Source organism: Lutra lutra, chromosome 5, assembly GCF_902655055.1.
Source record: "Lutra lutra chromosome 5, mLutLut1.2, whole genome shotgun sequence".
Taxonomy (NCBI): domain Eukaryota; kingdom Metazoa; phylum Chordata; class Mammalia; order Carnivora; family Mustelidae; genus Lutra; species Lutra lutra.
In genome coordinates, this window is record NC_062282.1 from 48,704,154 (window position 1) to 48,774,889 (window position 70,736).

The 70,736-nt window shown below is 40.9% G+C and overlaps 1 protein-coding gene across 2 annotated transcripts; it reads right to left on the reverse strand.

Moving 5' to 3' along the window:
• Positions 1-2,674: 2,674 nt before the first annotated feature.
• TIMD4 (T cell immunoglobulin and mucin domain containing 4) lies at positions 2,675-36,752 on the reverse strand. 2 transcript variants are annotated; one of them, XM_047731151.1, is made up of 9 exons: positions 36,667-36,752; positions 31,316-31,654; positions 28,698-28,952; positions 26,948-27,031; positions 25,766-25,849; positions 6,825-6,871; positions 5,331-5,421; positions 4,003-4,042; positions 2,675-2,874 (listed from the first exon to the last, which is right to left on the reverse strand). In XM_047731151.1, exons 1-9 carry the CDS (start codon positions 36,722-36,724, stop codon positions 2,790-2,792), a joined length of 1,083 nt encoding a protein of 360 aa, XP_047587107.1. In that variant the 5' UTR covers positions 36,725-36,752; the 3' UTR covers positions 2,675-2,789. The 2 variants fall into 2 exon arrangements, with proteins under 2 accessions (XP_047587107.1, XP_047587108.1); XM_047731152.1 differs by lacking the exon at positions 26,948-27,031.
• Between the last annotated feature and the right edge of the window lie 33,984 nt (positions 36,753-70,736).

The following is a 70,736-nucleotide window of genomic DNA, read 5'->3' on the forward strand; positions in this document are numbered from 1 at the left end:
GGCCCCATGTAGCCTGGGGTAACTCAGTCACCTTATTTGGGCCTCAGTTTCAACAGATAAAACATGAGAGTTAAATTGCTGGATGTATCAGGATCTTTCCTGGACACCCTCCCAGCCCCCATTCCCCACGCAGCACCAGTAAAGCACACAACTGCAGAACAGCACCTTTCCAGCTCAGATGGAAAGTAAACGCATCTTCTGTTTCATGAGCAGCTAGCTCCAGCACGCCCCAAGACCCTCATAACAATACCAGCATTCATCTTACTCCAGCATCCTTCTCTTTGCTGCTTTGATGTTCAGAGAGCTGAGAACTCATGCTTTTTTTCTTTTTAATGGCGATAACATGTCGACAAATCCAAATGAAATTCTATTTTGAGACCCAGCCTTTTGGTTACAAGTGGCTTCCTCCTTCTGATCTTGCCTTCACCCAGGGAGCTCACTTCTCAACTTTTTGTTTTCTTTGGAGAGACAAAGAGTCTCCCCAGCCACCCATTGCTGGATTCCTGTTAACCTTTCATTAAGCCTGCTGACAGCTGGCTCCAGCTCTTCATGAGTTAGTTCAACACATTCCCATTTAAATGTGTCCCACCTGGCTTCATTAAGGTTCCTGCCAGGTTCTCCACTTGCGGCTTCCTCTGCAAATGCAAATAAGATTCTGAGTAAATAATATGGAGACAAGGGAAGATTGAGCTATAAAGGGGTTGGGATGGGGTTTGGGATGGGAGAACCATCAAAACACTCATGTCGCCGTGGATTTGAGCAAACTGAAATCCATTTGGGACCCACACAGGCCAATACTGCAGTTCTGTATGCACTGATGTTAAACTAAGGCCCTGGTTGTGAAGTACAGGGTAGCGGTTAAGAGTGTGGAGTCCTTCCAGCCTGGTTCAAGGCCCCGCTCTGTCATAGGGGGTTGGTCCATGCGACCTTAGGCAAGTTCCTTCACCTCACTCTGCTTTTGTTTTCTCAACTCCAAAAGCAGGAGTAATATACTTGTTTTGCTGGGTCGCTGCGCGGATTCAGTGAGAAATAGCCTTGAAACAGTCAAGTACCTAGACCATAGCAAATGCTACCTAAGGATTGGATGTTATCTCTGATTTAGCCTAGAGAGACCAAGGTCAAGGTTGCAGAATTAGTTTGTCATAAATCCTCAAGGTTGGATTGTGGACCCACCATGTAAAAATCAACTGTAAGAACAGCATCTCCATCAAAGTCCTTCCTTGCGCAAATAGAAAATCAACACTGATTCCATTCTATTGCATTTCCCATGTATGTTTCATCTCACTTAAATTTTTAAGCTCTCGAAGGGAAGCGATCCTCTCTCCTGGGCCCTAGATATTAGGAAGTTATTTGTAGATGGCTACCAATTCATCCTGATTGCGTGGAGAGGGAAAGAGGAATTACTAGACCAATAGTCTCCTCTGACCAGGGAGTCTCAGCTTAAAGATTTATGTATCTTAATTCTTCATTTGGTAAAACCCACACCCTGCCTCCTAGACTTTGGAGTCTCAGACTGGTTTCCTTGTTCTAGCCTGTCGTCCTGGGTTGCCCAGGACATTACTCTCACTAAGTTGGAGTGATAAGTCCGTCCAGTGGACACAGACGCATTCCACTCTGAACAGCACCAGCACTTCCCTAGCCTCACTCATCTGTAGTAGCTGCCTGGCCTCAGGCAGAGCCCAGGGGCTTCTTCCACACCATGGCTAGAAGTCAGGAGATAGGACTCTCTGATCTGCATTTAGAAAAGGAGATTTCTGCCACAGCATGGAGAACAAATTGGAGCGGGGAGGACTGAAGATGGGAAGTCCAACCCACGCAAGCTTAAATGAGGGCTCTGACACCCACCTCCACCTGGACCTTTACCTCCTGCTGCAGGAAACTCCTGACTCTGTGCCACCACACCCGTCCCCAGAGAGCCCTGGTTAAGGGAGAACCTTTTCTCAAAAAAGAAAATGTGAGCCAAAATGATGGTGAAGTTCTATATTGCTTCCGGCATTACTGATGAGACCCAGACTCAGGGTTGCTCCGACCATCCCTGGAGGGGGGCATGTACTACAAAAGTTGGGCATAAACAGAGAGATACAAATGCATAGGAGGCAAGGGCAACTAGGGTCAAAAAGGAACCCAAAATTGTGTCCCAGATGCAAGGCAATTTGGAGAGACCTGAGGCCCTTCTTCCTATATCCTGATAGCTGCCAGAAATAAGAGAGATTACACATGTTCTGACCCATAAGCAGATGCTATCTGGAGACAGACTTTGTTTTAAATATTTCTAAGTCTCAGAACTGTCCTGAGATGGGGGGCGCCTGGGTGGCTCAGTGGGTTAAGCCGCTGCCTTCGGCTCAGGTCATGATCTCAGAGTCCTGGGATCGAGCCCCGCATCGGGCTCTCTGCTCAGCAGGGAGCCTGCTTCCTCCTCTCTCTCTGCCTGCCTCTCTGCCTGCTTGTGATCTCTCTGTCAAATAAATAAAATCTTTAAAAAGAACTGTCCTGAGATGGAATGATCTCCTTTAGATGTGGTAGTGAGCTCACCATCACCAAAGTTATTCAAGCACAGTCTGGAAGATCACTTAGCATGATGCTACCTGGGAGATTAAAGCACCTGGCAGAGAAGGTGCTAAAGGTCTCTAAAGTACTTCCACTTGTGAAATTAAGGCAAGACTGGACCATGACACCAGTGGAATGAACAGGGCTTTAAAAACAAAACACCACAAACAACACATTCTAAGACTTGTTTTGACGATTCCCACATCATGTCCCTGTCCTCCATCCTGAGAAAAGGTGGCGCATTAGAGCGTGAAAAGACCGTCTTCGTCTTCTCTTCCATGCTGCATGTCACCAAAGTTGTTTTTACATTCTCCAACACTGTCTAGCCTGCAAGGAGAAAGGGGAGTCTGAGAATGGAAAACGCAATGACCAGAAAGAAATGGACATTGCTCACCCACAACATAACTAACCACGGTTGTTAGAGTTTTGAAAAGGGCTCAGACTCCGTCCCGTCTAAGCCTCTTCATTCACACATGGGAAAACCGACACTGTAGGAGATAAAGGGCTTTTGCCAGTCTATTCCAATAAGGGAATTAAATGTTTCTATATTAACAGAATATAAAATCAATATCACAATGTGTGTATGACTTTGGAAAGCTGCCTTGCTGAGTCTCAGTTTCCCTACTTGTTAATATTTATTTGATAACAGATAATTTGGTATTGATGCAATTAAGGGAAGGCTACAGTCTTCAACAGAGTTTACACCGCTTCTTTTCATTTCTTTCCCCAAAAGCTATAGAACAGGACAGATGTCCAAAATCTCTTTCCAGAGATGCTTCAAACTATTTAAAACAAAACAAAACTGTTCTGATGGTCTAATATTGGGCAGAGGAACCAAACCTGAAGAATGATATTCTACATGTTTCTCATTTTCCACAGTGCCAACTCTCTTTCTCCATAAACTCCTGTTTAATAATGTCCTTTTAAAGATTTTATTTTTTTTATCTTTATTTTTTTTATTTGACAGAGAGATCACAAGCAGGCAGAGAGGCAGGCAGAGAGAGAGGAAGGGAAGCAGGCTCCCTGCTGAGCAGAGAGCCCGATGTGGGACTCGATCCCAGGACCCTGAGATCATGACCTGAGCCAAAGGCAGCGGCTTAACCCACTGAGCCACCCAGGCGCCCCAATAATGTCCTTTTAAAACGTATTGCCCAGAGTTGAACAATTCTGAGCACAGAGGACAGAGGCATATCACCTTCTTTCTTTTGCATGCCATGCTTCTATTAATGCAACCTGCCTTTGTATTTATATTTAAGAGAAATATAACAGTGTTAATCAAGACAAAGGTTAATGCGAGTTAAATCCCACAAATTTTTTTCACCTCTAATGCCACACTTCTCTAACCCTTAATTTAAACAGAACACAAGCACAAGTCATTAAACCACTGAGTAGTATCTAATCATTTGTAACAGCTTGTACAGTCATTACAACAATCAGTCATGCAAGATTAATTACCTTGTGTGTTTCGAGAAACAACTGGTTTTCATGACTTTCCCTGAAAAGACAAGGCCATGGGTAAGCAGGGTAGCTGTGCTAGAACATGTGAAATTCTGGGAAAGCCCAAAGCTGCCTTACCAAGAGCAGAGTTGGGCCAAAGGTGAGAATTTAGGGGCTGGTTTTGGCAGACAAAGCCATTCCTTTTACTTTTTCGGGCCCCAAGGCAGTGCCCATCAGTTACGCATCCGTTCCCGCATTGTTGGCAATAATGTTAAGCTGCTTCATTCTTATGTCTTTGGCCACCCAGAGTTGAAGCACTCACTTGAGTTCTAATTCCTGTTAACCTGTTTAACCTGTTAAACTTCCTTATGAGACATACTCACAAATTCCAAAACTGTATGAGGATCAGTGGCCTCTGCCTTTACAAAGGGCTTTGCAGGAAGGCTAATCGCAGGCTTCCTACTGAGATGGGAATTTCCTTTGTCCGTGTTCACTAGGAACAGGTTGAAACATTCAAGTTTCACTACTGTTGCGTGAAAGGGCCAAGATGGTTAGCAGTTCTATTTCCTCATTTACCACCTCAAAACAGTTTCTGTTAATGACTTACGGAACAGTTTCCCCCCATTTTACAACAGAACCAGATGTCACATACCTCTACTTTGCATCACAACTATAAACCCTGTTCCATGACTCCTTTTTGCAGTGTGTTAAAACTATTTTTTTGAAGAGGTGTGCTGGGGTGGGGAGGTGTAAGGTCACGGACAGGTGAGGAATCTAATATGACTGCGGGTCCCACCCCCTGAGAAGTGCAGATCAGAACACGCAAGTACCTTTGCACAGGATTCCAAGGGAATCCCTTTCCCCTGAGGTCTCTATGTGGAGCCCAGGTAAACAAAGCTTGCTTTAAGGCAAGAAGAAGCCTGAGGTCATTCATGGCTTTCTTCCTGGGGCAGTCCTAGCCAGAGCAGCAGGCTGGACCAGGGTTTCCTCCACCCTAAGACAATGATAATAATAGCATTTTTCACTTAAGGCAGTCATGAGGAAGAAAGGAGTTAGACACATCAGGAAAATAACAGCAGGACTGTCAGTGATTGAGTTTCCAGAAAAGCTCTTGCTTTTCTTTTCCAAAATATAAACTCCATCAGGAAGATGATACGTGAAGGTTTTAGCATCCGAGGGAGCATAAGTTTCCCTGTTATGGCCCTGAACAGGATGGAGTCAGTGATGGAAATGGGACTCTGGGGGAAGGAGACAGGGGCAGGAAGCGGAATCAGTCCACTCCTACATCCTCTTGGATGCTCCCCAATTCCGAAGGGCACCATCCCACCTGGGCCTGCCCTCCTTACCTTGAAGGAAAAGCGCCACAAGCAATGCCAACAGTACGAATCCCAGGGAGGGAGCGATGATCATTAGCAGGTCGGAGTTGATCATTTTTACCTGGTGAGACACAGGGATGGCGATTGGGCCAGTCCTTTCTGAACATTACCCCTGCATGATTTTCCTGTCCCAGTCATACCTTCCACTCGCCAGCAGCTTTACTGCTTCCCCCGACCCCCAACTTTGCCCGAAAGGGCTCAAGATGGAGGCAAAGCGGCCTTGCAAATCAGAATTTTTTTAAAAATCTTTGCAAATCTGGAACATTTACCCAGACCACCCAATTCTCCTGTCTTTGACATCAGGCATATGGGCTGTGGGGTTCAGGGATCTGAAGGTAGGAAATCTTCTGCCCAGTCCTGGGCAGCTCTCCTCACAGCTGATTTAGACCTCCAGAGGCAATGAGATTCAAGAGAAAAAGGAACTCATTTCAAATTTTCTACAGCACTGGTTCTCAAAGTGCAGCCAGGGGACCCATGAGATCAAAATGATTTTCACGAACATTATTTGCCATTTTCACTGTCATTCTCATAAGATGGACAGTGGGGTCTTCCCTGAGGTGGCTTGACCAGTGATGTGCTGAGGTCATCCTTCCGATACTAGAATATGTAAGCAGATGCGACATTCTCTCTGCTTCCCGTGCAGCCAGATAGTCAAGAGATTTGCAGAAATGTAAAACAATGCCACTAAGTCCATTTTTCTAATATAGTTTCATTGGGGAAAATATAGTTGTATTTCATGTTATTCATGTTCACATGTCATGGATTTGTTTTGTTATTCTTGCTTTTAAATGAATTCATCAACATCGTTTTCAATTTCCGTTTTAATGTTTGTGAGTATAAAGGGGTCCTGACACCAAATCGTTTGAAAAGGGCTATTCTTCAGGTAGCTCCTAGTTCTGGGGGTGCCATGTCACCCCTGCTGCCCAGGCCACGTCCATTTCCTCACCTGCCTGGCCTTTTCTCGGACACAGCAGCAAGGAGAGCCAGCAATCTCCCCCTCAGGAGGGAGAAGGGAAGGAAGAAAGAAGGGACGCGGGGGACCTTCCCTTTTTGCTTATAGGTGTCATTCTGCCTGCAGTTTTTACTTAAGCAGCTTGAATCACTTTGGTGACAATAAAAATTAATGAAGGGTACACTCAGCAACTAAGAAGGACGCTGGTGGCAAGTGTCGGTCCTGCAGGATGTCACTAATCCTGGGCCACACACAAGGCACACAGGATGATTTTTCTATATGTTTGTACTTTTTATTTCTTTTTGTTTTTCAAAACGTCTGCACATAGAGAGGTAACGATAGGAGCATGATTTCTGCCAGGAGCACAAGGCACCAGCCTACAAATTGCTTAACTATTTCCCCTACCTACAGTTGCTGCTCAGATGTATCTGCCTCCCCAGTTCATTTCTGCAAACCTCTATTGTGGTTAAAAATCAAAGTCATATGCTTCCAATACTTCTCAAAAATTTTACCTGTTCTGATTCAACTCCATTTTGCACAGGCATTTCTGTCTCCGTTGCTGGGAAGGAAGAAGATTGGGGGAGAAATGTTTATATTTCCTCTGGGGGAATAAAATACCACATCCTGCAACAGGCATTTCAAAGCGCATCTGGAATTTCAGTTGACATGTTTAATCTTTTAATCCCATCTTTCCTTTTCCGTATAATTTATTTACAACACATTTGTTTTGAGATGGTTTTATCTGAAGCTCACCAGCTATCCAACATTATCCCCCAGGAACATCTCCATTTTATAGAAGGGCAGGACGGGGCATTGGGCCAGCAGGCGACTAGGTCTAAATTTTCGGCTGGTGCCAGCAATGTGTCTGGGGTTTTTATCCAGCAAGAAAACAGTCCGTCTATCAGTTAACAAATACTTTTCAAGCATTTGTCTGCTAGCTATACTATCACCCTTGTTGACAAAACTTACAAGTTAATGCAGAAAACCAAATTTAAGCAAATAAGGTGAATAGCTGAAAAAATGTTATAATTGTGCAACGTTCTGGGAATAAAGAGTACAACAGTGCAATGTTCTAGGAATAAATAGTACAATAATTGTACAATAAATAGATATGTTTAGGGACATACCACAAGGATGGCTGACCTGTTCCAGAGGAACAAGGGTAAATGTCCTTGAGAACGTAAATTTTAAGCTGAGACATGGACTCATTTATTTATAACTGATAGCTGAGTTCAACAAGCGAGACATACTCTGCTAAGCACTGTTCCAGGCACTAAGAATACTAAGATGAATTCGCCCCTCCCCCCCAACCATGAAATTCACAGTACATTAGAGAAGGCAGACCAGAAGGTCATCACAGCCTCACAGGCCACTGGTGATGATGGGGTATGCGAGGTTGCCAGGGAGCACAGGAGGAGGGAGAGGCACATAGCCCAACATCGTAGCTCAGTGAGAGCTGTTAGAATCAAACTCCTTGAGGACAGTGTCCCTCTCTGCTTCCTCAACAGAGGGACCCTAACACTGCCTGGCACACACTCGGTGCTCAATAAGTGTTTGCTGAATGCCTAACATCTGAGCTGAATTAAGATTGTGTTAGAATTAGCAAAGAAAGATGGTAAAGGCCTCTTAGGTAGGGCAGCATCAGCAAAGCCATGGAAGTGTGAACCAGTGTGGTTCTGTGTGGAATGGCAGGCAGCTGTGAAGGCAGAAGATGAGTGGGAGAGGGGAACGGCAGGGATGACCACAGAGATGGGCAGGAACCAGTCAGGGAAGGCCTTTGTTTCATGCTGGTAAGTCTCCGTTTAATTCTGTAAGCAGTGGGAAACCGCAGAAACATTTTAAGCGTGCTATGGTCCAGTTAAGAGGATAAGGAAATAGCCAAGATGAGAAGATCAATTATCCTCTGATACCAGGTCTGAAATTCAGAGCTAACAGAAATGAAGGGAGAGAGGCGGATTCTAGAAATGCTTGGAAGGGAGATCAAGAGCATGTGGACACTGAACATAGGGGTGAGAAAGAACCAAGTCTTAGATAACTCACAGATTCTTGCTTGAGACTCTGGGCCATCGCTCCACTGTCCACCAAGACTGGACACAGCAGAAGCAGAAGGGTCCGTCCCGGGGAGACAGACGCCAAGCTCAAATTCACAGTCATGGCGTAAGGCGCCCGAGAGACTCACACAAACACCAGTCGCCTCACATGCAGCTGATGGATTTGAATCTGAATCAAACTCTGGGGAAGGTTGCAGCTGCAGATACTGATTCGGGAGTCATCAGTCTCCAGGGAGCAGTTAAAATCCTCTGAATGTATAAGAAATCCAAGGGTCACGTGTTCAGAGAGAGAAGAGCAGGGATCCCAAGAAACCCCAGCTCTTGAAAGGTGGACAGAGAAGGCGGGGAAAAGAGAGGAAACAAACAGCAAAGAGCAGCAAGTGAAACCAGGGTCACATAAGCCGGGACAGGAGAAGATGCCTAGAAAGGACACGAAATCATATGGACGATAAAACCTGCCTAAAGAAAGAGAACATAAAGCCACACATATACGAGACCTGAGTAAAATAAAAATCAAGGTGAATAATTACTGAAATTGATCATTGTTTCTCCCAAGCTTCTTTGCACTCTAGGTGTAAGAAAAATGTGATGGGTTTTCTAAAGCTCATAATTTGGTACAAGAGAGCTTATTTGTTTGACAGGGAAAGTGACTTGTTGAATGCCTATGAGCCTAAAACTCTGAGGGGAAAATTCAGCGTGTTTTCATATCCTACAACTCAGTTATTGTTGTTTTTCTCTCCGCTATTATTCCCTAGAGCTGGAAATTACAGGTAAGAATTCAAAACTCCTACCACTGTTCTGTCAAAATCCTGTAGTATTACAATCATTTGTGATAGATAAGACTGAAATTGAAACCATCAAGAGAAAAGCCCGCCTAGGTCAGTTTTGTCAGAGCTAATCTGTATTTTAAGTTGGAATTGTCGAGTAGGAGAGACATTTTGCAAACACAAACACTGCCAAGGAATACCGAACACTACTTCCTCTCCCGGCTCCCTTCCTCCTCCTCTTCCTTTTCTTCCTCCTCTTCTTCCTCCTCCTCTTCCTCCTCTTCTTCTGAAAATGCCAAAAGCCTGAGTGGGAAGCGCTCCACAGCGACAGTGTTGGACACGAAAGAGCAGCAAGGAATACGAGTGGACGGCCATGTTTGATCCTTGGGACACAGCAATGCTAGCAGCTGGGGAGTGGGGTAGACAAGCAAAGACTACTCGTTTCCTGGTCTTCTGTGCTATCTTGGCCCTGACATTCTTAAGACCCTGAACCCTTAAACAAGCACATCCAGGCAAAGGCAGGACTGCCCCATACCCCAAACTTGCACAAAAAGCAATTCTGGGAGAGGGGAACTATGGTAGGTTGAATAGTGTCCTCCTCAAATGTATGAGCACTCAGAAGCCCCGACTGTGGACTTTTAGAAATAGGGCATCTTTGCAGCTGTAATTAGTTTGAGGGTATTGAGATGAAACCATCCTAGATTTAGGATAGGTCCTAAATCCAATGGCAGGTGTCCTTATAAGGAGAGATGACACAGAGAGACACACACACAAAGAAGGCCACATAAAGAAGGGCAGAGATCAAAAGGACGTGGCCTCAAGGCAGGGAATCCTGAGGCCACCAGAAGCTGGAAGAGGCAAGGAAGTCTCTTCCCTTAGATCCTTTAGAGAGAGCATGGCCCCCCTGACACCTCAATTTTAGGGCTTCTGACCTCCAGAATTGTAAGATAATACATTTGTGTTGTTTTGCACCACTACATTCTGGTAAATATTTACAGCATCCCTGGGAAATTCATACAGAGACACAGACTCTGTACAGGCTCGTGGTCATTAAGATCTTCCATGGGAACCTCAGCCCTGGGGATGGGCACATGCGGGGAAGATTGACCTTTCATTTAAATGTTTTTTTGTACACTTTGTACCTTCACCATATATATGTCTTCTATCTAAAAGAAATTAATTAACATGTAATAACAATAAAGAATCTTCAACTTAACTGCACTTTTCCCAGCTCTATGGACTCACCAATACTTCTGATTAATATTAGATTTGCCTACAGGGTGAGAACATATTTACATTAAAAGAAAATACCCAAATATGGACCCGCTAGGCAGAGTTCTCATTGTAAATCAGTAAATTGGCTTTCTGGTTTAATTTTACGCTCTTGATTGAGTTCTTGATAGGCATGGGTACTTGAGCAAAATGGAATTCCTATAAAACTTAATCCCAGACCTTGAGCACTGTGAGGCTGCCTCTGAGCTTCCCCTACCCTTCACTGAGTATCTGTATGCCCCACATTTCTCAGCTGGGTGACCTCGGGCATGACATTTCCTCTCTCTGAGCCACAGTTTATTCATCTGAAAATGATGGTATTGCACAACTGATCTCCTATGTCCTTTTTATCCTTTATATTTCTGGATGCCTTTTTACAAAAAATTTGAATGACCCAAGAAAATGATCATTTCACAGTAGTTTTTTAAAAAGGATTTGAAGCTATACTTAGTATAGGAAATGAATATGTAAATATTTAAGAAACACATGCATACCTCTTCCTTCACAAAGAAAATTTTAAAATATTGAAAGACTAAATACATCTGACTTTGGGTGGAAATATTATAGGCAATTAAAATTTTCTATCAGTACTCCTGTATACTTTCTAAATCTTCTCAAATGAGAAAACTTTAACTGTAGAATATATACCATGTGTTAATCACCGAAAGTTGGCAAGATGCCGGAGTCAAGAGCCAACTCTTGTAGCATTTCTCTGAAACAACTCCACAGTGACCATCTAAGTGAAACTTTGAAGATTGCTGTTAGAAACCCATTAACTCACAACTAAAGAAGAGCTAGGTGATGCTATTGGTAAAAGACACACCTCTAGATATAAGAGTCTGGCATACAAAGATGTTCAGGATATGTATATACTTTTTAAAATATTATTTATTTATTTATTTGACAGAGAGGCAGACAGGGGTGGGGGGAGCAGGCTCCCTGCTGAGCAGAGAGCCCAATGCGGGGCTCAATCCCAGGACCCTGAGATCATGACCTGAGCTGAAGGCAGAGGCTTAAACCACTGAGCCACCCAGGCGCTCCTGTATATATTTTTTTTACTTTTTTTTTTTTTGGATGGTTTTAAAGAATAAATCCATGTAAAAACTGGGGAAATCCAAGTAGAGTTTGTAGACTTGTTAACTGTATGGTGCCCATGCCAATTTCCTACTTTAACCATGTGCTATAGTTATGTAAGATGTTGGGGGGAAGCTGGAGGAATGTAAAGATTTCTCTGTACTATTTTTGCAAGTTTGTGTTGAGTCTAAAATTGTCTCAAAACAAAAAGCTTTTAAAAAGTGGTTTAAATACCAGCATTTCATATGGTTCAATCTAGTATCTGCATGATACACAGTGGCTTTGCAATAAAGATTTGTTGAACAAAAATTGTTGAATAAATGTTAAAGCAAGTTTGAAAATGATTTTGTAAAAAATTTTAAAATTTTTGTAAAAAATAATGATAGATGTTACTATGTCATTAGAAAAAGAAAATGAGCCAGAGCTCCTGGGTGGCTCAGTCGGTTAAGCATCAGGCTCTTGGTTTCAGCCCAGTCATGATCTCAGGGTCCTGGAATTGAGCGTCACATTGGACTCCAAGCTATGCCTGGAGCCTGCTTCGGATTCTCTCTCTCCCTCTGCACCTCCCTCACTCTCTCTCCCTAAAAATAAATATTTTTTTGAAAAGAAAAAGAAAATGATCTGAAAGGATATAGACCATATGGTTAGAGCAATTATTTCTTCTTCTTGGTCATTTGGGATGAGGAGTTGGGGAGAATGTTTGGAATGCAAGGAAATTCACTTTCTACTGTTTTACTGTTTTCTTTTACAAGAGCATGTACTTATCTTATAATATAAAAAAATTAAGGGTAACTGTGAAAACAATAACATAAAAACACTCGCTTTGCCTTGAAAGAACTTATAATCCAGTAAGGTAGGAAGCAGTTTTCAGTGCCCATGCTGGATGAACCCTGTTGAAATAGACGCACACTACCCTTTCTAAAGAATGTGTCATATGTCTGGGTGGTGTAGATCAAGGGTTGGCAAACTATGGCCTGAAGGTCAAATCCACTCTGATGCCCATTTTTGTACAGCCTGAGAGCTAAGAATCATTTCTATATTTTTTAGTGATTTAGAAAAAAACAAAGTACGACTAACTCCTAACACTGTAAACTACAGGCAATTCATATTTCCACACCCATCGATGAAGTTTTATTGGAGCAAGGCAGTATCCATCTGTTCACTTTACCTCAGGCTGGTTTTGCACAAAAGGGCCAAGCTGAGTAGTTGAGACCAACAGCATGGTTTGTAAGGCCTAAAACAGGTACCATCTCACCCTTTATAGGAAAAGTTTGCTGGGGGCGCCTGGGTGGCTCAGTGGGTTAAGCCTCTGCCTTCAGCTCAGGTCATGATCTCAAGGTCCTGGGATCGAGCCTGGGGTGAGCCGCACATCGGGCTCTCTGCTCGGCAGAGAGCCTGCTTCCTCCTCTCTCTCTGCCTGCCCCTCTGCCTACTTCTGATCTCTTTCTCTCTCTCTGTCAAATACATAAATAAAATATTAAAAAAAAAAGTTTGCTGACTTCTGGTGTAGTTATCAGAGCATAATTTTAATCTTAAAACCTTCAGACCCTCAGGCCCTAAGGTGATGAGACTTCCCCTTCAAGGTGATTATGCCTAAATTAGGAGACCTGAACCCACCCACTGAAATAAAACTTTGTGCTCTGTGCAGATCTGGAGTGGCACTGAATTTTTAGATAAGAAAATCTTTTAAAATCCACTTTGAATATCACTGCTGTTCCATCCACTGGGCAGAAATTGGCTTCAAAATTACTTGGTACTCCCTGTCAAAATCAATTTATTGAGCCTTTATTGTCAGTGTGCCTGACATAGTGATAAGCACTTCATGTAAATGATCTCATTTAATGCTTATACTATCCATTCTACAGATGTATAAACTGAGGCTCAAAGAGTTTAAATCACTCACTTAAAGTAACACACATAATAAAAGGAAATTTGAACCCAACTCTGAATGACTCAAAAAATCATGATTATAGCCATTCTGAGAGAAAAGATAAAGAGCATATTAAAATCCTGTTTGAAAATACAGACTCTCTAGCCAGTGGGCTTCATGCCAGAAATCACCTGGAAATAAAAGCGCTCTATCTTCTCCGTGGGTACATTTAAAACTGATATTACATATTTTGATTCATCATTAAATTCATAGACACAAGGACTTAACTTGTGTCTCTCTACTTTTAAAACAAATTTAGTTCTGATATAAGTCAACTCAATGATACAATCTTTTTTTTTTTTTTTAAGATTTTATTTATTTATTTGACAGAGAGAGATCACAAGTAGACGGAGAGGCAGGCAGAGAGAGAGGAGGAAGCAGGCTCCCTGCTGAGCAGAGAGCCCGATGCAGGACTCGATCCCAGGACCCTGAGATCATGACCTGAGCCGAAGGCAGCGGCTTAACCCACTGAGCCACCCAGGCGCCCATCAATGATACAATCTTAACACAATCATAGAATTTTTAAAAAGTGAGAACCTGAGGCCTTCAGTAGTTCTTTCATGTCAGGATCTGGCTTATGCTGCCCCTCTCTGGACGACTGGTGGTATGGTCTTAAATAATCCAAAGGAAAGAAAAAAGACGCCCAAATCCGTCAGAGTATTTTAGACTTGAAAAGAATTAGAAATTATCTCCTCTGATACCCTCCTTTTTTATCATCACCAAGAGAAAAATTAAAATCTAGAGACAGTTTCATTTACTCAAGATTTCACACCAATGAGTAACAAAGGAAACGACTAGAACCCATATTTTCTGAACTTGCCTGGCAGCACTCACGCAGATCTGGAATTTCCAAAAGTCTTTTGAAAATAGAAACACACATTTATTGACGTCACAAACTTCCCTTAAATTTCAGAGACCAGGGACGCCTGGGTGGCTCAGTTGGTTAAGCAGCTGCCTTCAGCTCAGGTCATGATCCCAGCGTCCTGGGATCGAGTCCCACATCGGGCTCCTTGTTCTGTGGGGAGCCTGCTTCTCCCTCTGCCTCTGCCTGCCACTCTGTCTGCCTGTGCTCGCTCTCTCTCTTTCTGACAAATAAATAAATAAAAAATCTTTAAAAAAATTTCCAGAGACCATTGAATGTTTTTAATATGAGCAACGATCAAAAAGAGCACTATGTACTTAAATAAATCAATCATTATCTCCGAGAGTCAGATGTTCTTTAGCACCAGGGGCAAAATTGGGTGAGGACCTTTTTTTTTTTTTTTTTTCCCAATTCTGGAAGGGAACAGAGACCAAAATGTTTTGGCACCCAATGTGGTTCCCAAAGCAGAAGGAATGGTAAGATGACTTCACTTTTTATGCTGATGAGATAACAGAAGGAAACCAGGGATTGTAGAATACCATTATTTAAGGGGCACCTGGGTGGCTCAGTGGTTAAAGCCTCTGCCTTCAGCTCAGGTCATGATCTCGGGGTTCTGGGATCGAGCCCCACGTCGGGCTCTCTGCTCACAGCAGGGAGCCTGCCTCCTCCTCCTCTCTCTCTCTGCCTGCCTCTCTGCCCACTCATGATCTGTCTGTCAAATAAATTAAAAAAAAAATTAAAAAAAATAAAAATAAATAAAAAAAAAAAAGACTCACTGACCCTGGGTGGCTCAGTGAGTTGGGCCTCTGCCTTAGGCTGGGGTCATGGTCCCAGGGTCCTGGGATCCTGGGATCAAGCCCCACATTGGGCTCTCTGTCTCTGCTCCCTGCCTGCCTCTCTGCCTCCTTGTGATCTCTTTCTCTCTGTTGAGTGAATAGATTAAAAAAAAAAAAAAGACTCACAGAGTTCCAAACTTGGCCTCAAGATTCCACTGCCTCTAAGGATTCCCCACCAACAAAAACATCATCACTGTGAGAACCCAGAGCTGTCACCTCAGGCTTCTGCTCTTACGTGCCAATATCTGAGGGTCTCACTGAGGCATAGATAAGACCCCATCCCTAATCTTTCCCCCACAGAATCCTCTCTGAAGGGCAATGTCTGTATGGCTCTTCCTATACCCAGATGATCAATAAATCTTGACTGAGGGAGATCGCAAAGTCCTCATTTTACCAAGAAACCTCAGAAGTATTAACAACAACAAGAACAATAATAATAAACAGACACCATATACCAAGAACTAAACCATACTACATGCCAGGTATAATGAGAAGGACTTCCATGTTTGATCTAAAAAAAATGCTCTGCAGGAAATTCCATTATTGTGCTCACTGCACGGTGAGAATCCTGTGGCCTAGAGATGTCAGGTGACTTGCTCAAGTCACATAGGTAGGAGAGGAAAGAGAAAATCTCAGAGCCAGGGTTATCTACCTGCAGAGCCCAAGCTCTTATCCTCTGAGCTCTATAGCCTTTGGAAAACATGGCAAGCGCTCACACACACGTGCTATGGAAAGATCAGTACTGGAGAGTGAATGATCTTGCTACTTGGTAGCGATCCATTTGGAATGGAACCCTAATCTTTGGCTGCTTTGGTGGGTGCAGTTTCTGTAAAGGAGATTCTAACTATTATTATTGGTGGTGATGATGATGAGCATGAGGTAAGCAGCTCGAAGTGCACAAAACACTTTCACACTTATTATCACTTTTGAACTTCAAAATAATCTACTGATGGAGCCCTCGGGTGGTTCAGTTTGTTAAGCCTCTGCCTTCAGCTCAGGTCATGATCTCAGGGTCCTGGGATCGAGCCCCGCATCAGGCTCTCTGCTCAGCGAGGAGTCTGCTTCTCCATCTCTCTCTGCTATTCCTCCTGTTCATGCTTTCTCTTTCTCTCTCTCAAATAAATAAATGAAGTCTTTTTTAAAAGTATTTTTTAAAAGAATAAATCTGCTGAGGTAAGTAAACTTGGACAGAATTATTGCAAGAGGAGGAAACTGAAACTCAGGTCCCACATCTTGCCCAAGCCTGCATAGCTAGTAACAATTGCTAATAAATGGTTAAGCTCTGCTCAGTGGTAGCGTCATAACCAGCCAGGTTTACCTGAGGCATGGTTATTGTTGATTGAAAACTTTTGCCAGTTATATCTGCTTCCACACTCCACGTCTGCCCCCTCACACCTCCTCTGTCCCCCACCCCCCTACTCGGTGCTGTGCTTCTGAGCATCCTAGGCTTCAACAGGCTGCCAGGGCTGGGACTCTTGCCAAAGGGTATGGGTACCTTTAGCCAATGACTTGATCACAGTGGGAGAACAGATGCTTCACCTCCTCCTAGAACTTGCCGAGGTGTACCGTTTATCCTACCCACTGGGAGACCAGAGATCTCTCCGGTGCCTAGCTCCGTGTCAGAGGAACATTCTGGTCTACAGAGTGTCATCCAGCTCACTTGGTTTTCCAGTAACGAGAACCCCTCTTAGGGCGGACTCCGGGTTCTGTTTCAGTGGCTGGCACCTTCTTTCTATTTCACTCTGTTTGCTTTCCACAGCCATACCTCTCTTAAAGCTTGGCAACCCTCTTTGTTCTTATTTGGTTGACCTTTCTGAAGGTGAGCAGTTAGATGTTAGAATTACACAGATTCAATCCCAACTTTATTAATGAAAAAATATCATTTGTACAGTTGGTAGAATAGAAATACTATTGTGAGAAGAATCATGAGAATACATTCTTTGTCCTTTGCCTTTATCCCCAGACTGCTGGCCTACCAGCTGATTCGAGCCTGTGAAGAGCATGGCCATGAGAGATAAAACAAATCGGCTAATGCCTCGCAAAAAATGTTGACTTTGAAATCAACTGCGTCCAATTTCTTTCCTCCTAACAACGACATTTGTGAGTGAAAATGAGCTTTGCTTCATTCCCCTGCCTTCCTCTGTTCCTTCTGCTGAACTTGGACTGAAAATGGTAATCCCCCTACAATTTCTTTGTGTCCTTGACCAACTGAGGACCCAGAAAGATGTCAAGTTTTGACATGGTTCAATTTTTTTTTTAAGATAGATTTATTTATTTATTTATTTATTTGACAGACAGAGATCACAAGTAGACAGAGAGACAGGCAGAGAGAGAGAGGGAAGCAGGCTCCCTGCTGAGCAGAGAGCCCGATGCGGGACTCGATCCCAGGACCCTGAGATCATGACCTGAGCCGAAGGCAGCGGCTTAACCCACTGAGCCACCCAGGTGCCCGACACGGTTCAATTTTGTCTTTAATAAAATAGCACAATGTAGGGGAAAGAGCTCTGCTTTGAGAGCCAGAAAAGAGTCCTACCTGGGGCCTCATTCCCACTTCGCTTTGAACTTTTTTTAATGCCTCTCTGCCTCAGTTTCCTTCTATGTAGAACAAGGAGTGTGCACTACACCAGCAAATCCTAAATGCCTTATTGGGGCCAGGGATCGGCTAGCTTCAAAACAGTCTCCTGAAGAAGTTTGTTAAGCAAACAATTTCTTGGACTCACACCCAGAGGTCCTAATTCTGCAAGTCTTGGGTAGACTAGAGCAATCCATATTTTTACTAAGCACCCTGTGTTTCCAGGCCATGGCCAAGTCTAGTAAACATGGACTGGATGACCAAAAAAGTTGAAGGTCTCAATTTCTCAGTGTTCTCCTGTTCCCCTGGGAAGTCAACATGAGATCAGATGGCTCCACACCTTCATGTATTCTAGCCTCATTCCCTTTTCTCTTCCCTCCATTTCTAGACCAAACCCTACCTCCCTCATGTTTGACTGATCCCCTTCTCCTACACCAGGACCACCCTTGCTCTACTCATTCTCCCCTTTTCTAAATTATTCATCCTCAAACCCCTTGAAAGAACACCTAACATTCATTTCTTAACAGTTTGGACTTCTTCTTTAACATCTTGGATTTCAGTAACTCCACCCATAGAGCTAAGGCTGTTCTCCTAACGGTCCCCCTGTCACAGTTCACAGCCACCTAAGTGCTCATCTTACTTGACTGGCATTATGAATTTCCTAACATTGGACTACTCCCTCCATTACCTTTGTCAGCCCAGCCCTCTCTGCACTCCTGCTCTCCTGGATCCCTTCCTACTTTTGCTGTCTCCCTCTCTGCCTCCTCTCCCAGTGTGGTTGTTTAATTTACGAGCTTCCACCTCTTCATCTCCCTCTTCATCTCACACAGTACCTTTAGGTGATTCCACAGGAGCTTTAGTTACTCCTGTGCTAATGAGACAATATAATAAAGTGCTTAAGAGCTCTTAATATAATAAAGTGTTTCAAGAGCCAAGAGACACAGGTTCAAACTCTGGAAAAAAATTTTTAAAGCTTATTTTGTTTATTTGGGGGGTTAGAAGAGGGACAGAGGGAAAGGGAGAGAACCAGACTCTCCATTGAGCGAGCGTGGAGCCTGACCAGGGCTTGATTCCAGGACCCTGAGATCAGGACCTGAGAGGAAATCAAGAGTCGGACACTTAACTGACTGAGCCACCGGGCTCCCCTTGGCAAATTTCTTTTTTTTTTTTTCACCTTTTTTTTTTTATTAATCATTTTTTTTAATTTATTTTCAGCATAACAGTATTCATTGTTTTTGTACCACACCCAGTGCTCCATGCAATCCCTGGCAAATTTCTTAACATCTCCAAACTTGAGTCACTTTCCTTTATAATGGACATAATAATAGAATTTTTCTCACAGATCCAGACAATGCCTCACAATAAGACAACGTACCCAGGCTTGGTATATAATAAGCAATCAGTAAGTATCATTTACTATCAATGTTTCCCCAATTTATATCTACAGCCCTGAACTGTCTCTTATGAGATAATGTGTATTAAAGTATTGGTTAAGTAGCAAGTTCCTGTTCAGCAATTATGTGAATCACAGGAATTATTATTTGATCAGAGGTAAGTGCCAATCATCAAAGACCCCCATCCCTACCCCATCCATAAGTCAACCCAGCCCCACATTTCCAAGGGGCTCTTTGAACTCCAGCTCTCCCAAACAGATTTTACTCTTCCTCCTGGGGTTCCTTACTAGTTAATCTGCCACATTGATCTAATCTCCCAAGTACAGAGAATCCATCATCCTTCATTCTTACTTCGGTGACCAAAACCTCGCGATCTCAACTCCAAAGTGGCTCTGACTCTGTCGCCTCTCATAGTTACTGCTGCCATCATTCTAGTCTAGACACTCATCCCTGGCCTGAATTATTGCAGAAGGCTCCTGGGTAGTCTCTCTGCCCCCAGGCTTGCTCTCACTCATATACCTTCCACACTCTTACCAGAGCAATGTCTCCTAAAACAGAATTGGAAATGTCATTCCCTACCCAGAAAGCATGAATTGTTCCTTATCATCCTGGAATAAAAATCTAAATTCTTCAGCCTATCAATCAAGTCCTTTAAGAACCTAGACCATACCTTGCTTCCTGTCTCCACTAGATTAAACTAGACTATTAGACAATCTCTAAAGATTTCATGCTCTCAAGTCCCCATCTCTTTGTTCATGCCATTCTACCTGCCTGTTCACCCTTCCCTGCACAAAGAAATGTTCTCATCCAAGGAGGAAAACTTTCCATACTTCTATCCCAAAACAAAACCCACTGGGTGATTGTTTGCTATGCACAGCCTGTCCCTCCCACTAAAATGTGACCCTGTGGAGCAGATGCCACAACTCTTTTATTCTCGTGCCATGTATAGAGAGGCTGCTCAGTCAGCCATGATTAAGTAATGACAGATTTGAAAGGCTTTTTACCAAAAATCATGTTACCTATTTCCATGTATCCAAACCATATGCCAAGATAAAGACAGAAAATCTCATGTCCAACCACTTTGTCCTCTGCGAACCCTTTGACTCCATGGAAAGGTCAGTTTGCCCTGGAGCGTGAAGCTTGGGATGACTTTGTAAAATGGAAAGGTACAGTAATAGAACAGATCTTTCTAAAAGCATTGCCTCCCTATTCTCTCACCATCCTACCCTGGGACCAAAAAAAAAAAAATTACTATAAAACTCTTAAGAGGGGGGAAATATTATTATCAAAACATGTTCATGGGGTTCCTGGGTGGCTCAGTTGTTAAGTGTCTGCCTTCAGCTCAGGTCATGATCCTAGGGTCCTGGGATCAAGCCCTACATCAGGCTCCTTGCTCAGTGGAAAGCCTACTTCTCCCTCTCCCACTCCCCCTGCTTGCATCCCCTACCTCTCTGTCTCTTTCTCTGTCAAATAAATAAATAAAATCTTTTTTTTAAAAAAGCATGTTCTTTTATTTTCTAATTTTATTGGATTGATAGCAAAGCCCTCATGCATATATAGGTGCCTTAAATTTGAAACCTTTCTGCAGCTTTGACTTCTTTTTTTTTTTTTTAAAGATTTTATTTATTTATTTGAGAGAGAGACAGTGAGAGAGAGCATGAGTGAGGAGAAGGTCAGAGGGAGAAGCAGACTCCCCATGGAGCTGGGAGCCCGATGCGGGACTTGATCCCGGGACCCGGGGATCATGACCTGAGCCGAAGGCAGTCGTCCAACCAACTGAGCCACCCAGGCGTCCCTGCAGCTTTGACTTCTTGCTGGTGATGGGTATAATGCTCCATCTAGGGGCTGAGAAAAAGTGAATCCTAATACTTTAGGAGCAAAAATGAAATCTCCTCTTGGGGAAGCTCCATTGAGAGACAGTGGCTGCTAGTCCTCGAACAAAGGCCAACTATTCATGGAATCAGGAGAACTGGCCTTTGGTCTCATCTCTCTTCCCAAGTCACTGCACAGCCTCTCAACTCACAAGCCTTTCCTAGGTCTTAGTTTCCCATCTTCTCAGTTTTCCAGTTTTCCACAGAAAACACCCCTCCCCAGGAGTTCATGAACACAAGTTTAAAACCCCTGAAACCTGGGTGTGAGTCTCAGCTCTTCTCCTGTCTAGCTGTGTGATCTTGGGCAAGTCATTCCACGTCTCTGAGCATCATTTCTAGGCAGCCTTAGAGTGGACATGAGGATTTGCCAGCCTGGGTAGGGCCTCTTCTAATGATGTCTGCAGCAAATGCCTTAAAAGTAAAGGGGGTACTGAAGCAGGAGATACATCCTTGTAGTTGTCTTATAAATGGTATAACATGAATCTGGAAGCTCTCCTATGACACATTCAACTACAGCTCTTTTTCTAGCATGATTCGGTTTCTAAGCCTACATTATAGAGTGGAGCCTCCCTAGACTGAGCAATGTGAGATGGACAAAAATCAAGGGGCAGAAGATGAACAGTGTCCAGAAGCAGGAATGAAACCAATAATTGGGAAATCTGAGGGCCCATGTAAAGGGATTCAGTGAAGAGCTTTCAGAATCTCAGATTTCCTCCATCTGTGAGTAGAGAATGACTACTTGATATTTTATTTTATTTTTTTAAAGATTTTATTTATTTATTTGACAGACAGAAATCACAAGTAGACAGAGAGGCAGAGAGAGAGAGAGAGGAGGAAGCAGGCTTCCTGCTGAGCAGAGAGCCCCATGTGGGGCTTGATCCCAGGACCCTGAGATCATGACCTGAGCTGAAGGCAGAGGCTTTAACCCACTGAGCCACCCAGGCGCCCCACTACTTGATATTTTAAAAGCTTTTCTAACTTCCCCAAGTTTGTAATTTTGTCACTCATTGGCTGTTTCCCTGGTATGGTTAGCAGTTTAAAAAAAAAAAATCCTTAAACCAAAAAGTGTCTGTGTACTTATAAGGAACAGCAAGCCAGCTGGGAGCTGGTGGCAGCAGCCTCTTGTCACCTGCTGGAGTGGCCTACAGATGAATGTGTGTGAGTAGGAAAAGCAGAAGAGGTGGAAAGAAAAGAGGAAATAGGTGTCGGGCAGGATGACTATCATTTACCAGCCACTAGTCTGTCTCATGCATTTCTTCACTGAATATTCCTATGAACAAAGCATTCCTATTATCTTCACTATACATTTTGAGGAAACTGAGATTTAGGAAAGGATAAAACAAGTAATTCCCCTGAGGTTCTGTTAAAAAAACAAAAACAAACCAAAACCCCCAAACAGCGCCTCCATACACACACAAAATGGCAGAGCTGAGACAGAAGCCTGAGACTTAAGACCCTGTGGTGAGCTCTCAGTTCCCACTCAATGCTACCTGGGAGACAATGAGGGGGAAAGACTAGGAAGAAAGGATCAGAAATGTTACTGAGGCAGTAGAAGGACCAGAGGCATAATCAACAGAAGACTTGATCCCAGGCTAATTGATGACAGCTTCAGGATCCCTCCCTAGTTAGAGACTAGATCCTAATGGAACAATCTGGGACCATTTCACACATTCCTGTCTAGCTGCCAAGAAAACAATGAAATTAACGCTCAGGCTGGACAGAATGATTTGAGTCCCTAAGCACCTGGAGGGGTCAGAGCTTGTATTCCTCGAACAGACTCTCTTTAGCTGAGGGGAGACACCTATGAGTGTTTTTATTGTTGTTGTTTGTGTTTGAATTATGGTTCCAAACCATCTGGAGCTTTGTAGCATTCCTGGAGAATCTCAAGAAATGTCCTAGACTTTTCCCTCTGAAAAAAAATGTGTGTGCACATATATACACAGAATGATATATATAATTTCACGGGGTTCATACCCTCTAGCCCATCCATAGACACTCCACCCAGGAGCCCATGGACATAGTTTAAAATCCCTGAGGTCTAGGTATGATTCCCAACTCTCCCTCTCCCAGCTGTGTGATCGTGGGCAAGTCACTCCACATCTCTGAACTCCATTCTAGGGAGCCATGGAGTGAGGATGAAGAATTGTCACTCTGGGTTATGCTAATTTTAGGGAATAATAATTTTGACCAGATCTTCTTGGAGGATTTAAATCATCCCGCATTTACGGAAGGCTTGCCGTCCAAAATTACATGAAGAAATGAGGAGGGGGTCAGGGATATTTAGCTAAGGGAAAACACCCACAGAAACATGTGGGCTCCGAAATGAGTTGAAACCATTTTCATGTGGATGAAGAAGTAGGATTCATTCTGAATTATTCTGTAAGTGGCTCCAGCAGAGGGTATTGGGTGAAGCGTGGCGGAGCGGAAGGCCGCTCAGCATGGTGTCAGACCGGCATCACAGTTGAACAGACACAGGTTACATTGAGGCTGTCATTGACCAGATGAGTTAATAACCGCTACGGGCTCTGAAACGGAGGTGACAATGGTACCCATCTCCTAGGATTTTGTGAAAAGTCAACTGAAGTAATGCACTTAACATGCACAAGGTTAAAACAGAGACTTCAGTGGATGGCAGCTTCTCTAATAATGTCTCTGACCCTCCATTTCTTTGTCTGTAAAAGGGGGATATTCTCTATACCCAATCAGAAGGTCACTGTGAGATTTAAATCAGAAAATGCACACAAAACACCCTACCTACAGCACCTGATACAGAATTGAGTCCTCAGCAGGTGGGAAGTGCAATGATGATTACGAAGTTTTCGTGACAAAAATCAATGGGAAGAGAGGACAGTAAAGGAAATGAACATAACCTTTTATTTCAAAATGGAAGGGGAGGCAAAAATAAATAAATAAATAAATGTATATATATGTATGTATGTGTATATATATGTATATGTATGTATGTATGTGTGTATATATGTGTGTGTGTGTGTATGTATGTATGTATGTATGTATGTATATGCACAGACTCAGAGCTAGACTTCCTGCACCTGCACTTGAGAGCAATGTGGCTTGGGAAAGTTGCACAAAATAGGGATATGAGCATCAGCTAAAAAGGAATTGAATGAAGTGACCCATGAGAAGAGCTTGGCTCCACACCAGCACGTAACACGCGTTCAGTAAAATCCTGGTTTCTTCCATAACAACTAAAGGTAACACAGAGATAGACCTTCTTATAACAAGCTCCTCTTCAGTGGTGTAGGCGAGTGTTCTCTCTCCTCCGGGATTTATCAAGGAAGAGAGAAATGAAATTACCAGGGATATTACAGAAGAGGGTAAAACATCAAGATGACCTCTTGTTTCCTTGCAATTCGGTGTAAGATAAGTCTGAGTTTAAATGGAATGAATGGTAACATTTTGAAAAGTCCTTGCCTACCCTCCATGATTTTTCCAGTGGCTACCTTCCCTTCTGCCAGAAAATAGCCCCCCACCTCTACCCCACGCCACGGACAAAGAAGATTTGGAACTTGGGCATCTAGCTTCCCTTCAATTCATAACTAGTCCTGATTTTCTGTCTTGCTGCTGGAAAAGGTAGCACCTGCCAAAGCTTTTCAACATGAGATCAGCCTTGCATTTCATCTTGACTTATAGTCTTCCTTCAAAACGTATTCCCCCTCCACTCACTCTTGTCTGTCCCCTCTGATTGTGTCTTCTGAGCCTTTGCGAGTGATGTCCCATTGCCTCCTTCACAGAGCTAAAGAACTATCATTTTCTGGCTAGTAAACATATAGAAAGATGCTCAAACTCTTTGTTAATCAGAACAGCAAAAGCATAAGATGACATTTTTTCCTTGGGAGATTAAAAAAAATTAAACAAATGGTCATATCAAGTGTAGGAAGGATGTAGGAGGGCAGACACTCTCTGGATGGGAAAATAAATTGGCAAGGCCTTTCCGGAAGACAATTTTGCAATGGCTATTGAATTTAAAAGTGGACATTTCTTTCAGCCTAGCATTTCTCCTTCTAGTCACCCCCCTAGTGATAGAAACACCAGCATAGACACTTAAGGCAACTGTCATATACAAGGATGACCCCTGCAAACTACTTATGGTAATGAGCTATTTGAACAACCTCAATGTCCCTTAGTGAGCAATGATACTATAAGTATCCATAGTATAAAACACCATACAGCAATTTAACACAATGAAGCAAATCTACACGAACTGGAAAAGAAAGTGGTCCAATATATAACATCAAATGAATAAAACAAAATGCAGAAGGCTGTGTACACTAGGACAGAATTTTTTTAAAAATCCACACACAAAACAAAGCTGAATTTTTTCTATATCTATATACACACATAAACAAATAGAAAAAGATCTGAAGAATGCTTCTTTTCAACTAATAGCAATGATTATCTCAGAGGAAGGGCTGAGATTCAAGACAGGGAGTCAAGAGAATTGTTGTCTACTCTTTTTATGTCTCCCTAACAAAAATACATTAGTGCAGTATTTGGGCAATCTACCATAAATTACTAATTTTTTTTTTAATGAATGAATGATTTTCTGGCACTTCTACCTTCAAGACAGAAACAGCTAAGGAAGAAGGGGAATCCCAACAGAGGGGTTTCAGAAATGAGGCAGAGGAGGGAAGAAGCCAGCTCGGAAGATGTTAGCACATTTCACTTTCATCCTAGCTTGTGGGAAGACAGAGGATGTGACCACAATGGAACCAAAAGAGCTGAATCCCAAGAAAAGCAGGCAGATGATAGATCAGATTGTTCCCACGGCCAAAGACAAAACCACGCAGGAGCACAGCCCCTTACCTCCTGTCTGAGGAAAAGTCACTGGGTCACTCGTCTCCCACATGGAGGCCTGGGATGTTGACTGGAAAAACCAGGCTTCAGACTCTGAAGAAAAAAAAAAAAGGAAAAGAGAAAACAAACTTAGTAAATACCTCTCTTTATTTATTTTTGGTGCCTCACTGCCCCCTAAACTAACTTCTGCCATAAAAAATAAAAGAAAGCCAATGTTTACTGAGCATGTAGTACATGTCAGACAGTGTTCTAAGTGATCTCCGTGCATGCTCTCATTTAATCCTCAGAAAGAGACAAGGATGGGTGTTATTAGTCCCATTTTACCAATGTGGAAGCCAAGGCCCAGAGAGACAAAATAACTTTCCCAGAGTCACACAACAGATAAGAAGCAGGACTTAGGCCCAGGCACTGTGACTCCAGAACACACACATGATCCCCCATCATACTACCTCCCTATACTGTACTAATTTAAGAACTGATTGATTTTTTTTACACTCTATAGATGTCTGCTTCCCTCTACTTGATTATAACCCCATAAGTAATATCTTCTACTTGAGGCATTCAGCCGTGGCCATTATATGCGTGAAGTTATACAGCTCTCCAACTCACCTGGGAAGAAACCGAGGCCAGAGACCCCTGGCAAAAAGGAGTAGAAGAGGGAGCCAAGGCTGGGCAGTTCTCTCTGGCAGCCCCATGGATGTGAATCATGCCTTATCTTTAGTGTAGTCTCTGCCCTTGGGCCCTAGTAAATACCTAAAGAAGGCTTGAGGGATGGATGAAAGGTCACATGTATGAAAGAATTCTCCCTCTACTACAGAAAGCCAGTGAGACAAGTGAGCATATCCCTCAAAGGGATCTACAGAGATCCTTGTGCTTGGAATTAGGATGAGACAGCTACACACTACCTCGCCTAAACCAGAAAGGCAAATATTCCAGAGAGTGCTACCATGAAGAATTGCTCAAAAACAAATCAAGGTCAGTCCCAATCTCTCTCCCTCTCTTTCTCTCTCTCCCTAGCCCCCTTTCTCTCAAAGCCACAAGAGTGAATGAGCCACAAATATTGTCCAGTTTGTCCTACATGGTGTTCATGGCACACAGGACCCAAAAGTCATCTTTAATCATCTGATTCAACAATACTTTACTCTCCTCAGTGTAAGAAATGAGGAAAAGAAAAAGAAATTGTCCATGTACCCTTGGATGTCAGCAAGGCAGTGCTTCCAGAAGTCACCTCAGTGCTTCTCTCAGGGTCTTTGGAGAGAAAGAAAGTTTCTGACTCTGGAAGAGAAAAAAAGTTCAGTAAAAGGGAGCAAAAAATAAGTGTTTGTGCTGAGTGCTGGGATTTGGGCCTATTTTTATAGTTGTCTTTTGTGCTTTTTTATGTATTTCAGGTTTTCTTCAAGGATTCCAAGTAATTTTTAGGTTCAAGGGGAGAAAACTATAAAATATTATATATTAAGATGATTATTTTAAAGGCCAAAAGAATAAAAAATACATACAAAAATTGACTGGCTTATGGTTCATGGACTTTAGATGACTACTCAGAATATACAAGGACTAGTAAATTCAATGTTGTCAAGCTATTTAAACTATTTAGGCCTTACTGAGGCAGCTGGGACACCTAAGAAAGCCTTCACACTATCTCTTAATGGTTTTCTAATATTACATTGGAATCAGAGGTTGAAACATGGTGGGACCTTTGATAGGCCCTGTAAGTAATAGAGCTAGTAACTCAACTAGGGTCCAAGACGCAGGATCAAAAAGGATTGGGCAGAAGAAGAGGGGGGAAAAAGGAACAGAACAGAAGGGAGGGAGGAAAGAAAAAAGGAAGAAAAAAAAATAAGGGAAGTTGGGGCGCCTGGGTGGCTCAGTCATTAACATTCTGCTTTCGGCTCTGGTCATGATCCCAGGGTCCTGGGATCGAGCCCCACATCGGGCTCCCTAATCAGCGGGAAGCCTATTTCTCCCTCTCCCACTCCCCCTGCTTGTGTTCCCTCTCTCACTGTCTCTCTCTCTGTCAAATAAATAAATAAATAAATAAATAAATAAATAAATAAATAAGCAAGCGTAGAACTTGTTCATCATCAAGGGGTATTTTAGGCGTCTGGAGACCTTTCCTCAGTCTCTACTGCCCATGCAGAGACTTAGCCCCTGACAAACTGAAACCAGATTCTGACCCTGGTTGACATTTCCTGGTTCTTCAGTAAATATCTCTGAGATTCCTGGAAGGTCAACTGGAGAACCAAAAAAACAAAACAAAACAAAAAACAACAAAAAAACTGACTTTCAAAAAAAGCGGGGGGGGGGGGTGGGAATAGGGTGAAAAAAGAAAACCATAAAACAAAGAAAAGGAACACGTAGTGAAACCACATCCTCGCTGAGACCCACACACATGAACACATGCACACACACACTGCTATAAGCTGAATTATATTCCCCAAAATTCATATGTTGAAATCCTAACCCCCAAAACCTGAGAATGTGGCCGTATTTGGAGAAAGAGGTAACTAAGGTACAATGAGGTTATATGGAAGGGCCCTAATTCGATATGAGTGGTGTCCTTATAAGAAGATAACTTTAGGCCACACACTCACAGAGGGAAGGCCATGTAAAAACACAGGGAGAAGGTGACCATCTTAAGCCAAGGAAAGAGGCCCCAGAAAAAAATCAATCCTACTGAGACCTTTATCTCAGACTTCTAGCATCCAGACTGTGAGAAAATAAATTACTGTTGCTTAAGTCTCTCAGTGTGCAGAATTCATTATGACAGACCTAGCAAACCAGTACACACGCACGCACACACACACACACACACACACACACACATACACACATCCAAGAGCAAGTCTCTGGACTGCCCCATTCAGTAAAAAGAACCCTGTTTCAAGGGACCAAGATACATGTGACCCGCAGAAGGGAAAGGATGGCCAAATGTACCACATACCTGCAGTGAGGATGGTCCCCTCCGTGGAAAGCTCAGTGTTTGGAAGAACCGTGGTGGCTTCAGAAAGAAATATTGATGTGGCTGGAGGGCATGTCGTTGCCACTGTTGTGAGGGCAGTGGTGGTTCTTGACTGAAGTGGTGTTCTGGTTGTGAGCTCAGGTGTAATCATCGTTGTTGTTGGAAGCACAGCTGTGGTTGTTGTCAGAACAGTGGTGGTGGTTGGGAGACGTGTTGTGGAGCGCCTGGTTGATGGGGCTGTAACCAGTAGAAGATATGTCTGGTATCAATCAGAGACAGAGGAGAAGGGAAACCATAGAAATATATGTGGGATCTGTCTATTTCTCTTCATTTCTGCTGCCCTTACCTGGTCTCCTGAGCTGAACCACTGTACTGCCCATGAAAGTTGGGTTTCTTACCTCTACTCTTGGCCTTTCCAATCTGCTCTTCATAGATTGGTTAAAATAATCTTTTTAAATGACAAATAATTATGTCAGTCCCCTGTTTGAAACTTTTTACTGGGTCCTCCATACCCCTAAAATAAAAGACCCAATCCTCAAACTTGACCCACAAAACTCCACCTGATCCTGCTCTTTCTTTACAATCTCAAGTCTCCACTCTACTCTTCTTGCTTTTCCCCAGCCCACTGACCTTTCTTCATCTCTTTGAACGGTGATCTCACCTTGGAGGGACTTTGTACCTGTTGCTCCCTAGCCTCTCCCTTTATTAGGCTGACTCCTACTGAACCCTCTTGTAGCAGCTAAAAGGACACTGCTGCAAGGAGGTCACCCATATTCTGCCATTGTGATTAGGTTTCTTGGTTTTGCACTGCCATACTTTGCCTTCACAGCATTTATTGCATTCCTAACTGCACATTTTATCTAACGATTATGGTTTAACACCTTCTTCTCTTGACTGCAAGCTCCATGAGGGGAAATCTGGTATTTACTTTGTTCTCTGCCACAAATCTAATACCTACTCCAGTGTTGGGCACATAGTAGGTATTCCAAAAACATTGCATCAGTGAGCAAATGAACAATTGCATAAAAAATGAGCCCAATCAGGGCGCCTGGGTGGCTCAGTGGGTTAAAGCCTCTGCCTTCAGTTCAGATCATGATCTCAGGGCCCTGGGATCGAGCCCCGAATCAGGTTCTCTGCTCACCAGGGAGCCCGCTTCCTCCTCTCTCTCTGCCTGCCTCTCTGCCTACTTGTGATCTCTGTCTATCAAATAAATAAATGATATCTTTAAAAAAAAGTGAAACCAAACATAAAATTTCAGTCAAATAAGATGAAGAAGCTCTAGAGTTGTGCTGTACAAAAATAGTACCTGTAATTAACAATAATATATTATACACTTGAAAATTTGCTGAGTAGAACTCATCTTAGGTGTTCTTTCCATAATAAGATAAAATTAAAATAAAAAAAAAAGAGTGAGCCCAAAGTATGCAACATGGGTTGAGAATATAGTCTCTTTCAGATATTATAGGTAAACTTACGCCAACACCACTGACCCCTAATATTTGAATTTGGGCTCATCAGCCACAATTATTCTATATGTGCTACTCTCTCTTAAATATGATAAATTTCAATTAACTCTAACAGATTCCAGTGAGCTTAGAAATGACCCATGGATATTGAGTTCAACAAGTATTTTATAAAATAATAGCTGGTTATACCAGGCTTGAAAAGAGAGTACTTGGATTAGCATCATTTAACTTCAATAAATCAGAAAAAATGCCTTCTTTATCACAAAGTCACTTTCAGAGAAAAATATACTAATGTGTATGAATGTTCTCTAAGGAGAAGCATCCATATAAGTTGTTCTCAAATTCTAGAGTGCATTGAAGTCCCCTGAGAATCCTGTTAAGTGTCTGGCTATAAGCATATGACTCTGCCTCCCAAAATGCCTACCCAGTTAGGAACAGAGCACAAGAATCTTCCATCTTTGATGCAGGTTGAACACAGAGCTTACTCTGAAAGGCTCCATTCCAAACAAGCAGGAAAGCCGATTACTGTTAGCATAATTCAACCTTAGCCTGCTTTCCATGCATCTCAAATCTTTAAGAGTTCCACCATCTTCCAGTTTCTTCAAAAGCAACTAATATTAACAGAAGGAAAGGCCACCTGAAAACTGTTACGATGGTCTCCAAATCTCATGCCCTTTCCCCTCTGCTGGAAGTCACAAACTATTGGCTGATGGGCTGAAGCTGACCCACGGACACATTTTATTTAGTTTACATGGTAGTTCTTTTTTTAATCTTAGGCATCATGCAAAAATCAATGCCATGCACATAAAAATTGGGAGATCTGAAAACACTGCACACAAATTTCTGCAAAGTGACAATCTCCTAGGTAAGAAGCAGATGCCTTCTGCACATTGATCCTGAAATTCACTGGTAGTCTTCTCCATGTACCCTCCACTCACTCATTTCTAAGGTCTTCTTGGCCCCCATGCCATTTGCTTCCTACTGTGGCTCCTCTAGCCATAGAGACACATCTTAGATTTCATCTGCCCACTCATGCTTAAGCACCTACAGCCTGCCCAACAGCACCCACTGAATCCATTCCTCATCCACTGCTAGCATCTCCTTTTGCAGATACAAGCCCCTTTGTGCACGTACCTCTCATCAACTGCAGGCGAATGTTCTTCTTCACGTCATTGAACCAGCCAGGGACCTCTATGCGGCAGCAGTACACACTGCTGTCATCTTCATTGGTGTTGAAGATGGTCAAGGAGACATCGCCTCTCCAGATAGTGCCCAGAAGTTCATATTTTGGTGACTTCTTGGACAGCACCGACTTCCCATTGGTGTAGAGAAGCTCATTATTGCATTTGGATTTGGGACACTCGCCCTTGCCCCAGCACATGCTGTTCCTGTTGTGAGACCAGGATGAGTATATACAGGGCAAAGTCACCGTCTGACCCAAATACGCTCTCACAGTCTCTTCTGCAGCTGAACCTGTGAGGAAAGATGAGAAAAATAGGCTGTGTGGTTCTAAAATCTCTCAAATATGCTACATGGCATTTGTGTAGATAGCTGCTTCCAGGATGATGAAAGGAGTTGTAGTGTATATCTTTTTAGCTTAAATTCCAACATATCCTTAGCTGCTGCTGAGTCCCTAACTCCACACCCTTTTGTACCCTAACTGGAAACAGCTGACCCATGTGAGTATCCAGACTTGTCTCCACAACAAGATGTTTTGGCTGATCTTGGGGCACCTGGGTGGCTCAGTTGGTTAAGCATCTGCTTTTGGTTAGGTCATGATCCCAGCCTGCAACAGGCTCTCTGCTCAGCAGGGAACCTGCTTTTCCCTCTCCCTCTGCCTCTCTCTCTGTCAAATAAATAAATAAAATCTTTTAAAAAAGCAAATAAATAAATAAAAATACCAATCCATAAACAAAAAATGATCTTGAGTACCATTCCATAAACAAAAATTTCTCTCATGAAAAGGCCATCACTTTAATCCAATTCCACTAACTCATATGAGCAGATCCAAAACCAACACTCTACCCATTGTATCTCAATAAGCAGTGAGCATGTACTACAGACCCAAATGCTTCAAATGGGACTCACTCCACCCTCCAACCCAGAGAATGCTATGGCAGTAACATAGGCTTTTGAACTACATTCTATTTTCCTTCTCTTCTTTCAGTACTGGATGCAGAAATTAATTGCTCTGGACCATTTATTCATTGTTAGAGAATATGAAGTTAGGTGGAGTTTAAAAACATTGTTAATGTTAGAACTGGAAAGGACCACAGAAATTAGATACAATGGCAGCTGTGACATACAGAAATGCTGGAAGGTTAGTCTTACCAGATAAGCTGTGTAAGATGGAAGGCATCACTATTTCTAAGATGAAGTAGTCATCTTTACCAGCGTTGGCTGCTCATCAGCATGACCTGGGGAGCTTGTTAAAAATGTAAATTTTATTGTCCAATCCTGAATCAGAACCTCTGAGGCCATGGAAATATACCTAACCAAATTCTCCAAGTCATTCTTTTTTTTTTTTAAGATTTTATTTATTTATTTGACAGTGATTACAGTTGGTGGAGAGACAGGCAAAGAGAGAGAAGAGGAAGCAGGCTCCCCGCTTAGCAGAGAGCCCCATGCAGGGCTCAATCCCAGGACCCTGGGATCATGAACTGAGCCAAAGGCAGAGGCTTTAACCCACTGAGCCACCCAGGTGCCCCTCTCTCCAAGTCATTCTGATGTCACTTGCTACTCACCCACTGTTTGAGGACCAAGAGACAAGCTCTTCTAAGATTACTTCCATCTCTGAGAATCTATTAAATATTTTCACTGCTGCAAATATCAAGCCCAGTAGTTTAAGAGAGCATCAGCAATTATTCTAATACCCTCATCCCCCGAAAAATGCTCTTGAAGACAGACTGAAGCTCCAGACCATCAGGACTTCATCCTGCACCTGCTGGGGTCTATAGATCCTGCTTATTGTTTTCTCCAGTGTAACTTCCTGTGAGACTCTCCATTCACTAACTTTGTGGACCTATACGACTAAGCTGTATAAGACAAGGCCAGCATTACCAGGTTCCTCTCTAACTCAAGTGTTAGGAATGTCCACATATCCCTCTCTAGAAAAAGGTGAGCACAAACTTTAAGAGTCACCAAATTCAGAGCAGCCTAGAGCCTTCCCTGATATCACAGTTTCTTCATTTCATCCTAGTAGAAATGTTTCAATGATTGTAAATGCTCTGGAAGTCCCTTCGGCCCACCACAAAACAAGGAAAAATAAATAAATAAGAAATTCATTGTCATCACTTTCACCTATATTAACAACACAGAACATATGCTCCTAAAACTAGTAACTCCTACAATGTGAACTTATTCTTATATTTGGAAAATTAATAACAAATATGTGCAGGAATTATTTCTGCTGGAAATTGGAGAGTTTATTTTCTTAGTATCATAGTATGGAAGGAGGCATCCTATTACTCAGTAAGAAAAGACCAGATACAGCAGACAAAACAGGCATAGGTGAGGAAATGTGAGCAGCCAGTAAATTTCACCTGTGAAACTGGCAAAAATTTAGAATGTCATTGATATTAAGGTTGGCCCGACAGGGACCTAGGAAATGATTTAGACTACTGGAGTATACTGGAATAAAATGGGAAGTTAATTGATAGAGCCAAACTATGGGGCAATCTGGCAGTTTCCATTAATACCAAACATGCGTATATCCTAGCTAAGCCTTAGCAATTTTATGTTTTGTTATGCACACTAGAAAAACACATATCCGCAAAGAAACCTATTTGCAAATGTTTGCTGCAGCTTTCATGTATATATGAGTGAGATGAACAATGTGTGCATGGGGAATGGCAGAACCATGGCATATGCATTCCAAGGAATCATGAATGAATCATTCATTCCCTGAAACCATTCCAAGGTTAGTAAAAGTAGAGAGATCTATATCTGTTGACGTGAAAATTCCTTATTAATATATGAAAAGGACAAATTCATAACAATACATAAAATATAAAAGCATCTCTTAACATAAATAAGACAATTTGCCTTTTTTTTTTTTTTTTTGGTGGGCACAGATGAATGAAGGCAAATGCATAGAAAAATGTCTGGTGAGATATACACCTAACTCAGTGTACCAGTCACCTCTGTGATCAGAGAAGAGGAACTGGGACTGAAAGTAGTAGTCAAAGGGATTTTAGCTTTATAATGGCTACTGTTTTTTCACCAAGAGTGTTTCTATATCACCGATCTGATTAAAAATTAATATTAAAAAAAGGAAGCAGGCAATTTGGTGTGGCAGAAAAACACTCATTAGGCTTACATTGTAAACCTCATTCTGCCAGTTACTGCTTTTGTGTTCTTGGAGGAAATCCACAACAATCCTGACCTCATTATCATCAAAAGACAAAGGGGATATATAATACTTGCTTCAGAAATAGTTCAGAGTTTTGGGACGCCTGGGTGGCTCAGTTGGTTGGGCGGCTGCCTTCGGCTCAGGTCATGATCCCGGCATCCTGGGATCGAGTCCCGCATCGGGCTCCTTGCTCAGCAGGGAGTCTGCTTCTCCCTTGTCTCTGCCTGCCACTCTTAGTCTGCCTGTGCTCACTCTCTCTGACAAATAAATAAAATCTTAAAAAAAAAAAAAAGAAATAGTTCAGAGTTTCACATGCCATGAAGTATCAAATGACACATGAAAGTAATAAAGTATTGGTACAAGTAACCAAGCATTTCAGAATTTATAAATAGGATGGGAACCTGTTCCTTGCCGTTATAAAAGTATTTTGGAGTAGAGGAATCATTGGCATCAAATCAATTCCCCTCTTCAGAAATGGTAGGTGCAATGAAGGTTCTGGTGCCAGCTGGTTTCGTTCTCCAGCTGGTGACCTCAGAAAAGGTCCTTTACCAACCTGGGTTTCAGCTTCACCATTTAGAGAATAAAGGGTTTCATTCCACATCTTTTTCTTTTTTTTTTTTTTTACGATTTTATTTACTATTTATTTGAAAGAGCAAGAGAACGCAACAGAGGCAGGGGGAGGAGTGGCAGAGGGAAAGAGACAAGCAGGATCCTCCTGACACGAGGCTAGATCCCATGACTCTGGGATCATGACCTGAGCCGAAGGCAGACACAACCTAGTGAGACACCCAGGCTGCCCCTCATTCTGCATCTTTCAAGAGCATCTCCAGCCCTGACTGATTCTTTGTGATTCTGAGCAGTCACTCTCCTTTAAATTAGTCATTTTGGAAAAGGCACAAATGAAAAACAAGCAACAGACCATTCTCCAGGTACAGCTTCCTACATGTAAGGTTGGAGAAGCCCACACAATCAGTGTCCGGCCAGTAGCAGGAAATGTGGACCTAAACTCCAGCAACCTTCAACATAATGAAACCTCCACACCTCAACTTACTCAGGACAAGATAAAGACGAGTGAAGACACTGATAAAGTGACAGGGACTGCCTTCTTTCGGTGAACTCCTACAGAGTACCCAGAGAGGGAGGCAATTAAATGATCAGTTACTTCAGGGTGATAAATTTTCTAACGAATGATTCCATGGGAGATAAGAACTCAGAGCAGAAACACCTAAACCCCTCCAGAGGCTCTGGGTGCTCAAGAAAAGCCTCACTTGGGTGGAGACCTGAGAATGCATGTAGTTTCAGAGGAAAGAAAGTCAGACAAAAATCAGCATGACAAAGGTTCAAAGGGTAGAGAGAATACATTTGTTTTCCTTGGAATGGGCTGTTTTCTCATGCAGCATATTTGAAAGATCATGTGCAAATAATTATGAACTTTAAAAAGTGCTAGGGACATTAGATACTGCCTAGTTCCAGAATCATGGATTGTTCAAATTGGTCCTACCAAAGCCCCTCATTTTATACATAGAAGAGACAGCAATCTTCGAAAGGTTCCCAATGTTAATGGTTAGTGACCAAGACACAAGGGCAGCTCAGTGCAGAGCATTTTGCCCAATGCTGCCAGGATGCAGAAGTCTAAGCTGGCCCAAACTGAGTGTATACATCTGCAGCATCCAAAACCTGGAAACAATGCACAGAAAAGAAGCCTCACCTTGAAGCCTCATCCTCAGCAAAATAAAACAAACAAAAAGCAAACTATAACTCCTAAAAATCAAGAGGAAAAGTAAGAATTATAATAAGAGCTCTTGTAGAACAAATTCCCCAGACTCCAACTGTGCTAATAATACCTGCAGAAGAAATTTCTTTTTCCCATCTCATCTGACCCTTTATTTTGTGTTTCTTCTTAAATGGTCCTTTCTGATATGAACACAAATTATCCCACCCTAAAACTCCAAAACCAGTTAGGATAAAAATCCTGTATAACAAGAAAGGGGAGAGACCCTCAAAGAAGGAAGCCTGGAGGGAAGGAAGAATGAAGCAGGCTTCTGCTCTATGGAGGCCTGATCAGCCATGAGAATCCAACACAGGATGCCAAGCTATCCAGAGACTCCTGCATGGAAGGATTCAGAACACTTACTCAGAGAAAGCCGCCCAAGTTCAATCAGCAGCCAGAGAATAAGAGGCCCTTTGGACATTTTGATGGTTGGCAGGCCCCAGGAGTCTGTCTGTATGTCCAAAGCCCATTTCTTATACTCCAGTGAATGCTGACAGGGCAGGACATTTTAGTTTCACTTCTCTTTCTGCTTCATAATCTTCCCTTTCCCCCCTCCTGAATGGCTTCCCTCAATCTGGGATGTACGACAAAATGTGCTGAGCACTTTTCTCCCGGCCACTAGTGTATGTCAAATGTGTGCACAGATCGTGAGGTTGCATGTGTATTCCTTTGTCCATGTGTATCGAGGGATTTCCTACCTGTGTGTTAGCATCCATGCATGTGCTGATGTGTATGTGCATGTGGGAGCTGTGCTCAAGCTACAGTCCTCCTGGCTACTGTGCAGCTCAGAATAAAATGCCATGAACTCTCCTCACTGACAGCCGTTTACAAATGGACTCCTCTTAGGGGCCAAAGGAAAGTTAGCCTAGAATTTGCCTCTGCTCCCTTTGCCTGTTTCACCTGTTTCTCCATCACTCAGACCTTTGATTCCTTTACCCCAATAATGGAAAAAGAAAAGCAGGGCTGCAATCAACCATCACATAATGGTGATTAGAGTTTACTAGACAAGGAAAGAAGAATTCAATAGAAGAAGCATACTGTGGCCATTACCGGATGGGCTCAGATAATAAAGAAACCCAAGGTCCAGACCCAATTCTACTGCTTTTTAAGTGAAGCCACTTGATAAAATATAATTCACAAACCAGATTACACGGTTTGACTCTATAGATTCAATGATCTATACAAGAACCACAGAACCAGTTATAGAAGGAACCAAATTAGTCAGTTGTGTTTTCTAAAATAGACTTAGGGGCACCTGGGATACTCAGTCAGTTAGGTGACCAACTCTTGATCTCAACTCAGTTCTTGATCTCAAGGTTGTGAGTTCAAGCCTCATGCTGGGCCTACAGCCTACTTTAAATTTAATTAATTAATTAGATTTAGATCATCATCATTGGTTATTGAATCCTTAGTTATATACCAGGCACTCTGCTACATGATACAGATGTATTATTTAATTCTCACAATCCTAAGAAATATATTTTTTTCTCATTTAACACATGAGGAAATTGAGGCTTAAGGGAGCTACATAAATGACATTGACAGCTAAGAAGGTGTGAAAACAAGGCTCAAGCCCAAGTCTCCCTGATCCCAAAGCCCATGCCCCTAACCACTGCATCCTCCTTTGACCTGTGATCCTTAGGGTGACACAGCCATGGGACTGCCCACACCAGTGGCCATCAGATCCCACCCAGCCCCAGAGAAGGAATTTAAGGATGCACAAATGCACCCAGATATTAGTTTCTAAATACCACTCTCCAATAGAAGGAACCAGGGATCTTTGAAGAAATGGCTGATTCTAGGACTAGGGCAACAAGTACTTCAGATGAATCTGGAACATCTTGTACTAGAAAGTATGAAAGTGCTAAATAAACAAATAGATGTTCAATAGATAGATAATAGATAGATCGATAGATCAATAGATAGATAGATGATAGATAGAACCCACAATGGTGCAATTGTTAGTGGAATATAGGAGACAACTGAAAGAGTTCTCAATGACCAAATCTGGAACAACATGACCAACAAAATAAATTAGTACTGGATTATAGCACAAAGTATAAAAAAGAAGTCTATACTGATATAATGACTGAATCAATAAGTGAGGGAGAAGAGACAAATCTTCCATTCAAAAGAATTCCAAATAATTTATGTAGAGACTTCACCCTTAAAGGGAAGGTAGAGCATAACTCCCACTCCTTGAGTGTGGGCTGGACACAGTGACTTTCTTCCAAAACATCCAGCCAAGACAGTGAGAACAAAGATTACCTTTAGAGTGAAGAAATCTGGCAGATGTTACCTCAGGCATGTGATCAAAGTCAGCATCAACAGATAAGTCATGTTGATGGTTTGCACCCTTGATAGATGTGGTGTGAATGGCAATTCACCTCTGTGGTAAAGTCTTCCTCCCAAGAATACAATTCTAGCATAATCATGAGAAAAAACATTTAACATCAACCAAATGGGGCACATTCTACAAAATTATTTGACAAATACTTCTCAAAACCATTGTGTTCATATAAAATAAGGAAAGTCTGAAAAAATGTGAACAGCCCAGAGAAACCTAAGGAGATGTGACAACCAAATGTAATGTGGCATCCTAGATAGGCTCCTGGAAGGGGAAAAGGCCAGTAGGTGAAAACAAAGGAAATTTTGGACTTTGGTTAATAATAATGTGTTAATATTGGTTTATTAATTATTACATATACACCATTTCCACAGTGTAAGATGTTAACAGTAGGGGAAACTGGGTGTAGGGTATATGGGAACTCTCTATTCTATCTTCATCATTTTTCTGTAAACCTAAAACTATTCTAAAACAAAGATTTTCTTAATACACATATTCTTTTATTTTAAGAAATATAAATGTTAATTTAGTATCTGGAAGGGGTTACACACTGGAAAGACAGACTGAGACCAATCTTGGTTATCTTCTCTTCCTAAGTAAGGGTCCCTGGACAGTCTTTAGGGAATTCACAAACATCCTAATATTGGATGCTCAATTTGTATTGCTGTATTGAGGCATATTATTCTTGGAAAAGGGCCTTAGCAGTTTTTGGTAATTCATGTCCTTGCCACCTTCCTCTGCATATGGAGGTTTTTGTCTGGAGAGCCAGTCCTTCCTCATTCTCAGTCAGTGCAGTTTAGACAGCATTGATTTCATTCATGGCCATGGTGTTTGGATCAAGGATGAACAAATGATCCAAATAAAGTCAAGGATACATAACCTTGACACTTTACTTGGAACTTTTGAGAGACAGGAACAACTCCTACTTTCCACAGATTTTTCAACTGTGAGGATATGAGCTAAATCCAAAGATATCCATTATGTCACCAATGGGTGAAGACTGCCTGATGAGAGAACCAATCAGGCAGAAGGTAAATGGAGAAATAGAGAATCCTAGGTCCTTGACAAAGTTTGAACCCCTGAAACAAGACACACCAATGTGCCAATAAATTTCCTTTTGAGCATAAGCCAATTTACATGGGGTCTTCAGTCATTTGGAATCAAAATGCCCCATGTTCTTAAACCTAGAAGGACTTCTATATAGTGGTAATTCAGCTGATGACTAAAGTTTTTCCAATATTAAGAGTTTATACAATTATCTGGCCCAGGTACTGCTTCACCAAACACCTGCTTCACGCTAACCTTTCAATCATTCAGCATGGCTTGTCAACCTATTATACTTTAAGCCTGTGGGAATTCTGCTAGGCTCTGGGGATAAAGACAAATAAGGCATAGATCCTACTCATCAGAACCTGACAATTCCAAATTTTAAGCAAAAGAGGTATTATATAAATTACTATTTAAAGATAAGGTTATTGGAGGCCATAGAAGATAAAAGACTGTTAAGTAATATGAAAGAAATAGAACCCAGGTTTTTTTTTTTAAATATTTCATTTATTTATTTGACAGAGAGAGAGAGATCACAAGTAGGCGGAGAGGCAGGCAGAGACAGAGGAGGAAGCAGGCTCCCCGCTGAGCAGAGAGCCCGATGCCGGACTCGATCCCAGGACCCTGGGATCATGACCTGAGCTGAAGGCAGAGGCTTAACCCACTGAGCCACCCAGGCGCCCCAGAACCCAGGTTTTTAAATAAAGAGTTCTTTATGATAAACAATACTTCTGTTCTGGCAAATGAGGTTAGATATAACCCCACTCATTCATTTTTATTCATTCATTTCTTCATCAGTTATAGCAGAGGTCAGCAAACGGTGGCTCATAGACCAGATCCAGCCCACCATCCATCTTTGTAAATAAAGTATTAATGCAACCCATATGTTTACATATTATCTATGGCTGCTTTCACACTGCAATGGCAGAGTTGAGTAAATGCAACAGATAGTGCATGGTCCACAAAGCCAGAGATACTTACTATCTGGTCTTAAGAGAAAGAGTTCACCAACCTTTGAACTATATATTGAGCTCATGCTATGTGCCATGCACTGTGTTAAACACTAAGATGGGAATATTAGACCAGTCATTCTTATCCTCAATAAGCTCACAGGCTAGTGCCTACTAGTGGGAGACAAGCAAGTTAGCAGACAATATAGCATGTTGTGATAGGAAAAGGACAGAATAGTATGGGAGTGTTGAGAGAAGATTCCCAGCCAGTCTTGAAGGTGGAAGAAGAAAATCAAGGACACTTTTTAAATATAGACCTCAAGGACATTGGAAGGGGTTGGGATGTCATGGAAAGAATTTCAGGCAGAGTAAAGAGAATGTAAAATCTCAGTGATGATAACAGTGAGGTATTTTAGACTAACCAAAGAATTTCAGCTTCACAGGTCTTTATTATAGTATTTAAAAATAAATGTAGAACTGAGGTGCCTTGGGTGGCTCAGTCAGTTAAGCATCCAACTCTAAATTTCAGCTCAGGTCACCATCTCAGGGTTGTGAGATTGAGACCCACAGAGGGCACTGTGCTGGGCATGGAGCCTGATTAAGATTCTCTATCTCTCCCTCCTTTCCTTCTCCTTTCCTCTCTCCCTCTTAAAAAAAAGGTAAATGTAGAACTTAAACGTTCACACACACACACTGCCCAAATGAAGAAACAGAATAAAACCATGCTGTGTGGGGTGCCTGGGTGCCTCAGTCCGTTAATCAGCTGCCTTTGGATTAGGTCATGATTGCATGGTCCTTGGATAGAGTCCCATATCAGGCTCCCGGCTCAGTCGGGAGTCTGCTTATCCCTCTGCCCTTCCCCCGACTCATGCTTCCTTGCTCACTCGCTCTCTCTCTCTCTCTCTCTCTCATAAATAAATAAATAAATAAAATCTTTTCTTAAAAAAAGAAAGAAAGAAAAACAGGGCTATGTGTAGACCAACACTGAAACAATATAGTGATCTAAGGATTATGATCTGTGTGTGTGTGTGTGTGTGTGTGTGTGTATGTATCTGTGCATGTGTACACGCTTGTGTGTGTAAATTTCTCCATGGCTGGATCTCAGATCAGAAGGGAAGAAATGGAAGTGCTAAGTGAGAAGGCTGGAACACAGGCCAGGGAAGATCGTGAAGGACCTGATAAGCCAGAAGGTGGGCATTGTCTGAGTGTAAGAGGAATCCATGTTTTTGGAATGATTACTGAGCTTGAGAGCAAAACCCATAAAAGAAAGAAGTCTATAACTGAGAGCATTTTCATCAGAATGTGCCTAGAACTAACTAGTTGTAAGATCTTTAAATCTCTTCCAGCTTTGGCAGGTTATGACTATATTTCTGAGGTCAGGAAATGACTTCAACCTGGGAATGGAGCTATTTTCTGAGTTCTTTTACTGAGGGGTAGAAGGGTACTCTCTCTTGCTTATTATCAACCTTGGGAGTCTATTTGGCAAGCTTTCTCTCACTCAATGACCCCAGCATCAGCTTCTCTATTTTTTGTGATTTTCTGTGGGGTGAGAAATCACACTACCTGGGTTCCATCTTGACCACATACCAGTTGTGTGGCTATAAGCAAATTACTCAATGTTTTCATGCTTAATTACCCTTTATAAAATGGAGATAGTAATACCTACATCTTGGATTGCTGTGAGCACTAAATGAGATGGTCTATGGAAAGCATTTAGCAGAGTGCCATGCAAATAGTAAACCCCCAACAAATAGTTATTATTCAAGTAGCTAATACCCAGGGAAAGTTAGAAGAACACAAAAGCAAGAATGACCAATTATAGTGGACATATCTTCTCATTACCTACTCTGAATCCCTTCCTCTGTGGAACCAACCCTTTTTCAGTCTATGTGGATCCAGTCTGTCATATAGTAGGGTAGGCATATGCCTTAGGTATAACCTATTCCCTTGTGGGGATTGATACAAGGCAAAGAAAATAGACTGGTTTACTTGGAGAAGTTCGTTCAATCACATACATGGAGAACCATGGACTCTTGGAATCTTAGGGGAAAAAGACAAAGGATCACTAATTTACCCATCAATCTGAAACTTGATATATGTGGTCACTCTTCTGCCTGCATACTTCCTTCCAAGCAGTCCATTCTACTTCTATGTAGCCTTACTTGTTAGGTAAAATAGAAAGGAATTAATAGTCACAAAATTGTGGCTATGTGCTAAGCACTGTGCTTAGGTGTTGTTCACATAAATCCCAACATGTATGTAAAAAAAATTATCATTTGCATTACACATACAATGAAAGAGGGATTAGAATATGTTTAAAATTTAACTTAAAATATAGCTGTTATTCTCTAGTATGTTAGAGCTTTTTTGAGGACAAGAACAGAGGTTCACTCATATTGTCTGAAGGAAGAGCTGACTTATGACATGGGCACACATGGTCTGGAATCAGTACCCCATCAGGAATCTCCAAGCTCTTGCTCTACTCTTGTGTTGGGTATCTCTGCCTCTGTATGAACCTCTCTCCTTGACAGGCTCCTCATGATTTCAACTCAGTCATGGTCTCTATCATACTCTCCATCCCCAAATCCTCTCTGTGACCCTCAACTCAGCTCTCTGAGCCCATTGACTCATTCTCTTATTTCTAAATTCCAGATTTCTGAAAGAGAACTCCACTCCCTCCAGTTCTCATTTTCCATGGTAGACCCCAAGCTATAAATCACTGGCAGATCAGTAGTTGGCTACCCTAGGATCACCCTTGTCCACGGGGAGAAAGATCCTGTGCAGAACTGAATCATTCCATTTGTAATTTGGGAAATGGGTGCTACAAATGAGGTATAGTCTCTCAGAAGTTGCTGGGGTAGACAGGCAATAAATAAGAACTCTAATACAAATAAGGTCCATCTGCTGAAGCTGGGGTAGGGACCTGGGGTCTCTGAGTTCAGGAGATGGAATATGTTGGTTTCCTGAAAAAAATTAAAGAAGGATACTAAGAGAAGGAAAGGATGTTGAGCAACAGATAATATCTTCTTTAACAGAGCACCCTCCAGGACAAGGGACCATGTATACACACACCCTGCAGCTGGCCCCATGCCAGGCAACTGACAGATAATTAGTTCTTGTTGAGTGAATGAATGAATGAATGAATATTTTGATTCATTAAAGGGATAAACTAATAACAAAGAAGGAAAAAATAAGACTAGGGTGGCTGTCAGGAGATGCAAATATTTTAGAAATCTCCCTGAGACCTTGTCTCATCTCTCTGAGCCTCAATTTCTTCATCCATAAAATAGCACCGAATAATTTCTTCATAATAAAGTTGACTTGGGGATTAAATAAGACCACTTATGGGCAAGTACTTTGGAATCATAAAAAATTAGGAAGATATTGTTTTGATTTATAAGCTGTAGAAACAAAGAGCTTCCTCCTGGAAGCTGGCATGAGTCAATTGGCCTTTGAACTCATCCTCATAAATAGAAAAGGAGAAATGGTGCCTGGGTGGATACATATTCTGACTGGTTCAAGAAGTCACTGTTACATGGATCCTACCCTCTAAAGACAAAAGAGAGTTTCCATCTGAATAATATGGAAAGTGCTGAAATCTTGGAAACCCAACTCTTACTTTTCTGATAAAACCAAAACTTGGATTAAGAAATTGAAAGTGGAAGAATTAGTGGTAAAAACTGAAAATGTACATCATTCAACTTCTCTGAGGACATCCTAGTTGGCTCAAATATAAAGAAATCACTATTTTCAGGTCCCATTGTATTATGGAAACTCAGATGAATATAACTGGTGGTGTTGGGCAGTTGAGTTCAATTTGATTTCATATAGCTTAGTAATAGTTATTGCTACAGATATTCCAGTTATCTTCCAGGCCTACCGTGGAGTAGCATGCCCACCCTTGTGATGTTAGATAAGGTCACATGATTTGATCTGGCCAGTGCCTATGGGCAGAAGTGTCATGGGTCATTTGTAGGTGGGAGTCTATATGAATTTTGTATACAATTTACTATTTTTCCTTCCCCCTGACAGAACAGCTGTCTCTAAACAGTGAAAGCTTCACAATCCTGGGTCCATGAGTGAGAAGGACATCAAGCAGGAACCCCTCCCCCAATGACATTCACTGAAAGCCAACAAAAACAAAAACAAAATTTATAGTTCTAAAACACTAGATTGTTTAACTGCAGCATCGTGTAACAACATATCCTAATATCACCTGGGCCCTATGGAAGCAGCAACGAGGAGTGGTTAAGAAGATTCAAGTGATGTATATACAATGGAATACTATGCAGCCATCAAAAGAAATGAAATCCTGCCATTTGTGGCGATGTGGATGGAACTAGAGGGTATTGTGCTTAGCGAAATAAGTCAATCGGAGAAAGACAACTGTCATATGATCTCCCTGATATGAGGAAGTGGAGATGCAACATGGAGGGTTTGGGGGGTAGGAAAAGAATAAATGAAACAAGATGGGATCGGGAGGGAGACAAACCATCAGAGACTCTTAATCTCACAAAACAAACTGAGGGTTGCTGGGGGGAGAAAGGTCGGGAGAGGTTGGTGGGGTTATGGACATTGGGGAGGGTATGTGCTATGGTGAGTGCTGTGATGTGTGTAAACCTGGCGATTCACAGACCTGTACCCCTGGGGCTAATAATACATTATATGTTTACAAAAAAATAAAAAATTAAAAAAAAAAAGAAGATTCGAGTGAGACAGTCCATAATCAGAAGCTCTGACACTTACTAGCTGCATGGCTACCATTTAATCCTCTGTGGCCTTGTTCTTGCTCCTGTATCAGTCTAGATCTGTGGTTCTCAGATTTGGCTGCACTTAAAATCACAAGAGAAACTCTTCTTTAAAAAAAAAAAAAAAATATATATATATATATATATATATATAATTTATTTATCGAGAAAGTGAGACAGAGAGAGCATGAGCAGGGGAGGGGGAGGAGCAAGGGGAGAGGGAGAAGCAGTGTCCCCACTGAGCTGGGAGCCCAACATGGGACTTGATCTCAGGAACCTGGAATCATGCCCTGTGCCATAGGCAGACACTTAACTGACTGAGCCACCCAGGTGCCCCCACAAGAGAAACTTCTGAAAAATATGCTCAAGTTCTACCACAAATATTACGATTTTTTTTGGTCTTGGATGGGACCTAGACATTAATATTTTCTAAGTTCAAATGTGCAGCTAGGTTTGAGAACCACTTGTCTAGGATTCCTTAATTTTACTTAACTGGTTCATCTTTCAACAGTCAGGCTGAGTCTTCTACAAAAAGTCTTCCTGAATTCAAAGTTCCCACTTGAACTTTGGTAGCAAGTTGGGCACAACTTATCTTTGTAATCAGAACATCGCAGTAAAGTTATCCGTGTCCAGATGTACTTTCTAAATGGAGTGTTGAATCTCCTAGGACACAGGGACTGTCCTAGAATCTTCTTGTGCTGTCACCTCATGTCATACTATGTATCAAAGTATATACCCAATAAAGTTTATTTATTTAAGCAGAGAAAAGACCACTTGATGAAAATTAGGAAACCACCGGTTACCCTTGAGAAAACAGATATAAGTAATCATTCTACATTGAGAAATGAAAGTGAAGTGAAGTTTGGTTATCTATTTGAGGATGTTGTCTTGACACAAGAAGTAGAAAGCCAGATGACGATGATCAAGAGAATGGGTTATTTTTAGGATGGCCAAAAAAGCAGGTTTTGCAGCATTGGGAATAATATCATTCAAAGGGGGAAATGTGGGACGCCTGGGTGGCTCAGTTGGTTAAGCCGCTGCCTTCGGCTCAGGTCATAATCCCAGCGTCCTGGGATCAAGTCCCACATCGGGCTCCTTGTTCTGTGGGGAGCCTGCTTCTCCCTCTGCCTCTGCCTGCCACTCTGTCTGCCTGTGCTCTCTCTCTCTCTCTCTCTCTCTCACAAAAAAAAAAAAAAAATCTTCAAAGGGGGAAATGTGTTTCTGCAAAAAAGTTCAATTTTTGTTAGTCAAAGATTCAGAAATAGAAGAAGGAGATAGGGGGAAAAGCACTGGTATACAAAAACATGCCAAGAGCAGTTATTTCTATATGCTAAGATCTGGGTGCGATGATGTCTTTCATTTCCAGCAGGTGCTCGGTAAGTATTTGTTCAATGAATAAATTCTCTTTGTGTGAGTGAACATGTACATTTCTTCACAGGTGCAGAGTGAAGTTCACCATACAGTTTAAGACAAAACACTTCCATAGTCTGTCACACCTCCTCCTATTTTCTCTGATATCTGCATACCTATCCTGGTTTTTCTTTAATGTATCAAATAAATGTCACTTGAAAGATGCATAGTATTGCTTTGTATGTTATTTTTTAATTTATAAAATATTTTGCTATAGATTTCATGCTGCTTCTCTCTTCTCACTTAACCCTAAGCTCTTAAGATCTGTGTTACTATATGTACATTAATCGTATAGCTTCTAATCCGGGAATATACCCTTGTAGGCATGTCCCCTATTATATTCATATAATCTCTTAATAATAGATACCTAGTTCACCTCCAACTCTCCACTAACACACAAAAAAAGTATTTCAATGAACAATCTCTCACATATCCCTACATGCATCAGAGAAAGGATTTCCTAGGGGTAAATACCCAGAAAGGGATTGCTAAACCATAAGCTAGTCACACCTTAATTTTCGTAAGTACCACCCCGTCTCTCTCCCAAACACCGGACCAGTTTTACTCCTACGAGCTGTGCATGAGAGTCTTGTTTGTTTCCCAACATCCTCACTAACAAATGTCCCTCCTTTTTTCTTTTTTTAAAAGCAGGTCACAGATCCACACTAGAGAGTCATTTCTTAATGGTCTAGCCAGAAAAAATAAAATGGAAATCTGGAGAAAAACAAAGGTGCCACCAACAAAGGAAGACTTTTTCTCTTCCACAACAGAAAGAAATTCTGAACTTCCCATAACCTGGGCTAAAGAACCAACATTTGCAAATCCAGGTAAACATCTGGGTGGCTCTGGCCCCTGCTCAGAACAGCTGGCTTCACCGAGGGACGAGGAACCATATCCCTCTATAATTTTTGCCAAGCTAATGAATGTAATGTGCTGCTTTGTTCTCTTTAGAGTTCTTTCTCTACTATGAGTTTAGTCATCACTTCATCTACTGGTTAACTGTTTATGTTTCTCCTTTAGTGAATGGACTTCTCTTATCTTTGCCCATTTTTCTATTGTGTGTGTGTGTGTGTGTGTGATGTCATCTCTAAACATTAAAAGTAATTTTTTCTGCTCCATCATCCCTCTATCAAATCCTTAATAATGATTTACTGAAATATCAAGCTTTATCTTTATGACTTCTACTTAAGGGGACTCTTATTTGAGGGTTTTTTTTTTCCCACTCCAAGATTAACTACGATATTTGCCTATAGCTTTTCCACTAATTTTATAGTTTGGTTTTGCAGCTGGTCTCTAATTGGGCTCCCTCTGGAACTCACCATTATATATGATATGAGGTAGAAATCTAACTTTATTTTTTCTATATAATAAGCTAGTTTTCTCATTACTTTCTCCTCAAACTCCACCCTTTCTTCATTGGTTGGTTATACTATCTCTATCATATGCTATGTAGAATATAAGACAAGTAAACATATATCTGTGAACATGTGTGTGTTCTGTGCTATTTATCCTGTTGCATTTGGCTTTTTGTTGGTGTTCTTGTTCTTGTGCCCTTATCACATTATTTAATATGATGGCTTGGTAATAGGCTTTAATATTAAGAAGAGTGGTTTTGAATACTCTCACTATCTTTGGTTTTATTTTTATTTATTTATTATTATTTGCTATCTTTTATTTTATACTTCTATGAATATTCTAGAATCAGTTATTGAGTGCTTAAAAAGATCCTGTTAAGAGGATGGGGAGGATGCAGTGAAGGTAGTCAGAAGGCACAAACTTCCAGTTTTAAGATAAATAAGTTCTGGGATTTTGTGTACATCATGGTCACTGAAGCTAATAATACTATATTGTATATTTGAAAATTGCTGAAAGAGTAGATCTTAAAAGTTCTCAACAAAGGAAAAAAACTGTACATGAGGTGATGAATGTTGACAAAACTTACTATGGTCATCATTTTGCAATATGTACACATACCAAGTTATCACACTGTAAACCTAAAACTAATATAATCTTATAGGTCAGTTGTATCTCAGTTAAACTGGAAAAAAAGACCCTGCTAAATGACCTGATTTATTAAAAAAGAATTGATATCTCTACAAATGTTAAATCATTCGATTCATTAACTTGGCACATTGGGTTCTCCTGCGTTCTTTAATAGAGTTTCAATTTTTTTTCATAAAGGTCTTGTGCATCTTTAATTAATTATAATATGCTACATGCTTTTTCTTGCTAATGTGATTTATGTCTTATTTTTATATTTTCTAGACAAATATTGCTGAGTTAGAGATTGCTGTTGACAGCTACTTTCTACTTCGTATTCAATTAACATAGATGACCTTAAAAAAACTTTATGAGACAAAAGAGGAAAAAAGAGTAATATGAGAAGTTTGCCATGTAGGAAAAAGGCTTCCTCTAAAGCAGGAAGGAAGGAAACAAGAACGTTTAAAGAGAAAAATGTAGTGGATTAAGCGAAGGAAGTTGAAATGAAATAGTCCTGAGAGGTTTAAACCACATCCCCTGAAGAAAGAAAATATTTTTCTGTTAGAAAACCCAGTCCAGTCATGGTGCTTAAGGAGTTAGTAGGGAAATAACTCTTCTCAAATAGAGTCACAGAGGGGTACATGGGTGGCTCAGTCGTAAGGCGTCTGCCTTTGGCTCAGGTCATGATCCCAGGGTCCTGAGATGGAGCCCCGCATTGAGCTTCCTGATCCGAGGGAAGCCTGCTTCTCCCTCTCCCACTCCCCCTTCTTGTGATCCCTCTCTCGCTGTGTCTCTCTCTGCCAAATAAATTAAAAATCTTTTTTAAAAATAAAAAATAAAATAAAAGTGTTTATAACGTTAAAAAAAAAAAAGAGTTATAGAAGCCTAAAATTGAAGAACTAGAGTTGAAGAATTGAAGAACTAGACCTTCAGGAGAAAAGAAAACAAGATCAGAATGAAATCTAAACATTATATTCTCCACCTACTTCCCCATCTATCAAACGAGGAGACCAAACGAAATGATACCTAAACTTCCTTCTACTTCAAGTCTCTGAAAATATTCTTTTTAGAAAATGAAGCAGCAAGAGTGGGGAAAAAAAACTTAAGTGTGAATTCATCTCCTGTACTGCCTCTCCTCTTGTACTGTTCTCTGTGGCAAAGAGAATTTTGAGAAGAGTTTTTCTCTTTGGGAACTCGAAGGGAGTATGTTCAGTTGATGTGACTGTCCAGAGACAATTTGGGAATGGCCGCTTTTAGAGAGAAACTGGATTATTTTTGTCACTGGCATTTTGGCGGGTTACTGAATCGGCTCTTCCCTGCCATCAGCTACCCCCACTCTAGTACTGAAGCTCTTCTCAACTGGCTCCATGCATTTTAAAGGTTTTTTTCTCACTTGGGCAGAGAAGAGGAAGAGGGAGAAGTGAAACTTCTGTAGTTGCAGTGTTAAAGAAAACTTGTTCTTCTCAGACTCTTTGCTGCCAAATTTTTACTCCAAGTTCCTCTTTTGTGAAGTAGGAGAGTTTTTTTTCTTCATATTGAAAAAAAATATCCGAGACAAAGTACAAAACCTACCACCTGAGTGTCTTACGTAATAGCTATTTCTTCACTCAGCTGTGTTCTGTTTCTCATTTCCACAGCGAGCCCAGTCCCCTCACCAACAGCGCTAGGGGAACTTGGAAAGAAATTAAAGTCACAATAAATAAAATCTTTAAAAAAAAAAAGAAAAAAAGAAATTAAAGTCACGCTTTTGAAGAATCATGAATCTGAAAATCAAACAATTCATCTCAAAATGCAAAAGTACATTTGCGAATAGGTGGAGATACAAATAGATTATTAAAGATGGATACAAGATGATTGCTAATAATAGCAACAGACTGAATATAAGCAATTGTCATGTGCCACCAATATAAAAATTCATACCACATCATCAATATAAAGATTCAGCGACCTCTGACAAGCATGTTGTAGGTGTATATTTATTGCTGTGAAAAGATCTTCAGGATAGAAGTGAGGAAAATGATCTTCATGATAGAATGTGGCAATCAAGACACAAAAGATCACATACAATCTTAACTGTCTTTGTAGGAAAAAGAACACACACACAGATACAAGCCTGCACGATGATATAAAAGTCATGAACGACGGTCCCCTCTGAGCAGAGGAAACAGGTAATTTGAGGTTCCTTTTTCTTTATATATCTATATTTTTAAATTTTGTATAACAATGAATTTACATTCTCACATTAAAAGATCCAAAGAGAAAGGAAACGTAAAAAATGAAAATGGAATGAACGCCAGATATCTAGGTCTTAGTGTTAGCTCATCCAAAGTTTAACGGCAGAAAAGCTTGAGTAAAGCACCAAACTTGCCTCGTACCTTAGATTCCTTATCTGTAAAGCAGGAAGAGCTGCCTTCCACTGGCATAGTTTTTGTGATGAGTCAAAACATCTTCCCTCAAACAATTAGCACTAAGTTAAAAGTACGCTTACCAAGGGCACAGCAATTCCACTCTTAGATATTTGCCCAAGAGAAATAAAAATATGTTCACACAAGTAGGTAAATGCCTGTAATATTCCCAGTAATCAAAAACTGGAATGCTCAAAAACAAAATGCTAGTCGGCAATAAAAAAGAGTACACTACTGATACATACAGCACTGACGAATCTCAAACACATGAGGTCAGGTGAAACATCTAGACACAAAAGACTATATACTATACTATGTCATCTATAGGAGATTCTAAAACAAGGCAAAACTGTAGAGATAAAGCAGATCAGTAGTTGCCTGTGGCTGGAGAGGAAGGGTGGGGATCGCCTGCCAAGAGGTCCACGGGAACTAGTGATGGAAAGGTCTGTGTCTTGAATGTGGTGATGGCGGTAGTTACATAAACACACATATTTGCCAATACGATATATACTTAAGACAACTGAATTTTATTATATGTAAGGTATATTTTAATATAGTTTCTTTTGAAAGCACACAGCAGAACTTAGGAGGAAAAAAAACACACTATCCAGCAAAGTATATAAAAATACATTGTAAAATGTAAAGCCCTCTGGAAATGCAAGGAATTTTTCTTAAGTGAATTTCTTTTAAAACTAAACAAAGTACAAAGAATTAACCTTGGAATATATTCAGCTAATGACAATTTCCCTTTGATAAATGGGGGAAGTGGGTGTAAGCAAAGAGGAAAAAGAATAATTGTTATCTGTTCCTTTTTTTTTTTCCAGCTGTGTTAAATTTTACATAATAGTTCAGGGGGAAATATATATCCTTTAAATTATTTTAATTCTTTTCTCTGCTAAATACTTAGTTGGAAAGTAGAGAGGAGAAAAGAGGAGAAAAAACTTGTTCAGTTTCAACTCCAAAACCTGCCATTGGAAACCTAGCAAAAACTGCCATTGGATGTCAAATATTTGGAAAACCTTCAAGCTCACATTCTGTGTTTCTAATGACACTTTAGAGAAATGGACTCAGAGTTGTGAATTCCTTGCCTGAAGACTCATGCTGGCAAGTCAGAGAGCCAGACGCTTCCACAAGCTCAGAGCCTGGACACCCGGCCACCACCCTACTCTGCCTCAAAGAGAAGATTTCTGCAGAATACATATACAGTAAGAACCACTGTATATATACAGGAAGAACGCCCTCCAAGAGGGGGTCTTGGAAGAAGAAGGTTTTTGGAAATAAGAAGTGCGGAAGGTGAGGGTGCATAAAAGGAGAAGGAGCCCAAAGAGGAAATGGTGAGGCCTCCGAAGTCAGGTCCTTCTTTCACAGTTGTGGCCTGGCTGGCCTCTGGTGCCCCTTACTGTGGGCATTGGGGAGAGTTGCCCACATGACACAGCCTGGACTGTGCCTAGGGTGACTGCCCAGTGTGCCTCGGTCATGGGATGGGTGCTGAGGGCTCCCTGAATCTCTGGGTTGAAAAGGAGCAGCTAACAACCCTACTTGTTTAATAGGAGAACATTTACATTTTGTTTCTAATGTGTCTTGTCTGCCTCCTTTCCCAGGTTCTGGGCTCCTGAGGTATGAGGATCCAAGCATGTGTTGCCTGGCTTCACTCTGTATTTCCTCTTTAAAGAAGGTGGTTTGAGGGCACTGGGAGACTGCAGGAAGCCACAGAGGTTTACACCCTCTTTACAGCATTTTATTTCTGGGGTGTAAATTTAAATTATTTAAGTTTTTAATTTTTAAAATTTTATTATTTTTTATCATTTTTATTTTTATTATTTAAAGTATTTAGTATAAGATGATATCCATTGGTTTTATATTAGTATTATCACAAAGTAATGAATGACCATTATGTATCTCTCTTTTCTTTGTTTCCTACAAAGGAAAAACAGGACAAATAGCTTATTGATCCCACAACTAATTGATAGTGCTATGATGTATATCCTGCCATTCATAATCACACGGGGCATATCTTAGCTTTGGTGATCAGCTTTTTTCATTTCTTGTGACATGAACATGCTCCATATTCTCAAATTTTATTTAAATGCTCTTTTTGCTGCATATTTTTAAGTGTCTTCAAGTATCGATCATGTCATAATTTATTTAAATAATTCCCCTTTACTAGATGGTTAAGTTCTTCCCCTCAATGTTTTACTGTTAGAAAGAACACTTTAGTAACACTTCTTATGAAGTGTTTTCCACAAAAATATTGAAATTGGATCTAATCAAGCACTTAGCTGTAACTTCGAGTTTATAGGAAATGAAACAATTTGAAAAGTCCACAAGGTGGGACATTTCAAAGAACAATCCCTCTAGTTTTTCAACAAGTCAATGGCACGGACTAAAGGGAGGAGCCACTATTCAAGATGAGAAGAAACTGAAAGACAAAACAACAAAATGCACAGCAGTCAACAAAACAAAGAGGCAAGCCACGGAATGGGAGAAGATATTTGCAAATGACAGTACAGACGAAAGGTTGATATCCAGGATCTATAAAGAACTTCTCAAACTCAACACACACAAAATAGATAATCATATCAAAAAAATGGGCAGAAGATATGAACAGACACTTCTCCAATGAAGACATACAAATGGCTAACAGACACATGAAAAAATGTTCATCATCACTAGCCATCAGAGATTCAAATTAAAACCACATTGAGATACCACCTTACACCAGTTAGAATGCCCAAAATTAGCAAGACAGGAAACAACATGTGTTGGAGAGAATGTGGAGAAAGGGGAACCCTCTCACACTGTTGGTGGGAATGCAAGTTGGTGCAGCCACTTTGGAGAACAGTGTGGAAATTCCTCAAGAAATTAAAAATAGAGCTTCCCTATGACCCTGCAATTGCACTACTGGGTATTTACCCCAAAGATACAGATGTAGTGAAAAGAAGGGCCATCTGTACTTCAATGTTTACAGCAGCAATGGCCATGGTCACCAAACTGTGGAAAGAACCAAGATGCCCTTCAACGGACGAATGGATAAGGAAGATGTGGTCCATATATACTATGGAGTATTATGTCTCCATCCGAAAGGATGAATACCCAACTTTTGTAGCAACATGGATGGGACTGGAAGAGATTATGCTGAGTGAAATAAGTCAAGCAGACAGAGTCAATTATCATATGGTTTCACTTATTTGTGGAGCATAACAAATAACATGGAGGACATGGGGAGATGGAGAGGAGAAGGGAGTTGAGGGAAATTGGAAGGGGAGGTCAACCATGAGAGAATATGGACTCTGAAAAACAACCCGAGGGTTTTGAAGGGGTGGGGGGTGGGAGGTTGGGGGAGTCAGGTGGTGGGTATTGAGGAGGGCACAGATTGCATGGAGCACTGGGTGTGGTGCAAAATGCAAAAACAATGAATACTATTATGCTGAAAAGAAATTTAAAAACAAAAACAAAACAACAAAATACAGTCTACTAGACTTGTTGGGATACTGATCTGGATGTATCAATTATAAACAGACACCTGGGGGGAGGGAATCAGGGAAATCCAAATAACTGGTATTCAATAATGATCTCTGGTTTTATAGGTGCTATAATGGAGATAAAATAAAAATTTTATTTTATATTTTAGAGATGTATACTGAAATATTTAAATAAATAGCCATCACTTTAAAATGTATGCTTGTTCCTAAAAATGTTGAAGACTGTGAACAAAGAAACAAAAGTTATAAAGATGAAGCAAATGGCAATCATGGAACTGAAAAATACAATTAATAAAATAAATGAAATGAGATCTTGAGAGAATGACTCAATACTAGAATGGAGATAATAGAGAAGAAAAGCAAAGAACTTGAGGACAGATTAATGAAATTTACCCAATCTGAGTGACAGAGAAAAAAGATGAAAACAACAACAATAAAAAACAAACCCAGAGTCTTAGCAACCTGAACCACTACTAAAACAAGAGTTCACATTCACATCATTGAAGTTCCAGAAGGAGAGGCTAGAAAGAGTGAAAGTGAATTAATGGGAAGAAATAATGGCTAGAAACTTTTCAACTAGGCAAGAAAGAAAAGTATATTCAAGGAGCTGAGAAAACCTCAAATAAGAGAAATCAAAAAATCATTCCACACCAAGAAAAACCATAGTCACATTTCTGAAGTTAAAGACAATGGAAAAAAGTCTTAAAAGTAGAAGAGAGGAATGACTCATTGTTTTGGGGGAAAACACTAATTTGAGTGACAGTGGATTCCTCATCTAAAACCCTAGAGGTCAAAGGAAGTGACACATTTCAAGTCATAAAGAAAAGAGCTGTCAAACATGAATCCTGTATCTGGCAAAAATACCTTCAGGAACAAAGGGGAAATAAAGACATTCTCAGATGAAGGAAATTCTTAATTAAAGTGGAGGAACCATTTAACACAATTATATTATGAGTAGGAGGAGGTGAAGGGAATTAAGTTTCTATACTTCATCCAAACTGGTAAAATATTGACACTTGTCACTTTTGCATGTACTATGCAATATATAGAGAAACCACTAAAAATCTATACAAAGAGACACACTCAAAAACATGACAGATTAATCAAAATGAAACTCTAAAAGACATTTAAGTAACCCACAAGAAATCAAGAAATAGAAAATAGAAAGAAAAACTGAATAAATTAAAAAATGAAATACAAAATGGGAGACTTAGCTCTTAATGTATCAATAATTTCATTAAATGGAAATGATCTAAATACTTTAGTTAAAAAGGAGAGATTGGGAGAGTAGATTAAAAAGCATGATCAGTTTATAAACACAATCAGCTGTCTATACTTCAAATATACACAGATAAGCAGGTTGAAAATAAAAGAATAGAAATATACTATTATGGGCTGAATTGTATCGCCCCCAAATTCATGTTCATGTTCTAACTTCCAGCATCAAAAAAGTAACAGTATTTAGCCATAGGGCCTTTAAAGAGGTAACTAAGTTAAAAGGGTCATGGGATTGGTCCTAATCCAATATGGCTAGTGTCCCTATAAGAAGAGGGAATAGGACACAAAAAGAGGATGACAAAGCAAAGACACAGTAAGACTTAGCAGCCATCTGCAAGCCAAAGAGACCTCAGAAGAAACCAAACCTGCTGACACCTTGATCTTGGAGTTCTACCTTCCAGAATTGTAAGAAAATATACATGTATGTTTTTAAAGATTTTATTTATTTATTTGAGATGTAGAGAAAGAGAGAGAACAAGCACTTGCAGGGGCAGTGACAGAGGGAGAGGGAGAAGCAGACACCACACTGAGCAGAGAGCCTGATGTGGGGCTCAATCCCAGGACCCCAGAATCATGACCTTAGCCATGAAGGCAGGTACTTAACTGACTGAACCACCCGGATGCCCCCAAAATATATTTTTTAAACCACCCAGTCTATGGTATTTTGTTACGGAGTTTCTAGCAAACTGATACAGATACTACCATGCAAACATTAATGTAAACATTAATCTCAGAAAGCATGAGTGGTTATATTACCATCATATAAAGTATACTTCAGTCCAAAAAATATTACCAGAGGCAGGAATGACCAATGACCCATCTAGCCAAATGTAACAATCCTAATTTATATGCATGAAACAGCTGCAAAAAAAAAATGTAAAGCAAAAACTGACAGAACTAATGGAAGCAGAAAAATTCACAATTATAGTTGAAGACCTGGAGACTCCTCTCTCAATAACTCAAAGAATAACTGGACATAAAATCAGCCAGGATATAAAAGAATTCCACAACACTACAGCCAGCAGGATCTAATCAACATTTATAAATACCCATCAATAGCAGAATACACATTTTCTGTTTCACGGAACATATACCAGACAGATAATACCTTGGGTCATTAAACAAACTTCAACAAATGTTTAAAAATTGAAATCATCTAGGGTATGTTCTCTATCCACAGTGAAATCAAACTAGAAATCAGCAACAGAAAGCTACCTGGAAAATCTCCAAACACTTGGGAACTAAACAACACACTTTTAAATAGTCCATGAATCAGGGGCGCCTGCGTGGCTCAGTGGGTTAAAGCCTCTGCCTTGGGCTCAGGTCCTAATCCCAGGGTCCTGGGATCGAGCCCCATATCGGGCTCTCTGCTCAGCAAGGAGCCTGCTTCCCTTCCCCTCTCTGCCTGCCTCTCTGACTACTTGTGATCTCTGTCAAATAAATAAATAAATCTTTAAAAAAAAAGAGTCCATGAATCAAAGAGGATCTCTTGAAGGAGTGAAAAATATGCTGAGCTGAATAAAAATCATGCTGGAACTTGTGGGACACAGCCAAAGCAATATGGAGAGGAAAATTTATAGCACTAAGGCATACATTAGGAAAGGAGAAAAATCTCAGTCAGTAATCTGACCTCCTACCCCAGGAACCTGCAAAAAGATGAGAAAAAGAAACCTAAGCCAAAAGAAAGAAAGAAATAAGAAAGGAGCAAAAATCCATGAAATTTAGAACAGAAAAACAATAATAGAAATCAATGAAACAAAGAGCTTATTCTTTGAAAGAACAGTAAAATTGGCAAACCTCTCACCAGAATAACCAAAAAAAAAAAAAAAAAAGTAAAAGGAAAGAAAAACAGAGAAGACAAACTACCAATACCCAAAATGAAAAAGGATACCAAAAAGCTGCTGAAAGAAACTTGAAAATTTTGTAGCTATGTATGATGACAATGTTAACTAGATTTAATGTAGTGATCTTTTGCAATACATGGATATATCAAACCATGACATTGTGTACCTGAAATTAATGTCATTATTAATATAATGTCAATTATACCTCAATACAAATAAGAGAACCCGGAAATAAACCCACACAAATATGACCACTAATTTTTTTAAAGATTTTATTTATCTATTATTTGAGAGAGAGGGAGAGAGAGAATGAGAGAGAGAAAGCATGAGAGGAGAGAGGTCAGTGGGAGAAGCAGACTCCCTGTCAAGCAGGGAGCCCAATGTGGGACTCCATCTGGGATTCCAGGATCATGACCTGAGCTGAAGGCAGATGCTTAACCAACTGAGCCGCTCAGACACCCGACCAATAAATTTTTTGACAAATGTACAAATGCAATTCAACAGAGAAAAGACACCCTTTTCAACAAATAGTTCTGGAACAGCTGAACATCCATAGGCAAAAAAACAAACAAGCAAAAAAACAAAAAAAAACAAAAAAAACCCACCTCGACCTAGCTTCAAACCTTATACAAAAATTAATCATTGGAGGAGGAGTCAAGATGGCGGAGAAGTAGCAGGCTGAGACTACTTCAGGTAGCGGGAGATCAGCTAAATAGCTTATCTAAAGATTGCAAACACCTATAAATCCAACGGGAGATTGAAGAGAAGAAGAACAGCAATTCCAGAAACAGAAAATCAACCACTTTCTGCAAGGTAGGACTGGCGGAGAAGTGAATCCAAAGCGACGGGAAGATAGACCACGGGGGGAGGGGCCGGCTCCCGGTGAGCGGCGGAGCAATGGAGCACAAAATCAGGACTTTTAAAAGTCTGTTCCGCTGAGGGACATCGCTCCAGAAGCTTAACTGGGGTGAAGCCCAGGCGGGGTCAGCGCGGCCTCAGGTTCCACAGGGTCACAGAGGATCGGGGGTGGCTGAGTGTCGCAGAGCTTACCGGTATTAGAACAGGGAAGCCGGCTACAGAGACAGAGCCGAGGAGTGAGCTCTAAACTCAGGGTTACCTTGAACCGGTCGCAGGCTCGGTCAGCTCGGAGCGTGGCTGGAGGCCAGGGTGACGGGAGTTATTGGGCACTGTTCTCTGAGGGCGCACTGAGGAGTGGGGCCCCGGGCTCTTGGCTCCTCCGGGCTGGAGACCGGGAGGCCGCCATCTTCATTCCCGCCCTCCGGAACTCTACGGAAAGCGCTCAGGGAACAAAAGCTCCAGAAAGCAAACCCGAGCAGATTACTCAGCGCGGCCCCGGGTAAGGGTGGTGCAACTCCGCCTGGGGCAAAGACGCTTGAGAATCACTACAACAGGCCCCTCCCCCAGAAGATCAACGAGAAACCCAGCCAGGACCAAGTTCACCTACCAAGGAGTGCAGTTTCAATACCAAGGAGAGCGGCGGAATTCCAGAGGAGAAGAAAGCAAAGCATGGAACTCATGGCTTTCTCCCCATGATTCTTTAGCCTTGCAGTTAATTTAATTTTTTTTTCTCTTTTTCAATTTTTTTTTCTCTTCTTCTGCTAAATTTTTTTAACTTTTAACGTTTTCTTTTTTTAACGTTTTTTAAATAGTTTATCTAATATATATATATATATATTCCTTTTTATATTTTTTATCGGCTTTCTTTTTTTAATAGTTTCTTTTTTTTCTTTTTTTTTTTCTTCTGAACCCCTTTTTATCCCCTTTCTCCCCCTTCACGATTTGGGATCTCTTCTGATTTGGCTAAAGCATATTTTCCTGAGGTTGTTGCCACCCTTTTAGTATTTTACTTGCTCCTTCATATACTCTTATCTGGACAAAATGACAAGGTGGAAAAATTCACAACAAAAAAAAGAACAAGAAGCAGTACCAAAGGCTAGGGACCTAATCAATACAGACATTGGTAATATGTCAGATATAGAGTTCAGAATGATGATTCTCAAGGTTCTAGCCGGGCTTGAAAAAGGCATGGAAGATATTAAAGCAACCCTCTCAGGAGATATAAAAGCCCTTTCTGGAGAAATAAAAGAACTAAAATCTAACCAAGTTGAAATCAAAAAAGCTATTAATGAGGTGCAATCAAAAATGGAGGCTCTCACTGCTAGGATAAATGAGGCAGAAGAAAGAATTAGTGATATAGAAGACCAAATGACAGAAATAAAGAAGCTGAGCAAAAGAGGGACAAACAGCTACTGGGCCACGAGGGGAGAATTCGAGAGATAAGTGACACCATAAGACGAAACAACATTAGAATAATTGGGATTCCAGAAGAAGAGGAAACAGAGAGGGGAGCAGAAGGTATATTGGAGAGAATTATTGGAGAGAATTTCCCCAATATGGCAAAGGGAACAAGCATTAAAATCCAGGAGGTTCAGAGAACCCCCCTCAAAATCAGTAAGAATAGGTCCACACCCCGTCACCTAATAGTAAAATTTACAAGTCTTAGTGACAAAGAAAAGATCCTGAAAGCAGCCCGGGAAAAGAAGTCTGTAACGTACAATGGTAAAAATATTAGATTGGCAGCAGACTTATCCACAGAGACCTGGCAGGCCAGAAAGAGCTGGCATGATATATTCAGAGTACTAAATGAGAAAAACATGCAGCCAAGAATACTATATCCAGCTAGGCTATCATTGAAAATAGAAGGAGAGATTAAAAGCTTCCAGGACAAACAAAAACTGAAAGAATTTGCAAATACCAAACCAGCTCTACAGGAAATATTGAAAGGTGTCCTCTAAGCAAAGAGAGACCCTAAAAGTAGTAGATCAGAAAGAAACAGAGACAATATACAATAACAGTCACCTTACAGGCAATACAATGGCACTAAATTCATATTTCTCAATACTTACCCTGAATGTTAATGGGCTAAATGCCCCAATCAAAAGACACAGAGTATCAGAATGGATAAAAAAAACAAAATCCATCTATATGTTGCCTACAAGAAACTCATCTTAAACCCGAAGACACCTCCAGGTTTAAAGTGAGGGGGTGGAAAAGAATTTACCATGCTAATGGACATCAGAAGAAAGCAGGAATGGCAATCCTTATAGCAGATCAATTAGATTTTAAGCCAAAGACTATAATAAGAGATGAGGAAGGACACTATATCATACTCAAAGGAACTGTCCAACAAGAAGATCTAACAATTTTAAATATCTATGCCCCTAACGTGGTAGCAGCCAACTATATAAACCAATTAATAACAAAATCAAAGAAACACATGGACAATAATACAATAATAGTAGGGGATTTTAACACTCCCCTCACTGAAATGGACAGATCATCCAAGCAAAAGATCAACAAGGAAATCAAGGCCTTAAATGACACACTGGACCAGATGGACATCACAGATATATTCAGAACTTTTCATCCCAAAGCAACAGAATACACATTCTTCTCTAGTGCACATGGAACATTCTCCAGAATAGATCACATTCTTGGTCCTAAAACAAGTCTCAACCAGTATCAAAAGATTGGGATCATTCCCTGCATATTTTCAGACCACAATGCTCTGAACCTAGAACTCAATCACAAGAGGAAATTTGGAAAGAACCCAAATACATGGAGACTAAACAGCATCCTTCTAAAGAATGAATGGGTCAACCAGGAAATTAAAGAAGAATTGAAAAAATTCATGGAAACAAATGATAATGAAAACACAACGGTTCAGAATCTGTGGGACACAACAAAAGCAGTCCTGAGAGGAAAATATATAGCGGTACAAGCCTTTCTCAAGAAACAAGAAAGGTCTCAGGTACACAACCTAACCCTACACCTACAGGAGCTGGAGAAAGAACAAGAAGAAACCCTAAACCCAGCAGGAGAAGAGAAATCATAAAGATCAGAGCAGAAATCAATGAAATAGAAACCAAAAAAAGCAATAGAACAAATCAACGAAACTAGGAGTTGGTTCTTTGAAAGAATTAATAAGATTGATAAACCCCTGGCCAGACTTATCAAAAAGAAAAGAGAAAGGACCCAAATAAATAAAATCATGAATGAAAGAGGAGAGATCACAACGAACACCAAAGAAATACAGACAATTATAAGAACATACTATGAGCAACTCTACGCCAACAAATTTGACAATCTGGAAGAAATGGATGCATTCCTAGAGACATATAAACTACCACAACTGAACCAGGAAGAAATGGAAAGCCTGAACAGACCCATAACCAGTAAGGAGATTGAAACAGTCATCAAAAATCTCCAAACAAACAAAAGCCCAGGGCCAGATGGCTTCCCAGGGGAATTCTACCAAACATTTAAAGAAGAACTAATTCCTATTCTCCTGAAACTGTTTCGAAAAATAGAAATAGAAGGAAGACTTCCAAACTCATTTTATGAGGCCAGCATCACCTTGATCCCAAAACCAGACAAGGATCCCAACAAAAAAGAGAACTACAGACCAATATCCTTGATGAACACAGATGCAAAAATTCTCGCCAAAATACTAGCCAATAGGATTCAACAGTACATTAAAAGGATTATTCACCACGACCAAGTGGGATTTATTCCAGGGCTGCAAGGCTGGTTCAACATCCGCAAATCAATCAATGTGATACAACACATTAATAAAAGAAAGAACAAGAACCATATGATACTCTCCATAGATGCTGAAAAAGCATTTGACAAAGTACAGCATCCCTTCCTGATCAAAACTCTTCAAAGTGTAGGGATAGAGGGCACATACCTCAATATTATCAAAGCCATCTATGAAAAACCCACCGCAAATATCATTCTCCATGGAGAAAAACTGAAAGCTTTTCCGCTAAGGTCAGGAACACGGCAGGGATGTCCGTTATCACCACTGCTATTCAACATAGTACTAGAAGTCCTAGCCTCAGCAATCAGACAACAAAAGGAAATTAAAGGCATCCAAATCGGCAAAGAAGAAGTCAAACTATCACTCTTTGCAGATGACATGATACTATATGTGGAAAACCCAAAAGACTCCACTCCAAAACTGCTAGAACTTGTACAGGAATTCAGTAAAGTGTCAGGACATAAAAATCAATGCACAGAAATCAGTTGCATTTCTCTACACCAACAAAAAGACAGAAGAAAGAGAAATTAAGGAGTCCATCCCATTTACAATTGCACCCAAAACTATAAGATACCTAGGAATAAACCTAACCAAAGAGACTAAAAATCTATACACAGAAAACTATAAAGTACTCATGAAAGAAATTGAGGAAGACACAAAGAAATGGAAAAATGTTCCAGCTCCTGGATTGGAAGAATAAATATTGTGAAAATGTCTATGCTACCTAAAGCAATCTACACATTTAATGCAATTCCTGTCAAAGTACCATCCATTTTTTTCAAAGAAATGGAACAAATAATCCTAAAATTCATATGGAACCAGAAAAGACCTCGAATAGCCAAAGCAATATTGAAAAAGAAAGCCAAAGTTGGTGGCATCACAATTCCGGACTTCAAGCTCTATTACAAAGCTGTCATCATCAAGACAGCATGGTACTGGCACAAAAACAGACACATAGATCAATGGAACAGAATAGAGAGCCCAGAAATAGACCCTCGACTCTATGGTCAACTCATCTTCGACAAAGCAGGAAAGAATGTCCAATGGAAAAAAGACAGCCTCTTCAATAAATGGTGTTGGGAAAATTGGACAGCCACATGCAGAAAAATGAAATTGGATCATTTCCTTACACCACACACGAAAATAGACTCAAAATGGATGAAGGATCTCAATGTGAGAAAGGAATCCATCAAAATCCTTGAGGAGAACACAGGCAGCAACTTCTTCGACCTCAGCCGCAGCAACATCTTCCTAGGAACATCACCAAAGGCAAGGGAAGCAAGGGCAAAAATGAACTTTTGGGATTTTATCAAGATCAAAAGCTTTTGCACAGCAAAGGTAACAGTGAACAAAAACAAAAGACAACTGACAGAATGGGAGAAGATATTTGCAAACGACATATCAGATAAAGGGCTAGTGTCCAAAATCTATAAAGAACTTAGCAAACTCAACACCCAAGAACAAATAATCCAATCAAGAAATGGGCAGAGGACATGAACAGACATTTCTGCAAAGAAGACATCCAGATGGCCAACAGACACATGAAAAAGTGCTCCATATCACTCGGCATCAGGGAAATACAAATCAAAACCACAATGAGATATCACCTCACACCAGTCAGAATGGCTAAAATTAACAAGTCAGGAAATGACAGATGCTGGCGAGGATGCGGAGAAAGGGGAACCCTCCTACACTGTTGGTGGGAATGCAAGCTGGTGCAACCACTCTGGAAAACAGCATGGAGGTTCCTCAAAATGTTGAAAATAGAACTACCCTATGACCCAGCAATTGCACTGCTGGGTATTTACCCTAAAGATACAAACGTAGTGATCTGAAGGGGCATGTGCACCTGAATGTTTATAGCAGCAATGTCTACAATAGCCAAACTATGGAAAGAACCTAGATGTCCATCAACAGATGAATGGATAAAGAAGATGTGGTATATATACACAATGGAATACTATGCAGCCATCAAAAGAAATGAAATCTTGCCATCTGCAAAGACATGGATGGAACTAGAGGGTATCATGCTTAGCAAAATAAGTCAATCGGAGAAAGACAACTATCATATGATCTCCCTGATATGAGGGAGAGGAGATGCAATATGGGGGGTTAAGGGGGTTGGAGAAGAATAAATGTAACAAGATGGGATTGGGAGGGAGACAAACCATAAGTGACTCTTAATCTCACAAAACAAACTGAGGGTTGATGGGGGGAGGGGGTTTGGGAGAGGGGAGGTGGGGTTATGGATATTGGGGAGGGTATGTGCTATGGTGAGTGCTGTGAAGTGTGTAAACCTGGCGATTCACAGACCTGTACCCCTGGGGATAAAAATATATGTTTATAAAAAATAAAATTTAAAAAAAAATTAATCATTAAAATGGATCATGAATTTAAATGTAAAACATAAAACTAGTAAGTATTTAGGAAAAATTATAGGAGAAAAGTCTCCTGGATCTAGGGCTCAGCAAAGTGTTTTCAGCCTAGACACTAAAAGCGTGCTTCACATAAGGAAGAATTGATAAATTGGACTATATCAAAACTGTCAACATTTTCTCTGTGAAAGATCCTGTTAAGAGGAAATAAGATAAGTTACAGACTAGGAGAATATATTTGCAAACCACATATCCAAGACTGGTATCTAGAATATATGAAAAATCCTCAAAACTCAACAGTAAACAAAACCAAAAATTCTAATCACAAGATAAACAAGACATGAATGGAAATTTCACTGAAGAGGTTATACAGATGGCAAATAAGCACATGATAAGATGTTCAACATCATTAGTCAATAGTGAAATACGAATTAAAACCATAATGAGGTACCACCATAACCTATCAGACTGGATACAATTTAACATAGCGACAACACCAATGGCTGACAAGTATCCAGAGACACTGGATAACTCAGCTGGTGAGAAGGTACATGGCACATCTGCTCTAGAAAACAGCTTGGCAATTTTAAAATATCTGATGTGGAAGTAGGTCCAAGTAGGTCTATTTTTTTTAAAGATTTTATTTATTTCTTTGAAAGACAGAGATCACAAGTAGGCAGAGAGGCAGTCAGAGAGAGGGGGGGAAGCAGGCTCCCTGCCAAGCAGAAAGCCCCATGTGGGGCTTGATCCCAGGACTCTGGGATCATGACCTGAGCTGAAGACAGAGGCTTTAACCCACTGAACCACCCAGGTGCCCCCTATTTTTAAGTAACCAAAGTTAGAGAACATTATGTATAATTTGATCCTGTCTTAAAAAGCACACAACACAGAACAAAATGTGAATTATATGGGTATTTATATTTGCATTTGTTTAGAGAAAGTTGTGGGAGGATACACAAGTAACTGTGAATAAGGGTTACCTCTTCATTGCAGAATGAGCAAGAAGACCAACGAGAGTACTTTTTCCAGGTGTGATTAGAGGAAGTCTCTAAAGCAGCAGTATTCAACAGAACATTCAGTGATGATGGAATTGTTTCATACTGTGCTTTCCAGCAGGGAAGCCACTAGCCACATGTGGCAATTGAGCAACTGAAAGGCAGCTAGTATGACTAAAAAATTGATTTTTTTTTTTTTTTTTAAGCAGGCTCTATGCCCAACATGGGGCATGAACTCACACACCCAAGATCAAGAGTCACATACTTTTCTGACTGAGCCAGCCAGGGAGCCTGCTTCCCTTCTCTCTCTGCCTGCCTCTCTGCCTATTTGTGATCTCTGTCAAATAAATAAAATAAAATAAAATAAAAAAGATAAATGGTATCGCTCCCTGAGAGCAAAAGGCAGAGAAAGTTTTTTGTTTTGTTTTGTTTTGTTTTTTAAAGATTTATTTATTTATTTGTCAGAGAGAGAGATCACAAGTAGGCAGAGAGGCAGGCAGAGAGAGAGAGAGAGGAGGAAGCAGGCTCCCTGCTTAGCAGAGAGCCCGATGCGGGGCTCGATCCCAGGACCCCAGGATCATGACCGGAGCTGAAGGCAGAGGCTTTAACCCACTGAGCCACCCAGGTGCCCCGAGAAAGTTTTAAGAAGTATGGCTCAGTTAGTGGGGTCAAATGCTACAAAAAGTTCAAGTGTGATAAATATTAAGAAATAGCTATTGCAAAAAAAAAAAAAAAAAAAAGAAATAGCTATTGCACTTACATTGAACTTTTGCTTAATGGCTTCATTGGAGGATTGGAGCCAGAAGCCAGATTGCATTAGTTTAAGGAGTAAATGGGAGGTAGGGAAATGGATATTTGGAACAGAAAAGTTTGGCTCAAAAGTAAAGGAAGGAGAAAGGAGAGTAGCCAGAGGTTGTTAAAGGGTCAAGGGAAAGTTGTTAGGGGTTTTTGTTTGTTATGCTCCCAGGCAGATGGGAAGGCTATAATAGAAAGCAAAAGATTGGAGACGTAGATAAGAATGGAATGTATATACATTAAGACCTCTTATAAAGTTCTCATAGTTGTGGTCCTTGTTCAAAGCCCAAACTAGATGCTTTTCCACTAAGATCAGGAAAAAAGAAAGGTATTCCCTCTCCTTTTCAACATCATACTGGCAGTCTTAACCAATGAAAAGACAAGAAAAAGAAATAAAAGGTATATATGAGGAAGGAAGAAATAAAACTCTTTTGTTCACATGTGACATAATTGTCTACATAGGAAATCCCAAAGAATTGACCCTCCCCCGATCAAAATTCCTGGAATAAGCCATTACGGCAAAGTTACAGGATACAAGGTTGATATCCAAAGTCTATTGCTTTCCTATATATCAGCAATGAAAAATTGGAACTTGAAATTAGAAACATAAAACCATCTATATTAGTACCAAAAAATGAAATACTTAGATATAATCTAACAAAATTTGTGTAAGATGTATATGAAGAAAGCTACAAAATTGATGAAAGAAATCAAAGAATTAAATAAATGGACAGATATTCCATGTTTATGAATCAGAAGACTCAGTATTGTTAAGAGTTCAGTTCCTCCCAACTTGATCTAGAGACTCAATGAAATCCCATCAAAATCCCAGAAAATTATTTTGTGGATATTGACAAAATGATTCTAAAGTATAGAGAGAGAGTCAAAAGACCCAGAACAGTTGACATAATACTGAAGAACAAAGTCTGAGGATTGACAGAACCAATTTCAATCTTTATTATTAAGCTACAGCAATCAAGACAGTGTTCTATTAACCAGAGGATAGAAAAATAAATACATGGACAAAACAGAGAGCCAAGAAAGAGAACCACACAGACATAGTCATTGCTCTCTGACAAAGGATCAAAGGCAATTCAATGCAGAAAGGATTGTTTTTTCAACAAAAGGTGCTGAAACAACGGGGTATCTGTGGGCAAAAAAAACAAATCTAGATGCAGACCTCACATCCTCAAAAAAATTAACTCGAAATGGATCATTGTCTGAAATATACAGCGCCAAACTATAAAATTCCTAGAAGATAATACAGGAAAAATTCTGGATGACCTTAGGTATGGCAATGAATTTTTAGATACACAACCAAAGATATGATCCATGTAAGGAAAACAATGATAAGCTGGACTACGTTAAAATTTAAAACTTCTGCTCTGCAAAAGACACTGTCAAGAGAAGGGGAAAACAAGCCACATATTGGGAGAAAATTTTTGCAAAAGACATATCTGGTATGACCAAATGCAAAATGCAAAATATGCAAATAACTCTTAAAACTCAACAGTAAGAAAATCAACAACCTGATTAAAAGATGGTCAAAATATCTGAATAGACACCTGGTCAAAGAAGATACATAGATGGCAAATAAGCATATAAAAACATGTTCAACATCATATGTTATTAGAGAATGCTAACTAAAACAAGGGTGTTACTACGTATCTGCTAGAAGGGCCAACGTTCAGCACCAGCCACTGGCAAGGCTGCGGAGCAGCAGAAACTCTCATTCACTGCTGATGAGACTGCAAAATAGCTGCTCTGCAACATAGTTTAATAGTTTCCTACAAAACTAAACCTACTCTTACCATGCAATCCATCAAATATGTTCCTTAACCTGCAGGTGAATGTTCATAGCAGCTTTATTCATAGCTGCCCACACTTGGAAGCAACCAAGATGTCCTTCAATAGGTCCGTGAATAAACAAGCTGTGATACAGCAAAACAATGAACAACAAAAAGACGATAAAAGGAAATTAGCTATGAAGCCACAAAAAGAAATAGAGGGACCTTAAGTGCATACTGCTTAGTGAAAAATGAATCCGAAAAGACCACATACTATCCAATTCCAACCACATAACATAGCTGGAAAAGGTGAGGAAAAAAAAAAAAAGTTAATGGTTGTTCCAGGTGTTGGGGGAGTGAGGGGTGAAGAGGTGGAACATAAGGGCTTTTTTGGGTAGCACAATTATTCTCTATGATACTATGATGGTTATACACGTCCTTACACTTTTTCCCAAACCCACAGAATGCACAATGCAAAGCACGAACCCTCATGTAAACTGTGGACTTCGGTCGATAAAGGTGGGTCTGTGTTGGTTCACCAGTTGTACCAAATGCCCCACACAGGAGAGAGGTGTTGATGGTGAAGGAGAATGTGTGTTTAGGAGAGAGGAGGGTACCCTGTACTTTCCACTCACTTTTGCTGTGAGCCTAAAACGGCTCTTAAAAACTTTTTTTAAGAAAGAGTCTATTGAGAAATGTGTGAATCGGCCATCATCCAAGGTCCAGGAACTTCCAGATAGAACAAACCCCATCTCAGCAATCCACAGTACAAAACAAAGAAGGTTACCTTAGAGCATTTCCTCACAGGCCAAAGGGGATTTTCTTCTTTGCTTATTTTTACAACTTGTGGAAGAAAACATTTAGTTCTTAGGAGGCCCAGGGGCTGGCAGCTAGACAGCCCTGGGCCAACTTCCTGAGAAGCTTTCCAAACGCATGGTAGCGTCCAGACTTCTGGTTCCCAAGGCTGCCAGTATAATGCTGTTGGCATGGAAGCCAGGTAGGGCCGGTCTGCTGTTAACCCAGCAGCATGCCCTTTCTGACTTGCTACTCATCTGCCCCAGCCTGTTGTTGATGTTTTTTTGATGTTTTCTTGTTTCAGTTTGTACTCTGTTGTGTTTTCCAGAGCGCTGGTCACACAGAGCAAGCAAACATGCTGTCACTTCCCCTCCCCCTCTCTCTAGGTCAGTGGTTCACAGCCCCAGCTGTACATTGAAATCACCTGGGGAGACTGAAGAACTATAACATCTGGGCCCCTCCTCCTGAAATTCTGATTCAGTTGGTCTGGGCACAGGTGGGTTGGCCAAGCTTCCCAGGTGATTATAATTTATAGCCAGTGTTGCAATTTACTGGTCTCAGGGAGTCCTTGAGATTCACACAGACTCCTTCCCTCCAACCAGTCATAATGAAAAGAGTTGTTTCTGTCTCATAAAGGAGTTAAAGACACTCTTCCCTTCCCCCATCCCAGCACACACAGGAAGGTTCTAGGGATCTTCTTTCAGACAGTTTATTCACTCCTGTTCATAGATAAGTATTAAGCACCTACGTGTGAATGCTAAGCGCTGAGAAACCAGATACCTCCCTCAAAGAGCTCAGTATAAAAAACATTATCAACCAATACAAAGGACTGAGTTAGAGGGTCCCTACTTAGGGTTGTAGTTTGTACAGACGCCATTTGACAGGTCTCTGCCCTGACTCAGAGCTGTGTCAGCCAGAAGGAGGAGGGAGCCTGTTTCTAACTCACTCAAAGATGCCACACATGCTAGGGAAGGTGCTGGCCTCATGCAGAATAAGGGGCTGAGCTAGGCCTCAGCACCGTGGTTGGCATAGGGGAAGCACTCTGCTATATTCCCCGAGTGAGCAGGAAGGGCTGAACGGAAGTATTCATAAAACAGCTTTAATACCGTCCAGGAGAATGAGGTCCAGGCAGGCTGAAGAGGTAACCCTTGAGCTGAGCCTTGAGGAATGACCTAGCCAGTGGAGAGGAAGGAGACCAGCATTCCTGGGAGGTGAGTTGACCTACAGAGTAGAGAGTGGGTATCTGAGGCATTTACATCCTGTTAGGTCCGTTATTAAATGAAATGAGACTGAGACAAAGTGAAAGTTATTTAAAGCTTTATTTTATGATAAGTATTAGAAGTCAGACTGATCAGGGGAATAAGACTGAAACAAGGTGAAAGTTATGCAAAGCTCTATTCTATGCTAAGCATTAAAAGTCAGACTGACTGGCCAGGGCCGCCTCCGAAGAGAGCGACCCCTCCCCATCTTACAGATTACCTTTTATAGGGCAAAAGTCTGGCCACACATAGGTGGCCAATAAGATTGTAGTCATGTTAGGTCACACGCAGGTGGCCAATTGAATTACAATT

Bases quoted from the DNA above. Each gene is read 5' to 3' on its own strand.
- TIMD4 (XM_047731151.1), bottom strand. From the start codon at position 36,724: ATGTCCAAAGGGCCTCTTATTCTCTGGCTGCTGATTGAACTTGGGCGG. The intron at 27,032-28,697 runs GTATGTGGTACA...TTTCTCTTCCAG, and splicing joins GGGGACCATCCTCACTGCAG to AGTCAGAAACTTTCTTTCTC. The intron at 5,422-6,824 runs GTAAAATTTTTG...GTGTCTCACCAG, and splicing joins ATGGAGTTGAATCAGAACAG to GTAAAAATGATCAACTCCGA.